This window comes from Solanum verrucosum, unplaced genomic scaffold (genome assembly GCF_900185275.1).
Source record: "Solanum verrucosum unplaced genomic scaffold, falcon-dt-bn FXZP01000072.1, whole genome shotgun sequence".
In the NCBI taxonomy this organism is placed as follows: Eukaryota; Viridiplantae; Streptophyta; class Magnoliopsida; order Solanales; family Solanaceae; genus Solanum; species Solanum verrucosum.
Genome location: NW_026020208.1, coordinates 1,525,924 through 1,598,012, shown reverse-complemented (window position 1 = coordinate 1,598,012; position 72,089 = coordinate 1,525,924). Strand labels below are relative to the sequence as shown.

Sequence of the window (72,089 nt, the reverse complement as noted above, 5' to 3'; positions counted from 1 at the left end):
AAATTAGATAAATAGTAATCTTAGCTTCTAAGAAATGTCACATCATCATTTACATATCCAACTTTATATATATAAAAAGTTAAAAAATAAGTGATTTAAGAAAATATATAAATAACATTAATGATGAGATGAAGATTAAGAAAAAACGTCAAATAAATTAGTAGTATTGATGATGATAAAAGTTAAATAAATCATTTTTTCTATTATTAAAATTTTAACATAAAATTTCCAATCTTTTAAAATTAAAAATAAATGTTAAAAAAATAAAATCGAGGCAATAATTATTTTAAAGAAAAATATAACCAAAATTGTCAGAAAAAATTGATAAAAATAAATAAGTATCTATTACTAAGAATGGTGTCACTACATTTTCTATTTTAACTTTATTGTTACATATGGATAGAAACTTTTAGAAGAAGAAATGATCCAAAAATTTAAAAATAATGATTCCTTAAATGGTGATTCCTTTTCCATTTACAGCTTTTCAATTAATTTTTAATGTATTATATATGGTTATGGATATTGGAACAATAATTTTATCTTTTCTTAATCATAATAAATTATATTTTAACCTTTGTTTTTGTGAAATGATAATTTTCTTTTCATTCGTACAACATATTGATTAATATATTAAATGTAATTATAATAAAACATATTGTATTCAGTATGACAAAAGAATTCAAAATTTTTAAAAATTAAATAAATAGTAATCCTAACTTCTAAGAAATGTCACAAATATATATATATATATATCTAAGAAAATGATATAAATTACATTAATGATGAAATGAAGATTAAGAAAAGAAGTAAAACAAATTAATAATAATATTGATGATGATAGGAGTTAAATAAATCATTTTTTATATTTTGTAATTTTCAATATAAATTTTTCAGTCTTTTAAAATTACAAAATGCTAAAAAAATAAAACTAAAACTAAAAATCGAGGCAACAATTATTTTAAGGAAAAATAACAAAAAATGTCAGAAACATTGATAAGAATAAATAAGTATCTATTGCTAAGAAGGTGTTACCCCCACATTTTCTATTTTAGCTTTATTATTACGTATAGATAGAAACTTTAAGATGAAAAATGATCCAAAAATTTTAAAAATAACAAATCAATTATGTAAAAATACATGTGTAATTCTTATAAAGTTACATTAACTAATTTCTTCAAATAAATAATTAAATGAAAGAAAAAAAAAGTAATTAAGAAAATAATAGAAATAACACTAATTATGAGATTAATAGCATTGATGAGGAAAGGAACTAAATATGATCATCTTTTTAAATTCTTTTTTAAGAAAATATAAATAAACTTTAATTAAAGATAAATAAGAAAAAAAAACTTTAATTAAAGATACAAAAAATCAAGACAAAATAAAAGAAGAAAGTAATTAGAAGAATAATGAGGTTGAAAGAAATAATATCTAATTTTCTCTCTTTTCAAATCACAAAATAAATTTTTGCTTGTTCTCCTCCTAATTTGATACGAATTCCATAAATAGAATTATTTTTTCTCCAAATAATTTTTCTTACCCTTTGAAACACTAATCAGCCTTCTAATAAATTTCTCAACCACAATGAATTTTCTTTCCTTGTAGGAGGAATAAACATTTTTTCAAAAAGTCTTTTATTTTGAAAAGAATTTTTTGTTACATAATCATAATCTCTTTCTTTACATCAATGTCTTCACAAGAATCATGAGATATTCTCTCTTTCTCCTTTGTTAAAAAAGGCATATGACCTAGAAATTTGATGGACATCTTAGCGACAGAAGTTGATACCATATATTGATCATCATCGTCAGAAGAAGAAGAGCCAAGGTGAAGAAATTTGTTCTTATTTGTTACAAATGCTCAACTATATATATTTTTTTTATATAGGCTAAATAATTATAAACAGTTATAAACAATGAATAGTTTTTATCTTTTCATCTTCCATTTTCATTTACTTAAATCTATATTAGTGTAATGGATGTTATAAAGGGCATAATTAATCGGGTATGACATAAATACTTTTTAAAAAAAATACAAATAAAAAATACAAAAGAAAGATAAAATGTCAAAAAAAGGAGAAAAAAGATGAATAGAAATACTGGTCATAGAGAGATACCACATCAAATTGTCTATATTCAGCTTTATATATACATATATAGGTTCATGCCCTTAGATGTTATTTTATTACTTTAGCTGGTATCGACATTTTTGTAAATCTGATATCTACTTTGGAACATTTATAATGTGGCATAGACTGACAATTGAGATCATAAATTTAAAAATAATAAAATTTAATCTATTATAATACTAATATCAATATCATAAAGATATATATATCTCATTTAAAAAATATATAAAAAGTATTATAAATTGTAATAATTAACCGCTTTATTTTTTAAAATCATATAACTAATTTGATTTACACTACAAAATTCATAGGTGTCACATAATTTACACATTAATTCTTCATTACTTAATATATGTAATTATATCAATGACATATAAATTGAAATAAAAAAATTACATATTTTATTTGAAAATCACGTAATAGTACTATAAGGTATAATAATTAACAATTTAACATATTTTAAAATTTTAGTTGACTCTCCAAATTCCATATGTCTCATGTAATTGAGACAGAGAAAAACATATATTGGTTTTAAATTAATAAAAATATTATAAATTATAATAATTAACAACTTAAAATTTATAAAAAAAATTCTTTAAAAAAATTTAGTTGCCTCTCCAAATTCAATCGGTATTACAATAATTAAAACATAAAAATTACATAGATTGAACTCCTGCTGACATTTATGTTTCCGTTTTTAAAAAAAAATTCTTTTATACTTTAATTAATAGCTTAAAATATTTGAAAACATATAAAAAGTTTTTGTTAACTTTCAAAATTTCATCTATAGCGCATAAATTGGGAGAAATATAGATATATAGATATTTTAAGTTGCTAATTATTTTGAGTTATGATACGTTTTATGTAATTTTCATATATATATTACTCGCTCTGTCCTGATTTATGTGATACAAATGAAATTTCAAAAGTCAACGAATTTTTTATAAGTTTTTTTTATATTAACTTGTTAATTATTGTGATTTATAATATATTTACGTAAAACATACTCTAAAAAAAATAATTAGCAACTTAAAATATATAAAAACATACTAAAAAATTGATCAACTTCAAATTTCATATGTACCACATAAATTGAAACAGAAACAGTAACATATATTGGGCCCCGTGCTGGCACGGTGTCCCCTATCTAGTTGACATTATATTCCACACTATTTATAAGGAAATTGTTTCCGACCAAACAAGTGATCAAAAAAGTAGCTAGCTAGTTTCAAACAAATTTGTGTCATTATCACATACAAATACAAAAGGGGAGGCAATTTCCTAACTCATATTTTCAATGTACAAAATTTTGGATTTTTTCGGATGAGGAAATTTTAATTATCCCATCATAATGTATATTGGAAAAGTCTTGAGTCTCAATAAAACTTTTTAGGAGAAAAATAAAAAAAATTCTTAAAAAATACAATAACTTTGTGCGAATTTCATACTCATATCGAGAAATCTAGTGATCAATGTATAAGAACTATGAGTTGAGGACTCATAAACAGTGTATTATTGATCTAGTGATAAAAAAAAACCAAAAAATGTTTTCAATTCTACTCCTATTACAGTGGCATATTCAGAATTTTCATTAATAGAGTTCAAATTTGAAGAAGTAAACATATGAACTAGTCAAAGAGGATTCAATATTTACTATATATACATAAAAAAAAAATCATGTATAATTTATAAATAGTATAATTTTCCACCAAAGAGGATTCATCCAACCCCTTAACCATAAGCTGGCTCCGCCCCTGCCCTCTTGGTTGAGGATTCAAATCCCATAAAATAAATTTATATTATGTATCAAGAAATTACATAATTCAAATGTATTCTTTCCTCGTGTACAATCTAGCTTGGGAAAAACATCATCCAATAGATCTCATTCAACAAAGAGATAAAAAAATCTAACTAATTTATAAGCTATTTTATTCAAACATCTAGAAATATATATAAAATTGACATAATCCCATAATCACCATGCAAGCTTTATTTTACTTTTTTATTCGCCCTTTAAATTCTAAATTCATCACTAAAAACCTTAACCCTTTTGAAATTGATGATCAAGCTAATTAAAGCACTTTTACCATTACCTAATAAGTTAAAGGTTCAAGTCATGTAATTAAAAGTAAGTTAATGCACTGTTTATCCACTCAACTTGCTTAATAAAAATACTAGTGGCAATATGTATTTTAATACATTATTATATTTTTCATACATTATTATTTTATTGAGTTAGTAAGAAGGGAAAAAAATTAGATATTTTTCAATAGTATTATCAATTCCACACATACACTGACCATGAGCCACGTGGCACAAGATACAATGAGCTGTTATCTAGTATATATATTATTACTTTATTACTCTTATTTAGAAATGAGACTTAGAATGACTAACATTGCATTAAATTAGTTGTACAACATTTGTACATTAACTTTTGACTGCATTAAAGTAATTGTACAACGTGCAAAAAGAATTGTACATTAACTTTTATAAATGACAATTACAAGTACTAACATTGCAATTATTATTATTACTCATTACTTACAAGGACTAACATTGCAATTATTATTATTACTCATTACTCCTTATTAGAATTATTATTATTACTCATTTTACTCCTTATTAGAGTTGACACTTTAAAGGACGAACACGGCACTACCAAGTTGTACATAAAACATTTCAAATTGTACTGTAAAATTAATTGTGCCTCATTAATTGTACACGTGTCTTTCTACATATACAACAACCCACATGAAGAATTACTTTTCTGACTTTTTTCCTCAGTTTCTCTCTATATATTTATTTTTTTTCCTTTTTTTCTACTTTCCATTCTCCCCTTTTACTCTCTCTTTAGTTAATCTTTGATATTACATTTTTTATAGATCTTTAAAATATTTTGAATTATTAATTATTGTGACTTATAATACTTTGATATTTACGTACTTTACAAATATATAAATTTCATTTTTAAAAAATTGAAGATACCATGCGCAAATTTTCGGTCAAACTTAAACTATTTGATTCTCGAAAAATTAAAAATGTCACATAAAATGGAACAGACGGATAACTCTCAATTAAATTTATTTCAGTTTTTATTTTCCATTTTTAACATAATTTTTCAAGTTGGATTTCTAGGAATTGTATTGTAGACCCATTTAGATTTTACCCTCTTTTTTTAAATTCAAAACAACCCTAAAAAACAAATGGTACAACAAAATTTCAATAATAAAGAAATTTGAACAATAAATTCTTCACTATCAGATGACAAAATTTGAAAACCATTAAAAAGAAAAAATGTATAACCATACAGAGATTTAAATAAAAATTTAGAAAGCAATGGAAGAAATCAGTGGTAGGCAAATCAAGAAAATAAAATTTGCCTAAATAGTAGACGTGGTTTGATGAGAAAGAACTATAGTATAGGTATTTATACAAAAGTGAAAGATATTGAATAGCCAATCAGATTGGACCAAGTTTATAGACGTGTGGGGACTTAACACAATTTTTTAATTGGTTCATGGTAGCGAAGATCTCTGTTTGTGATAGTGAACAACAACAATAATAAATATATTTACTGTAGTCTTATAAAGTAGAATCTGAAGATGGTAAAGTGCAAAGAGATCTCATCTCTTCTACTTTAGAGATAAAAAAACTATTTTTCATTAACCCTATTTATCGTTACGATAAAACATTAAAAAATACTACTATATTACTCCTTATTAGAAGTGACACTTTAGAGGACGAACACGACACTGCCAAGTTGTACACAAAGCATTTTAAATAAAAATAAGTTTACATATTTAAATGATGAAAAATAATAATCTTAATTAGTTAGTTTCCATATCTTAATATATTATTATATTTAAGTTTAGATATCCAGTTACTTTTTGGGACAACTTATATTGGGAAAACAAAAGAATATAAGAAAATAAATTCAAAAATAAACATAAAACAGAACTAACTACGCAAAAAAGATTCAAAAAAATTACATATACAAATTCCTATTTCTTTTAATTTTGCTTGGCTTAAACACAAAAATATTAAAAAGTATATTTCACGTTTTAAATAAATATTACATTCAGTATAATAAATTCTGTAACATAATAGGAGTTATATTTGTACATTCTTACACTAATAAAGAAATTAATTATAGAAAATGAAGACAATAAAAATAGAGTTATTGAGACAAATATTCTATTATAAGTAAATAGAAAGCAAAGAAACTAACTGTATTTTCAAAATTATAAATTAACGCAATTTTGAAATAACTTGAAAACTCCTGGAAAACAACAAAAATGAAAAATATAAAGACTGCAACTTCACTTATTAATAAACAACTTGAAATCTCCTCAAAAACAACAAAAATGAAAATTTTAAAGACTGCAATTTTACACATTAATAAATAATTTATTTTTAATAAAACCAATTGTATTTTCAAAATTATTAATTAACTTTTCGTTTTCATGTTCTATCATTTTTGTTAGTAAAAATTGCTCCACCAAACTATGAAAGTATATGTACGTATTTCTTTAAGTAGCATATCAATATCCATCAACTCATTTCATGCTTTTATGTTTTAAAATATTATAGCCCACTAACACAATAAACTACTATTATCAACAAAAAAGTGAGATATGAATTTACATTAAGAAATAAATTTTTTGAAGAGTGTTATCAATATAATATAATCAAATTATCTAAGAATTACATAGAGGTCTAAAGAGAATAATTTAAAGGGAAAAGGGCCTGATATACCCCTCAGCTTTATCAATTAGAGCTGATATACCCCTCATTATGGTAAACTTTATTATAGATGTCCCAATTTTTTTTCAATACAAAAACTAAATAACAATATAGTGGAAAAAAATTGTGTTAAATTATAATATAGCCACAAAAAAAATTGGTTTTAAAATTTTCTCTTTACACTAACGAACGAAAGAAAAAATTAAAATAAGAATAAGAAACTCAAAAAATGCTAATCAAAGACTTCAAAAAATAATTTATGTATAAAAAAGATTAAAATATACCTTGAAATTTGCTAGAAGGATCATATATACCCATACATGATTTTTTTCAAATTTAAAAGTCAAAAATATAAATTTGAAACTATTTTTTTCACTTCCGTTAAATTAAGGGTATATGTGAGCTCATTTTGTAACGGTAGGGTATATGTGAGCCGTTTGTATAACGGTAAGGGTATATATGAGCCACTATCATAACGAGGGGCATATCAGCTCCAAATGACAAAGTTGAGGGTTATATCAGACTCTTTTCCCTAAATTAAATAATTTTTTTAAAAAAACTCAAGATTTATATCTTCACGAACACAAACAAATAGTATTAAATGTATGATTTCAACAAAGAAAGAGTTGTAATTATATTAGACATATCAAATTATTTTACCTTGTAAAATCAAATTATGTAAGAATGTCTAACCATTTTCATTATAGATATATCTCCTATAATTTGCAAAATATAATCAAATAAGTAAAAAAATTATCTAGCAAAAGAAGAAAAAGATAAAGAATAAGGAGAAAATTACATTTAATCATAAGTCCTCCTACACATATAATCATTTTTGACAAAACATAAATAATCCAAAAGGAAATAATATAATAGAAACATTACTTCTTAAGCACCTAAAAAAATAAAGAATAATCAATCTATATAGCTAAAAATCCATTAATCTCCATCTTTGGATGATTTCATTTCATCCTATATACAAGAGTCAAGAAAAATAATAACAAATTATTACTCCTAAAATGAATCTCCATTTTTATGGTTATAAAGAGAATCATAAAAATAACAAACCAAAATAATTTATCCAAAAGAAACAAAAATATACTTTGACATATTAGCCTTACTTGCTAATTAAAAGTAATCTATGAAATCATATTTCCAAAAGATAATGCACCTTAAAGCTTAAAAATATTGTAACATGTCTACCACTAATTCTCTAATTGAAGATCACTACAATATAACACACAATTTTAGGGTGATTTTATAGTGTTAATATAACCTTCTACATTAAATAATTAGAGGTTACAAATATGAAAGGCTTGAGAGGTTATGAATATGAAAGGTTTGGGAGTTATGAATATTATTAATTCTAATTTAAGAATAGAATTTATATAATTGAAGAGGTATAAGTTAAGAAGATGATTTTGCAAGAAAAAAAATAATTGAAAGAAAAAAAAAAGGTCAAGAAATAGAGAGGTGCCACATCACCTTCTCTATTGGCTTTTCAATTATAATCTATTCACTCCCACCTCCTCTACACCTCAACCAGTGTGGCCGTCCTTTCACCTTATATGTGAACCAATCATTGTCTGAATCATTTCCTCCTTTTAAGCCTTATTCTGTAGCCTTATTTTGTACATATATAATTATTGTTGAACATAGATATACAAGTTGGAAGATTGGTATTAAAATCATCAAGTTTGAGCTACATGATGAACATTTCAAGACCAAACATAAGGATATAATATACTAATTTTAAATTGGAAAACTAATATTTATGACAGTGCCATGATGTTTTGAATTGGAAACTGAAATTTAGGATAATAATGTTCTAAATTTTGAATTGAAAAATCCAAACTTAGAATAGCAAAATTGACAATGTTAAGTTTTGATTAATATTTAATACTTTATACTTATAAGTTGCATTTAGAAGTTTTGAAGTGAAAATACATAATTTAGGGATACAATTTCTTGAAATTTGAACTGAAAAATTCAACTCATCTGAAATATTAAACTAAGAAAATGAACATGAGGATATAGAATTATGAATTATGAAATTATCTCACAATACCAAAACTGCCCTTATTTGTCTCATCACATTTTCAGCACAAGGTACAATTATTTTAAGCTGTGTTAGTCCTTTAGAAGTGCCACTTCTAAATAAGGGTAGTAATAGTAATAAATATATAATATAGGAGTAAAATAATAAGAGAAAAGAAAATTGATGGGTAAAATGTTCTTTAAAATTTGTATAAAATAGAGAAATCTCATACCGTGCTAATTACATCCTATTCCGAAAGTCTTCTTAATTACAATAATTTTGAAATTTTCATTGCTCTCAGATACATTACTCAATTGTTCGATACATTATAAATGATACATTACTTAAGATTCGGTTGCGTCGGATATATTCCTCTACTGTCGAATACATTGGTCTCTACTCCGTTGTTGTGTCATACATTCCTCTATTGTCGGATACATTGATCTCTACTGATTCTGTTGTGTGAGATACATTCCTCTATTGTTTGATACATTTGTTTCTACTATGTTGTTGTGTTGGATCCATTTCTGTAATGTGGGATACATAACTATATATGAACATGGTTCATAATGGGAGAGATGTATCGAAGAGGAGATTTTTGTAATTTTTATAAATGGTAGGAAATTTTACATACATACTACTTGGCTAGAATATTAAAACTTTTATTCAATGACTAAAATATCCCAGCACATAGTACAATTTTTGTGGCCGTGTTCAGGAGTGCACATGGTTTGCTTACAAACTAAATAACAATACACGTGTCAACAGGGAAAAGATGAAGGCTCATCCCAAACAATTAACTTTGAATCTTCAATTAGAGTCGCTAATGAACTCTGTTTACTAATATTGCAAGTGAAATTCTCATCAATGTCAATAGGAATTTTGAAACGTGAATGAGCTGTTCGTCCTCCTGAAAGTACTATTTGACTCCTCTCTAATTCAAAAACGTTTCATACACTTGCCAATTAGAACTTTTGGATCCTCACTCGCTTAAACAATTGTGTTGCTGAGTGAGGCAAGTGACCGAGAAAAACAGTCAACTTCTAGAAACAGACCTGCTTTGGAAAATGATTGATTTCAGATTCTCTAATTTTCAAGCCTTCAAGTACAATTTCACACCCTTTTCAAGCTTTTAAGATTTGTAGGGAACCATAGTGTTCTATTTTGGATGATGTTGTATTAGTATTTAGTAGTTATTCTTAGATAGAAGTTATGCTTTTAGTATCATCTAAATTTCTTCCGTTATTTTTGTATTGTTTGAATTGCAACTTCTGATTTATTAGCAAACTGGCAAACGATACCAAAACACCATAGTTTATCATATTCATAATTACAATTGTGGAATTGAGAGGATGATCATACAATAGGAGACTAATGATGTTTGGAAATGATTTAGGTAATATTCATTTCGTTAATGAGTTATTATATGTATTTTTGACACACATAATATTTTATGAAGAAGTTTTCACATTTTATGTCATTATGCATGTAGGATAGGTTTTGCTTTAAAAATTTCTTGTTCAACTTTTCCTTTAAATAAGTGAAATTCAAGATATATAGTTTAAGAGGAAATGACAAAAGGGTTGCGGACCGTCTCAACTTCATTTGAAAGTGTCACGCCCCAAAATCTTCAAGCACACAAGAAGAGAGATGATACATGCAAAGAGTGAAGAAGAGAGAGAAGCACCAGAAAAATTTGTGAATACAAAATGGGCCTACCCAAAAGAAGATGAAGAGAAAAAAGGAACTAAAGAGCAAACACGTGTTAAATAGTCACATATGGATCCAAGTATAAACTATAAAGTAGACATTTCTTAGCTTGTTGCACAATTTGTATCCTCTACATATGATAAACAATGACATGCTAATCTTATATATCAAAACTGAAACATCTGCTATATCACTCTTCTAAGTAAGGGTCATTATTTTGGTTGTATTACATTAGTTAGTATTTGCAGATCGTTCAAGTTGGCATCATACTGATGTCTGTTGTACATATTCTAAATATTTCTAATAATATATAATATATGATATTATCCATCTTCTGCAAAAGGTATCACCCTTGATTCATTAGTATTAATATTTTTACAAGCATAATATTTTGACTATTCCTCCCCCATCTAGTATATATATGTATGTATTTTAATTTTGTCAGCTGGAACATTAAAATTAAGAAATGGAGAAAATAAACTATGGCATGTGGGACCCATTTGGTTTATGTGTTGAAACTTGAAACCTTTATTAGGTAAAAAAAAAATATCCATTTTTTGGGATTATGATTGGGTAAATATATCTTTGGGGAGCTTAAGAATATGCTTTTCCCTTATTGTCCATTATGATTTGTAATGGAATATTTTCAGGTGTCCTAATTTTTTGTGATTGAGTTGAATGATTCAATTTATGTAATTTGATTTGATACGAGAAAAAATAATTTTAAATTTATAGTATAAAATAGATAATAAATATTTATGTGGTTATAAATTATTTAATTAAATATAAATAAATATTTTTAAATTAAATTATTATTAAATATAAAATATATCTTTTTTGGACAGACTAAACAGAGAAGTGAATCATAGGAAATAGTTGTAAGTAGTACTAGTTGGGATATGTTTTCTTCCTTTTTATTATTTTGAATATAAGTAATTGTAGGCTGGATTTCATATATAGAAATATATTTATTTATTTATTTGAGAAAATTCATATGAAAAGGTTATTTTAAGGAGCCTGATTGGATTAGCAGATTAAAAGTAGCTAATAATTAGTATATTAACTATCAAAGTGTTTGGATAGAAGTGGTTGAAATTGATAATGAGTAGTTTGTGTGTTTGATAAAATTATGTTATCAAGTTAACTTTTTGTTAAAATGATTGAAATTTCTTAAAATATATAATGTAGAGGCGGACTCTGGATTTAAAGGTGGCGGAGCACTACTATACATGTTTTACATAAATATTTTTTGTTTGTTTTAATCATTCAATATTTAATACTTACAAGTGACCAGCTAATTTAGATTCACACAGTGTAGAGCTAATTAAAAAAAATATTTTGTACTATTATTATTTTTCATTTTCAAAATTTGAACTCAAACATCAAATAAAAGGTTGAAATTTCTCATTCCATCTTATATGTGGAAAATTAGCGAATTTCTGATACACTTAATTAGGAGTCGTTCAATTCACACATTACGTTTTACTAGTATCATAATTTGTATCGTAATGAACCCCTTCAGTGAAAAATAATATTATTGAATTCTCTTGATTCATTTTACAACTTTTTAATAAAAATTATGACTCCAGGTAAAAGAGTTGTAATTAACACTAATGACGTCCAAGTGCTCCATCATTTACTTCAACTTTTCCACTACCAATTAACACACTTTCATCATTAGCATTGCCATTTTCAAAATTAGTACCAAAACTTAAACCAAATGGTCTAGGGAGTGGATAATATGGATAGATTTCATCACTTGATTTTGCCACAAATTTAATGCTTCTAGCATTTGTGGATACAACAACAAGTGTACTAGCAATAAGGAGGAGGAAAATAAACTTTCTTGCCATTTTTTATGAGTTGAATTAAGACAAAAATTAGTGTTTTGTTATTTGTATTTTTGGAGTGTGTGAGAATTTTGTTTGGGATTTGAAATTATATATAGATGTTAAGAATTGTAATTATGTTGAAAGTTAGGAAGATGTTAAGTTCTTGATCATGCATTGCATGTTATCAACTATATAATTCCTACTACAAGTCCTTAATTTCAAAGATTAATCTCAACTTCATGATCAACCTAATTCTATTTTACAAAAATTAATAACTATTTTTATTTGATGTTCAATTCTTCTTCTCCAATTTCCTTTTTTCGGGTCATTAATAAAGATTAAAATAAATAGAGAAAGGTTAAAATATCCTTAAATTATTAGAAACAAGCATATTGTCCTCTGTTATGTATGAAAAGTACCCTTGCCGTCTAAAAATAGGACCACACTTGTCCATCCTCACTAGAAGAATATCAATTGTGTCCGTGCCAGCTTGCGCATGTAATTTTGATATCAAAAGATAACCAAGGATACAAGTGCTCAATTTCCAATAGTTCAACAGTATTTTTGCCCATTTTCAAGGAGGTAATGTCGAAAGGTAGGGCTAGTGACTAGAGTGAAGTCATAACAAGGTAGCCTAGCCAACAAATATCCAGAGAAACAACTCATGGGTTTCATTGATTTGACAATTTGCAGTCAATATTATCCATTTAAGGAAAAGTGAGCACAATACAATGAGCAACCAAAAAATAATCAAGCTCTTTATATTGATTTCAAAAAATTGAATCCCTAGAAATCAAGCTCTCACCAAAGATGGATATATAAAAAGTAAAGTTAAAAAGGAAAAAAAATGGAGAGGACTAAGAGGACAGTATAAGTCCATAGTGTCCAAGCCAACTTGCACGCAACTTTGTATTGCGGAATAGCTTCTCATCAAGATATGTAAACACATTATATGTCTTTCACCTGAGGGCATTCACAAAAGCTAGCAAGGAGTCTACATCCCTCTTCTCCGACGGGTACTTAATGGGCTGTGAAGTATGTCTAGGGAAGAAGAGTATTGTAGGGAAGCTACCAAGTTGCAATTCTTTTTGTGCAAATGCTTTCTGCTCACCATCTCCCCTGAATTTTGCTACTTTCACACCTGAACTCGCCAACTTCTCCGCCAATTCAACGTAGGATCCTTCCATTGCCTGTACAAAATCAGAAAAAAAGATCATTAAGATGATCCCCTAATACCATCCGGCTGGAGAAGTAGAGGCGAATATGCAGCAGCCTATATTCAATGGCTCAACTGAATCCAGTATTTTCGAACCATGGCTCATTAAATTCTAAACAATAATGTCAAAAGTATGTTATGCTCGGTGCTAAGAACCTTAAAGGTTGAACTAGTCACATCCAAATCTTGGATATGCCTCGGTGGAGAAAGAAAAAGTTGTTGATGAGAAGATTAATTACCTGGCAAAACTGGCACCAAGGTGCATAAAGAACAACAATCCAAGGCTCTCTACGATTTTCCAACTTCAATAGGTTCTCGATTCCAGGTCTACTCAAGCTTACAATGTCGTTGGTGTCGAAAATATCAGCAACAGCAGCACTACCATTTGCATGGACAGCGCCATTTCCATTACCGTTCATGCTTTCGTCCTTGATGTTGGCCTTATGTAAGCCACACTCCTTGGCCCTGGAATCCTCCCACCACCACCTTCCTTCTCGCTCATGTTGGCCAGGTAGGACAGCTCGTGTGCAAGGTTCACATCCGATGGAAACATAACCTTGTGAATGCAATGAATTCACTGGAACATTCATGGCTCGCAAGAAATTCCAAATATCATTGCCATCCACATTGGCAACAGGATTCCACTTCACCAAGCTGCCTACTCCACCATCTAAACCCTCGAACGAAGGGTCTACCTGAACAATGGGAATTTCAGATCGAGTACCAGGGGACTGATCTTTACGTTGCCCTGTGATCCAGGCATGTAAACCTTTCAGGGCTCTCCTCAAGGGCCTAACTTTCCTTATGCGGCAGCATTCTTGGTGGCCATCTTCATAGAAAGAGTAGAGGCCCTTGTTCCTCACTAAAGCCTGAACTTCAACAGCATCAGGGAACGTATATTCAATACGAATCCCATAGTGCTTCTCCACTGCATCAAATAATTGGTAGGTTTCCGGATTCAACCTCCCAGTATCAAGGCTGAATACTCTAAATGGACGACCAGTTAAACGAGCATACTCTAACAAAGCAACATCTTCAGCACCACTGCAAAATAAGGATATCATTTAGGAGATGTACCAAAGCGAGATAACCAATCTGGAAATTCATTTGAGAGAGACATCTAAAAGGAAACCAACATTTCTGATAAACAAGTAAAACAGCAGATGTATCAGGATAATACTCAACATGACCAAAACACGAAATAGCATGATGACCCTCTAAAATCCTCATCGCATTTGCATCACACAAAGCATTAACTGATGATTGATTTGGTAAAATTAACAAATTACAATGCAACATAAGTTATCTTCAGTGAGAAACATATTAATGAAACTAGTTGGCAATGTTCATACACATTTAGGAGATAGGATACCCCGCCTTGAGTAGTTCCTATGAAACAGAACATGAACCAGTTTTTATAAACTAAAAAAAACATGATCAAATTTTTTCACGCTACAATGCTTAAATTTCATTCTCTTCAAGCATGCATGCATTACAGTCGGAGATATTCCTGAACCAATGTAATTCATCAATAAAAGAGCCTCGAAACATACAAATTTTATAGCAACTAAGAAATTATTGATTAGCTATTCAGAACCAGACCATTTTTCTTCACCAAAATCTTGAAATTTGGAGTTCCCAAATTGTTATTTTTAGTTTCAATGCTAAACTTCCACTACTCACTCATTCTTCCTTAGGCTTTTCTCATTCCTCATTTCCAATTATAAGTAGCTACTGCTTCTCTTTTACATTAGTTTCCCAAATTAAAGTTGTTTTACATAATTATAGGTATTCTATTTGACAATACTTTGGCCAAAGAACAACAACAGTATAGTCCCACAAGTGGGGTCTAGGGAGGCTCGAGTATACACAAACCTTATCCCTACCATAGAGAGATTGTTTCTGATAGACCATCAGCTCAAGAAAAGCAAAAACACAACATTTATGGAGACATAAGCAATAGTACGAATGAGACATACGAGTATTACTAGCAGGAGAGACAAGACGCAAAACTATTTACTACCAGTAGAGGCAAAATCAATTTGGATACAAAATAGTACAAGCATCTTCAGCATAAGAAAAATCAATAACAATAGGTAATCCGGTGCACAATGCATCCCGCATTAGCAGGGTTCGGGAAAGGGACACACCCCTAATCCAAAAAACAAAGTATACCTGAAAGCAATGGCAATTTCACTTCCAAATTTCTCAAGGGCTTTATCCATAATCTTCAAAGGAGAAGCATTTGTTAGCTCCTTTGCCAATTTCTCATAATCATCTGTCTCTGCTTTCTCTTCCACCTCTAAACCCCAAAAAAATTACAAAAATAAAAAATCATTTCCATTACAAAAATTAGCAGTAAATCACACAAATTACTAAAAATCTAATTAACTCACCAGGAGCAACAATAGTTGCTGCTAATGGAACTAATGGCTTCATAGCCAAACTCCTCTGAGTAAAATTCACTGCTTTCAATGGAATTCGAGACCGATCCATTGGCTGAGTGATACCCATTTGTGAAACTGTAAAAAAAAAACAGCAAATTAGACCAAAAAACGAAACCCAGATGATAAATTCCCTTTTATCTTTATCACATTAACACTTTTAAGTGTAAAAATTGAAACTTTAAGAACTCAAACAAAAAAAAACAAAGAAATAACAAACCCAGATGTTAAAATTCTCTGATCTTCATCACATTAACACTTTTAAGTGTAAAAATTGAAACTTTAAGAACCCAAACAAAAAGAAAACAAAGATATAACAAACCCAGATGTTAAACTTCTCTGATCTTTATTGCATTTACAATTTAAGTGCGAAAATTGAAAGTTTGAGAACCAAAGCAAAAAAAAAACCAGATGAGAAAATTCCCTACCACATTTACAGAATTAAATGCAAAAACTGAAGAATGGAGAGAAAAAGAGCAATGGGTAACCTTTAGGTGGTTGTTGTTCATATGAAGATGAAGAAGAAAGAGAACCATGAATTACACTTGAAGAACTGAAAGCCAAAGCCATTTTCTCAAATCTCAAATCTCAAACAACAAATCTTCAATTGCAAATACTTTTTTCAAACAAAAACAAAGGATTCGCTTTCTGGGTTTTTGTTGAATTTGTAAAATTTTGCTTTTTTTTTTCTTTGATTTATAGGAGAGAAAAATGTCACCTGAAGAAGACGACAATACAGGTTCATTGAACGTGGACGTGTTTTTGGAATTTGATGGGTGTCTGACGTGGCGTAATTTTATTGGACGGTTCTTTGTTAGCGAAACTGAAGGGAACAAGAAGACAAAGAGGTTGTTTGCGTAATAATAGGGGTCATTTACAATTTTGCCCCTATTTTTGTGTTTGTGTTTAAATTAGGGAAAATAGTCAAAAATACCTATTTAGTTTTCATTTATTAGTTGATTTTACCTTTACTGTTAAAATAAAATTGTTTTATTTTAGCCGTTTATAAACTTGTCACCTATACCCCTCAATTGGATGGAAAATCTAAAATCAACAAAAATAACTCGATTTTACTTAAATTACCAATTTTACTTATATATATATATATGTGTGTGTGTGTGTGTGTGTGTGTGTGTGTGTATAGTATCAATTAAGGAAAATTATCAGTCTTAATAATATCAATTCAGTATATGATACTGATTTAGTATCAGTTAATCGAAAATTATCAACCTTAATAAATGGGAGGTATGGGTTGTATTTTTTATTGAGAGAATGAGTATTTCTTGAATTACTTTGGATTGAGGTATGAACATATAATTATTTGGGAAAATTACGCGGTTAAGCAAACTTATACTATTTAATTACTCATCATAGCTATAGTTTGTTATAATTACCACTCGCGACTAACATTAACCATTAATTACGTGGGCTGACTTCGAGTTTGTATAATTAGTCACGTTTGTATATGTATAATTTGCCACATTTGTATAATTCGCAACTAACAATTCTTTGTTTGATTTGTATTTGTATACGATGGTTTGTATTTGTAGATGACGATGATTTTCTTTGATTTTTTAGTTTTGTCATCATATACATTCAATCTTTTTGTGTATAACTTTTTAAAATTTGTATAAACGTGTAGTTTTTGAATTTTGTATAATATAATTTATATAATGTAATTTGTATAATATATTTTGTATAATTGTTTAAAGTTCATATGTTTATGTTTGTATTAATTCGTTATTTCTAGTTTTATTATATTTGTACAATTCGAGACTTTATATTACTCAATTATACAAAAACACGTAAATTATACAAACAAGATGCAAATTATTGTCCTCTCTGGCTTGCCTCTCTCGTCCCTCTCCCAGTTTCGCTCGCCTCTCTATTCCCTCTCCCAATCTCTATCGCCAGAATATACAAATACATATGTATAATATACAATTATCTAACCGATATGCATATACAATTCACCTCTCTCCCACTCTCTGCCCTCTCTCACTCGCCTCTCTCCTCCCTATAACATGTAGCTACAAATCGTAATTAGCAAACTATAGCTATGAAGTATAATTAGGCTATTTTTGAGTGGCTATATGCGAAAGTTCCTCAAATTATTTTGAGTTTTGTGGCCCATTTATGTAGTTTTTCCTATATTTAATGAAAAAAGAGACATAAGTTAATTAAAGCAATGATATGTATTTTCTTGTTGTGATTTTAATTAAAGAAAAAGAATAGATGTAAGTTGGTTCTATAATTTAGTCGATACATCACTCGATAACCGTTCGATAATTGCTAATTTGATATCAAATCAATCGATATCCAATAAGTTGAATGATTAAGTGTAATTATTTGTCTGATATGTCCGATGGACAACTCTGATTCTAAACATCTCTACATTCTTGTGTGGATCCCACACACCTCGAATTCACCTCAATAACAATTATCTAAAACATAAACATAGCACAAATTAAATTCATAAAACTTAAGAAATTTTACATAGGCTTTGTTTTATCACTTCATTATAGTTATATTTAATACGAATAAATTTTCAAATCTGCGTAATCTCATATAATAACATTGCAAAGTCTAAAGACAAAAGTTTTAAAAATTAACATAAAATTATATTTATGAAATAAGTAATTAACAATTCTAAGTCCTAAATCGTAATCCCAAAAGAAGTTCTCTTTCAGATACCAAATTTGTATCAGGACCAATAAATTAATAATAAAAGATATCATACATAATCAAAATTGTAGTGAAATCAACAAGCCAACACGAAAACTCTTTACATAATTAATATTATTAATTATTAAAAATATTGAACAGTTAGATTAAGACAATTTAATTGTGATTTGAAACTTGATTAGCAATACTACATATATTTATCTTGTATCTACTTATACAACTTGGAAAAAAATTTTAAAACGTGAGATCTCGAATTAAAATTTACAAAAATAAAAAATATTAAATAAAATAAACAAGTGAATTTCAAATATTAAATAGTCCACCGGTCTACATGCTTACTAATAATCTGGTGGCTTTGCAATACTAGTGTCTAAAACAACATATAGTGCTTTTGAGTTTTCTTAGTCCCAAAATGACATTTTTTATTTGTTTCGTTTTGACCATTCAATATTTGAAATTCACTAGCTTGTTCTATTTAAAAAAAATTATTTTTTTGAGATCTCACGTTTTCAACAAAATTGGCTCTTTATTGATAAACCCTCCGAAAAATCCGAGAAAATTGAAAAACTTGAAGTTGAAAATCCCGACTATAATATTTTTGGTTTAATTTATAGATTTTAAAATCCAATATAAATAATTTAATTCAATAATTAAAAAATTCAAACCAACTCGATCTATATACACCCGTACGACCAACCAACCGACTATGTCATTAATCTGTGTGCAAAAATTCAAAATACACACTTTTATTAGTCTTGTTGACTCCTACAATAACAAGTACTACTAGACAAAACTACCAACTCAAAATTGGTAGTCTTCCAATAAAAGCATATAGTATAAATAGAATATCAAGCTACAAATTATTCATATTCATTAATTGACTATTGTGTTTCAATAGCTACAAATTAACACCACAAAATGAGTGTAGAGGTTCTTGATGGTGCCACAATCCTTAGCTTCGTGGAAGACGAAGAAGCGTTCAGCGAATTCATCGTTGAGCGCTTCAACAATCTCGATAAAGATCATGATGGCATACTTTCTTATTCAGAAATGTTGAAAGAGTTGCAGGTAAGGGCAGATCGGAGCCATATAGATTAAAGGGTAGTCAGCTAGAATATTTTATTTTTCAAAAAGATTATTTTCTATAAAGTATATTTTTAATTTTTTCTAAGATTATTTTCTATTACCCTTTAAAACATTTTGTATTATAAACGACCTCACCTCACAAAGGTAGGTAGGAATAAGGTCAGGGTACACATCATCTTCTTAAGACCCCACATGTCAAATTACAATATCATCAAATTTTTTATATTCATAATGTCTAACTAAATTTTGAGCAGTATTCTTAACAAAATTTTTGATTTCGCTACTGATTGCAGGGGTTGAGGGTCTTCGATACACATTTTGGTATCGATGTGAAAACCGATCCAAACGAGGTTTCTCGAGTTTATAGTTCAATCTTCGTTCAATTCGATCGCGACTCGAATGGGACGGTGGATTTGGAAGAATTTAAACAAGAGATGAAGGAGATGATGGTGGCTATGGCTAATGGTTTAGGGTTCTTGCCAATTCAAATGGTACTTGAAGAAAATAGTTTCTTGAAGAAAGCTGTTGATAGGGAATTAAAATATTACTCTATTTAATAGTAATGGTTAAATATCTTATATTTTAATGTATCAATTTTCTATGCATGGTTTATGAAATATTATTAAAATTTTGAGTTGTAACGTTTTGAAATAAATTTGATGTATTATGAATTATTATAATTTATAAATATAGATTTTATTTCGTATATTTCTATAGAAGTCTCAAAATAAGAAATTTGATCAGGGAGTTTGTTTTGGTAACACCATTTTATTTTTAGTCCTATTTTTCCTGAACTCAGCTAAAAATAATTGGACTAAAGTTATTTTTGCCGCACTTTGGCTATCGTAATGTTAACTTCAGTCCCACTGACGACATCGTATATCTAAAGTTATCATGAAATAGATACATATAACGTATGATTTTTTTTTTACATAATGGACCCAAACTAAACGACTCCATCAAAACCGAGTGTCAGTGTACTTTGCTCCTTGTGTTTGAATTATTCTAGTTATAACGATTCTCTATAATCTTTCCTCGTTTAAAATTAGTTCAGTTCAAAGCTTAATGGTGTGTTTGGTAGGAAGAAATATTTTTCCTAAAAAATATCATTTTAAAAAAATAAGTGAATTTCATATTTATATTTTGTGTTTCCTACCAATGGAAGATCGGAAAACATTATCCGATCCAAATACACCATGAAAAAGATAAAAAAAAAATCAAAAGTAAGAAACTGCGTCTGCCGGGAGTCGAACCCGGGTCTATTGCTTGGAAGGCAATTATCCAAACCGTTGGACTACAAACGCTTTGTTGACATTCCTTGTTAGGGAAGCTTATTATTAATAAATAAAATGTGAGTCATTGGATTGAAATAAATTGAGCTAATAAATGGACAGAAGGATTATAATTTCATGAGATAAAAGAGATATTGGGATAAGTGTGCAAAGACTTGTCATCTGTACATTTTATGAGCATTTCTTTAACAAAAAACAAGAGTCATCTCACAGTTAAACCATCCATGAACAAATCAAAGTGGTAGCATATTTATTTACAATACAGATTGTTAACTTGAATTATTAATTCCCAAGATCAAGGAAACCAAATGTATTTTCACCACTATATGTCATATAAAGGAATCCGTCTTCATCCTTGTTTTCCTCGTAAATTGCAGACATCAGAGCAGCTGCAACAGGAAGGAAGGAAGATATGTCAAAGACAAATGTCTTGGAAAAGTATGGAGACCTTATGTTATAATCTACTTCACTTACCAGTTGGAGGCAGAATGTTTTTGACAAAGACAAATATGGCCTTTTCAGCACTGAGATTGATCCTCTTTCGGACCACGTAAACAAATTGGCCAACAGTCAAGTCAGCGGGGACGAGGTACCTATGTCACAACGTAAGACAAATAAATAATGGTCCTATCGGATCTACTTATACATAGGAATAAACAATCGACAACAATCAAGTAATATGAGATTAATTCTGTTAACATATTGAAGTTTATTGCGTAACAAGTAGGCATGACACTCGAGCATCAGCCTGTGTTTAACTGCGGAAGGAAGAAACACCTGACGTACCTAGAGCTACTTATTAGTTATTTTAGCACCAACGCCCGATCTCACCCTTACCTTGTAGAGGCGACCATGACAAACCACATTAAAATATCATTACATTATTAAATACTCCGATTTTATAATCACTTCTGGAGACAAATTCTGCCAAACTTTTGTTACTACAACCAGCATTCACAAGATCTATCAATTCCCAACTAACCGTGTTAATATCCACATCCACGGCAAACAACAAAACTCATCAGTCTGCACGGGGAGGGGATACGAAAGAAACTCTCCTAATCTTGAATGAACTATGACAAACATGATGAGCCAGAATTTAGTAATTATTGTTAAGAAAAATAAACCTACATTATGAAAGAATGATACACAAATAGCTATACGCATGTGCCCAAAAGTCAAATATTACCATGAAAGAAAACACAAACTAAACAAGCAAATTGCATGCCAAAACCAATTTACAGTTGGACGTGAACACAAAATTGGTGTTATTAATGTATCAAAACTGAGCACTTGATTCTTAACAACCATCATCATGGAAAGGCATAGAAGCAAAGAAGCAACTTACTTCTTCTTATCAATGTCGGAGATATCACTCTTTTCTGCTCTCTCAACAATCACCTGAATGGGAAACATAGCCATGAGAAATAAGGGTACTGAAGTATCAATGAAGAGTAAGACCTTTTTAACAACAGATATCATACCGGAATTCTGTCAGGATACTTCTCCCTGATGCGAGAAGATTCTGCCTGTCTCCTCTCTATTTAAAAAGGACAAACATTGAAAACATCAGCAAAATTGCATACATCCTTTTTGTCTCATTCCCCGGCTTTTCTTAGGAAGGGAGACACCAGGAAGTTATCAGCTCAAGTAAATAAGGATATGCTCGAAAGAAAAAGAAAAGAACATCATAAGAACAGGTACCACATCTGATATCTAGAAGCTATATGGAAAGAAAAGCATCAAAAACTATCACTTCCTATACTAGTCGGCAATCCCAAATCAGAATATCAAACAATCAACTGCAAAATCAGTTGGGGTCAGCTATTCCACTCAATTCATTCCCATACTAAATATTTCCCTCTAAGGCAAATTAGAAATTTTCTAAATGGCACACTTATCTCAACTAGTTGGTGTTGTCTATATGAATAAGCTCCGTTTTAGCTAAAATCTGCAATTATGCCCTGATACTTTAGTAATGAATTCATGCACCAGGTATATTCCTAGATTCAGGAAGACTAAGAACAGAACATATCTGGTTGTTGCTTTACCAAATATTTAGCTTTAGTCAATTAAATTACCCTCAAAAGGCATCTAGAAATATTCAAATATATACAATGTAACACGGAGGCTACAAAGCATAAACATCACTAAACTACCCACATCCTGGCACCTGCCAACATAAGCTGATGTAGCATTTGGATGGTGGGTATAGCTGCACCAACAGCGTGTGCACGCAAACTAACTGTGACGCCACCTACGGAGGATGGGTCAAGCAGGACTGGCTGAAGATGAGATGCAAATGACACCTTAGGCAAATCCCAATTCAGAATGGGAGAGGAAAGTGAAGAGCTTTATAAAGCATAGCTCAAGTTCACATAGTACATGCATAATTAGGGCCCGATGTGCATAGCCCAAAAGACAAATCCGTTTGGGACTAGGTCCAAAGGGGACAATATGTGCCATGGATTTGAATCGTGAAAAATATGGTATGAGAGGGGAAAACCTCAGCTAGGACTGCTTAGGGCGTTTTTGATGCCCTTGACAGAAGGCAAGCTAATGATAACTCTAAAGATGAGGTGCATATGACATCTTAGACGAATCCCACATCAAAATGTAAGAGGAAAGTGAAGAGATTTATACGACATAGCTCAAGTTCACACGGTAAGTGCTTTTATGGCTCGATATGGCCCTTCTTGAAAGACAAATCCTTGTCAGTCTAGGCCCAAAGCGGACAATACATTCCTTGTACTTAGGTCGTGACAATAACACACACATGTATGTCTACAAATGGCAGACCTACATAGACACTATTGGATGCTATAGCACAACTATTCTTCAACCAAGCACTACAATTTTATATAGGAAACTAGTATTATCATACAAATAAATTGATTGATCAGCACTCAATAATTATCCTCAATATATGTATACACATATAATCCACACACACTAAGTCTGTACACATCTACTCTACAACAACAACAACATACCCGGTGAAATCCCACTAATGGGTCAGCGGGCAGACCTTACCACTACCTCGTGAAGGTAGAGAGGCGATTTCCAAAAGACCCTCTACTTTATCATCTCTGTCTACCAATAATTCAATTTAAGCATAATCAAATCATGTTCAACAAAGAAAAGTTAAAAAAGAACATACCCAAAGGATGTTCAACCTTGAAAGAACTCTTAGCCATTGCAAGACTCAAACTTTTATCTCTTGCTGCAAATTTCAAACATCTAAAGAACATCAGAATCACATAAATATATACTTATAAACGCAATTCAAGCAAAAGGGTATCTCTAAATTTACTCAAAAATGCAAGAAAACAAAAAAAAAATGTGAACTTTAATATATGAACTTTTCTACACATAAAAATCAAGAATCATAATAATTAACAAAAATTTTACCAGAATTCAACAGAGAACAAATTGGGTTTTTTTTTCTGATTTCTGAATCGTACACGAAACTTAATGATTTATGTTTAAATTCACAAGAAAACTCTATGAATTATTGCGAATTATTTATGTAATTATTTATATTTATATGTTTGGATTGGGTAATAAACGACGTCGTGGAATGACTTAAAAGGTGAAACCGACTGCGTTTTTCTTTGCGTGGTTGTGGCGGTTTGCGTATATAATGGGACTTGCCATATTTGATTTAGAATTTCTTCACAAAATATTTAAGGAAAGAATCAATTTTAATCTATTTTAATGAATTCTTTAGTCAATTAAATTACAAAATTTTAAAAGTATTTGCCTTTTTTTTAAAAATAAATCAATATGCCAGAAATTTAACTATTCAGTATTCGAAACTCACTAATAATAATAGAAGGTGATATCTTGCCTTGCTATTAAGAAAATTTGATGCACAAAGTATTATATGTTTATGCAAATTAATAAAAATTTGTACCCAACTAAATGTGATGTAGGCAGCCAACTTTGATATGAGCTCACACAAGTGTGACTGACCTCTTGCCTTGCTAATAAGAAAAATCATAAAAAGATTAGTTTAATGCACAAAGTATTCTGCATTCACGTAGGGTCTAAGAAAGAACTATACCTCCAATAAAAGTGATATAGGTCATCTATACATCTTGATGCAAGTACAAGTTATTGATTCCACGATTCAAACCTATAATATCTATGTTATCACACAAAGATAATTTTATAATTTTACCATTACTCGAAAACTTCTTTAAGCTAATTATAAGGAAGATCATATTGCAACTGAAAAATGGCATTGACACATGATGAAGATGGATTGTCTTATGTTGTTGTTGGTTGGATGCTACTAAAATCATATATTACTAAAAGTGGAAAGCTCTTAACCTCAAAGTTGGATTACCATTTAGCTCTTCTACTTATCCTAACCTCAAAGTTGGATTACCGTTTTGCCCTTCTACTTATCCTAATCTCAAAGTTGGATTACCGTTTTACCCTTCTACTTAATTAAAATGATTAAATGTCCAATTAAATAATAATATTTTAATTACATAATAACATAATTTGAATTCCAAGAGTTGTACTTTAATTCTTTAGTTATGACATTACAAATTTCTTTTGTTTTCTACTTCTTTTTAGCTTCCATATGTTAAAAAACTTTTCATATCCTTTTACATTCTATGAAACCAATAGCTTTAGCCTTTGGTCTATTGTCAATTTATTTTAATGCTTTGTTCTTTAAAATGTTCAAAATTTGGTGTATGCACAACACTCTCTGGATGAAGGTATATTCTTTTTTATATTAGTTTCTTCAATTAACTTTCCTTTAAGTTGTGTAGACCTCAGTTTTGCTTATAATAATTTTTGTCTCTTCTGCTCTTTGTTGTTCATTGCTTGCATCTTCAATCTTCAAATTTTGTTTTATATTAATTACGTGACTTATTTTGCTAGGTCTTCATATGAAATTCTTGCATCTGCTCGATTTTTCCAATTTTCCTTTTTTTTTTCTTTTTTAAGAAATTTATACTAATTAATATAGAATACACGCGCAATACACGTGTTCGAGAATGAGTCTTTAAGTTCTATGTATTGTTGGTGTAAAAATATTTATACAATCAGGCTATGTTGCTCGAATCCTTCAAAAATAATACTTTTTTGGAGAATTCAGCACGATTGTGGCAACAATTTTGAAGAGTTCAAGCAACATAACTTGCTTGTGTGTATATTTTTTACATCGACGATAGTTAGAGCTTAAGAATCATTCAAGAAATCAACATTTTTCACATAGAACTCAAGAATCATTCAAGAAATCAACATTTTTCATACAATGTCATGGTTATGTGTCAAATCCTCCAAAAAATATTTAATTTTTTGAGGATCCAACACGAATATAGCAACAACATAACAATCAAGTCATTAATAAGATAATAGCATTCGAGCCCTGGGTATGGAGAAAATTCTATTGGGAGCGCCACCCCCGAATGGGCCCTGCAGTGCACGATCCGGATTTAGTCGGAGCTCCAATGTGGGCTTCGAACACCGGGTGGAAAACCAAAAAGAAAAGAAAAGATAATAACATATAAATTACAATAACATACATGAATTGAAAACCTTACAAAAAATGTTACTACTAACCTGATAGTATAAAAATTATTTTCACTGACGATATATATAACTATTACTCTTTGAGTACTAAGAACCAACTAGCAAATTCTCTCAAATATTTATTGATCTAGTTGGATTTTCTTGGTAATCATCAAACATATAAACCTTCCTTCACTTTTGGACAAATAACTCTTAAAAAAGGGAAACTTTTTTATCATTTTTTCTAAAAAATGGTACACTGAATTGAATAGCATATTCCACTAAAATCCCAAAAAATATTTTACTGTGGGTTTTACAAAATTTCAAAAAAAATAAGTTCAAATGCTTATATTATAAAGAAAAAAAGGGCAAAAATAGAGATATAATTAATAACAACAATAAACATACTCAATGTAATTTCAGAAGTGAGATCTGAAAATGTAGTGTATATGCATGCAGTCGTAGCTCCTATTTAGTGAAGGTAGAGATGTTGTTTATGATAATCAATGACTTTTTTTTTTTGGTCAGAAAGGAGTTAATATATTAATAATAATTAAGGAGGGCAATGTATAGGTGCATCCACCGCAGCCAACGACTTAAATAATAACAATAAATAATACAATTATTGAAGTGAAGAAAACAATAGTAATATTTAAATTGAAGAATAAAATAATCTCACGAATGAAACGTGGGAAGATAAAGTGTATACATACCTTTTTCGTAGCTTGTGGGGTAGCTCACGAGAAAAAAAAAGTTTTTGAAGCAAAATTGCAAGAAAATACAAAAGCGAAAATAAAAAAGATACAAAATATCATATATTACTAAAAGTGGGAAGCTCCTAACCTCAAAGTTAGATTACCATTTTGCCCTTCCACTTATCCTAACCTCAAAGTTAGATTACCATTTTGCCCTTCCACTTATCCTAACCTCAAAGTTGAATTACCATTTTTCACTTTCACTAAATTAAAATGATTAAATGTCCAATTAAATAATAATATTTTAATTACATAATAACATAATTTGAATTCCAAGAGTTGTACTTTAATTCTTTAGTTATAACATTACAAATTTCTTTCGTTTTCTACTTCTTTTTAGCTTCCATATGTAAAAAAGTTTTTCATATCCTTTTACATTCTATAAAACCAATAGCTTTAGCCTTTGGTCTATTGTCAATTTATTTTAATGCTTTATTCTTTAAAATGCTCAAAATTTGGTGTATATATGCACAACACTCTCTGGATAAAGGTATATTCTTTTTAATATTAGTTTCTTCAATTAACTTTCCTTTAAGTTGCGTAGACCTCTGTTTTGCTTTTAATAATTTTTGTTCTCTTTTGCTCTTTGTTGTTCATTGCTTGCATCTTCAATCTTCAAATTTTGTTTTATATTAATTACATGACTTATTTTGCTAGGTCTTCTTTTGAAATTCTTGCATCTTCTCAATTTTGTCCTTTTTTATTTTTTTATTTTAAGAAATTTATACTAATTAACATAGAATACACGTGCAACACACGTGTTCGAGAATGAGTCTTTAAGTTCTATGTATTGTTGGTGTAAATATATTTATACAATCAGGCTATGTTGCTCGAATTCTTCAAAAATAATCCTTTTTTGGAGAATCCAACACGATTGTGGCAATAATTTTGAAGAGTTCAAGCAACACAACTTGCTTGTGTGTATATTTTTTACATCGACAATAGCTAGCGCTTAAGAATCATTCAAGAAATCAACATTTTTCACATAGCACTCAAGAATCATTCAAGAAATCAACATTTTTCATACAATGTCACGGTTGTGTGTCGAATCCTCCAAAAAATATTTAATTTTTTGAGGATCCAACACGAATGTAGCAACAACATAACAATCAAGTCATTAATAAAATAATAACATATAAATTACTATAACATACATGAATTGAAAACTAACCTTACAAAAAATGTTACTACTAACCTGATAGTATAAAAAATATTCTCATTGACGATATATATAACTATTACTCTTTGAGTACTAAGAACCAACTAGCAAATTCTCCCACATATTTATAGGTCTAATTGGGTTTTCTTGAAAATCATCAAACACAAGAACCTTTCTTCACTTTTGGACAAATAGCTCTTAAAAAAAGGGAAACTTTTTTATCCTTTTTTCTAAAAAATGGTACACTGAATTGAATAGCATATTCCACTAAAATCACAAAAATTATTTTATTGTGGGTTTAATAAAATTCCAAGAAAAATAAAATTCAAATGCTTATATTATAAGGAAAAAAATGACAAAAACAGAGAGATAATTACTAACAACAATTAACATACTCAATGTAATTTCAGAAGTGATGTTTAAAAATGTATTGTCGATGCGTGCAGTCGTAGCTCCTATTTAGTGAAGGTAGAGATGTTGTTTATGATAATCAACGACTTAAATAACAACAATAAATAATACAATTATTGAAGTGAAGAAAACAATAGTAATATTAAAATTGAAGAATAAAATAATCTCACGAATGAAACGTGAGAAGATAAAGTGTATACATACCTTTCTCGTAGCTCACGAGAAAAAAAAAGTTTTCGATGCAGAATTGCAAGAAAAATACAAAAACGAAAATAAGAAAGATACAAAATATCATATATTACTAACACTGGGAACCTCCTAACCTCAAAGTTGGATTACCATTTTGCCTTTCCACTTATCCTAACCTCAAAGTTGAATTACTGTTTTGCCCTTCCACTTAATTAAAATGATTAAATGTCCAATTAAATAATAATATTTTAATTACATAATAACATAATTTGAATTCCAAGAGTTGTACTTTAATTCTTTAGTTATAACATTACAAATTTCTTTTGTTTTTTACTTCTTTTTAGTTTCCATATGTTAAAAAACTTTTCATATCCTTTTGCATTCTATAAAACCAAATAGCTTTAGCCGTTGGTCTATTGTCAATTTATTTTAATGCTTTATTCTTTGAAATGCTCAAAAATTGGTGTATATATGCACAACACTCTCTGGATAAAGGTATATTCCTTTTTATATTAGTTTCTTCAATTAGCTTTCTTTTAAGTTGTGTAGACCTCTGTTTTGCTTTTAATAATTTTTGTTCTCTTTTGCTCTTTGTTGTTCATTGCTTGCATCTTCAATCTTCAAATTTTGTTTTATATTAATTACATGACTTATTTTGCTAGGTCTTGTTTTGAAATTCTTGCATCTGCTTAATTTTTTCCTTTTTTTTAAAAGAAATTTATACTAATTAACATAGAATACACGTGTAACGCACGTGTTTGAGAATGAGTCTGTAACACCCCAGAAATTTTTTGAACTAAGACTCGAACCGTTCTTCGTAGTGAGTGAGATTTTACCAAGGATTTTAAAATTTCTTAAGTGTTAAGGTCACTAGATATAGCACCTTGAGTTTAAAAAAGAATTAAATTGGAAATAGCAAAATCTGAAATTTTGCAAGTTATGCTTAAGTATGAGTTTTGGGTCGACTTCAAACAACCATAACTCCTGGCTCAGGATGAATTAGGTGTGCTACGAGATACCGTAGCGAAGATCTTTGAATTATCTTTCCAACGCCACGGAGTTTGCTATGTTTCGAGGTCGGATGAGTGAGATATGACCTTTTGAAGATAGGCTGTCCAGTTAAGGAAAGTTAGCCGAAAATAAAGAGGGGTATTTTGGTCTTTTCCTTACCCAACCAGATTTAATTCGTTTTTAATAATATTTTAAGGGTCTAATCTGATTAGGTTCAGTTTTATAATCCTATTTTACACCTAGGGTTTTAGTTGAGAGTTCAAGAAGAGAAAAGAAGAAGAGAAAAGAGGAGAAAAGAGAAAGGATCGCAGCGTTCGTCGAGATGCTTGAGAGTTGTTGCGGATTGTCACCATGGGATTAAGCCCTAAGAGGTATGTAAGCTTTCATAGTGTTGGGTTCTTTCACCCACACGCCAATCATGATTTATTCAGCGTAGTTTCGTTTTTGAAATTTAAAGATTAGAGTTCTTGATGAGTTCTTGATAAGTGTTCTTGAAGTTTCATTAAGTTTTGATGTAAGATTCTGCTTGGGTCAACTTTAAACGACCATATCTCTTAGAATATTAAGAGTTACGTGAGCCATAACCTATCCAATTAAAGGTAATTGAATCTACTTTCCAACCCCACCAATTTCGCGTCAATCCAATTTCTGAGTAAAAAGTTATGACTATTTTAGTAACCTATACAGTGCTGTTACGAATTAGCCGACGGGAAAATATTAAAAAGAGTCGTTTTTGCCTTTTACCTCCAAGAAAATCATCAACAAATTTCTTGACAAATAAAAAGCTCAAAACAATCAGATTTTCATCTTCACTCATGAAAATCATATTTTTGGCCATAGAGATTTCAAGAAACTAACTCGAGAATCTCAAGAAAGGTTTTCTTGATTGTTTACCTTCAAGCTAGGGTTTCAAGGATTCTAATCAAGTTCTTCTTCAAGATTCTTCAAGAATCTTGTTCTTCTAGGTATGTAAGGCTATCATAGTGTTGGACTAGTTCGTCCTCACGCCCTACCTCTACTTTCAGATCAGTAAAAGAGTAATCTAAGATACTTTCCCTAGATTTGAGTATTCTTGAGATAAGTTGATTTTGGGTTCTTGAATTCACGTTTCTTTTAAAAGTTATATTCCTAATTATCGAATAGTTATATTGTTATTGAGATCCTTCATATCATGAATCATAACTCTTGAATTCATAATTCAAATTCAAGAGAGAGTTAAGAGTAGAGTTCAAGAAAGCCTTTGAGTTCAATTGTGAATCCTTTGAGATCAACTATCGATTTGAACTAAGTTTTGAGGAAGTAAGTCAGAGAATGAGAAGGGTCACATACATGAGTTTCATAATGTTATGTAGACCTACGAGTCAAGTCGTTCATGCCCATAAATTCCGCATGAACTCCAGAAGTTGAGTATCTTTGAGAGGAGTAGTATCTTCAAGTTCTAAGTCTTGAGTATTGAGTTCCTAAACCCCTTTGAGATTATATTTCTAAGCATGGGACTATTACATGTTACCCATAAAGTCTTTGAGTTGAATTGTTCATGCTCATAATTCGGCATGAATCCTATAAGTCGAGCAGTCTTAAGAAGAGTAGTATCTTTGAGTCCTTGAGTTGAGTCGTTCATGCTCATAATTCCGCACGAACCCTTTGAGTTGAGCATTCTTGAAATTAGTAGTATCATTGAAGTTCTTGAGTTCCAAGTATTTGAGTTCTATCTATGGTTATTGAAAACCTTGCATTGAGTAGTTCATGTACATAATTTGGTATGAACCATATTTTAAGAAGTCTTTTACAAACGTTTTAACTTTGTTTTAAGACTTAAGTTTTGAGTTCAGTAAAGAGTAAAGAGTAAAGTTTGAAGTTCTTTTCTTCAAAAGTATATGAGGACTAAGTATTCTCAAAGAGTTTATAAATGTTTTCACATTTAAATAAGAATGGAAACTGAGATTTCCAAAGGGCCTTCGGGCTAGTTTTCAGAAAAAAGTAATAGCTTTCTAAATAAAGCAAGCAGGGAAACTGAGATTTCCAAGATAGCCTTTGAGCAAAGTTTTTGAGCAATTATCTAAAATCAGCAGAAAGAAGTATGTTTTTAAAACATAAGAGCTAGTATATTTTTGGGAGTAGTATTGAGCACCGATATGGGGGAGAGTTTAGACAACTCACAGCCTCCATAAACCATGTATCCACCATGGGTAGAAAATGGTCATACTTTTTAGATGAACCTTTTTTGAAATAGACTAGTGGATCCATTAGGCAGTTCAGGTCCTATACCTTTGGCCAGGTATAGGATGCGCTGGCAACGTGAGGAAGATCGTTGTATCATCACAATAGCTCTTATGTGATGGTTGTCGGTTAGAAAAACTCCCACAGAAGTTATTGTATTTTTATATACATCAGTTTATTGTATTTTTATATACATTTCAAGAGTTATGTTGTATCCTTGCATACACACAGATTTGACAACATATTTTTAAACAGTTTGTTTCTTTATATTGCACTTGTTTTAAATTGTTTTATATTGAAATGAGTTCAGAGTTGAGTATTCAAAGTTGAGTATCCAGAGTCGAATATCATATCTTTGAATCGAATATCATATCCTTGAGTTGAGTATCTAATCTCGGAGTTGAGTATCTTATCCTTGAGTACTTCTGAGTTGAGTAAGTTTGAGTAGTTTTGAGTACCCTTGAGTATTCCTTGAGTTGAGTAAGTTTGAGAAGAGGTAAGTATGTTTCATTTCTATCAAGTTTCAAGCTTATGTTTATGTTTTAGAATTCCTCTTACATGCTCGTACATTCCATGTACTGAGCCATTTGGCCTGCATCTTCTCATGATGCAGACACAGGTATTCAGGATCATCAACAGGAGCTTCGTTGATACATCAAAGAGTTTAATTTAGCTATGGTGAGCCTCCTTGCTTTCAGAGGACTTCATTTACCTTTCAATTATATCAGTTGTTAGGATGTCGTGGGTCTTGTCCCGACTTCCATCTTTATCAGTTAGAGGCTTCATAGATAGTCAGTATAGTTGAGAAGTATGTATCATTTATTTTATTAAATGTTTTAAAGACTAAAGTTGCCTTTTTATGGCGAGTTGCATATATTTTATTATACAGAGTTTTCTTTGGACTTAAAGTTTATATTTAAGTTTTATGAACTTTTATTTCAGTTTTTAAGCTTTGTATGCTTGAATCAGTTTTCCGCTTGTAGTCAGCCAGGATGAGGGTTCGCTTGGGGACCAGCAATGGTCTTCGAGTGCCGGCCACGTCCAGGGTGTAGGTTCGGGTCGTGACAGAGTCTTTAAGTTCTATGTATTGTTGGTGTAAAAATATTTATACAATCATGCTATGTTGCTCGAATCCTTCAAAAATAGTCCTTTTTTTGGAAAATCCAACCAATTTTGAAGAGCTCAAGCAACACAACTTGCTTGTGTGTATATTTTTTACATCGATGATAGCTAGCGCTTAAGAATCATTCAAGAAATCAACATTTTTCACATAGCACTCAAGAATCATTCAAGAAATCAACATTTTTCATACAATGTCACGGTTGTGTGTCGAATCCTCCAAAAAATATTTAATTTTTTGAGGATCCAACACGAATGTAGCAACAACATAACAATCAAGTCATTAATAAGATAATAACATATTAATTACTATAACATACATGAATTGAAAACTAACCTTACAAGGAAAAAATGATTACAAAGTTGGATTACCATTTTGCCCTTACACTTATCATAACCTCAAAGTTAAATTACCGTTTTGCCCTTCCACTTAATTAAAATGATTAAATGTCCAATTAAATAATAACATTTTAATTACATAATAACATAATTTGAATTCCAAGAGTTGTACTTTAATTCTTTAATTATAACATTACAAATTTCTTTCGTTTTCTACTTCTTTTTAGCTTTCATATGTTAAAAAACTTTTCATATCCTTTTACATTCTATAAAATCAATAGCTTTAGTCTTTGGTCTATTGTCAGTTTATTTTAATGCTTTATTCTTTAAAATGCTCAAAATTTGGTGTATGCACAACTCTGTGGATAAAGGTATATTCTTTTTTATATTAGTTTCTTCAATTAACTTTCCTTTAAGTTGTGCAGACCTTTGTTTTGCTTTTAATAAGTTTTGTTCTCTTTTGCTCTTTGTTGTTCATTGCTTGCATCTTCAATCTTCAAATTTTGGTTTATATTAATTATGTGACTTATTTTGCTAGGTCTTCTTTTCAAATTCTTGCATCTCCTCAATTATTTCCTTTTTTATATTTTTTAATTTAAGAAATTTATACTAATTAACATAGAATACAAGTGCAACGCACGTGTTCGAGAATGAGTCTTTAAGTTCTATGTATTGTTGGTGTAAAAATATTTATACAATCAGGCTATGTTGCTCGAATCCTTCAAAAATAGTCCTTTTTTGGAGAATCCAACACGATTGTGGCAACAATTTTGAAGAGTTCAAGCAACACAACTTGCTTGTGTGTATATTTTTTACATCGAAGATAGCTAGCGCTTAACAAATCATTCAAGAAATCAACATTTTTCATACAATGTTACAGTTGTGTGTCGAATCCTCCAAAAAATATTGAATTTTTTGAGGATCCAACATGAATGTAGCAACAACATAACAATCAAGTCATTAATAAGATAATAACACATAAATTACTATAACATACATGAATTGAAAACCTTACAATAAATGTTACTACTAACCTGATAGTATAAAAATTATTTTAACTGACGATATATATAACTATTACTCTTTGAGTACTAAGAACCAACTAGCAAATTCTCCCAAATATTTATAGGTCTAGTTGGGTTTTCTTGGAAATCATCAAACACAAGAACCTTCCTTCACTTTTGGACAAATAGCTCTTAAAAAAAGGAAGACTTATTTATCCTTTTTTCTAAAAAAAAATGGTACACTGAATTGAATAGCATATTCCTCTAAAATCCTAGAAATTATTTTACTATGGGTTTTACAAAATTCCAAAATAAATAAATTCAAATGCTTATATTATAAGGAAAAAAATGACAACAACAGAGAGATAATTAATAACAACAATAAACATACTCAATGTAATTTCAGAATTGAGGTCTGAAAATGTAGTGTATATGCGTGCAGTCGTATCTCCTGTTTAGTGAAGGTAGAGATGTTGTTTATGATAATCAGCGACTTAAATAACAACAATAAATAATAGAATTATTGAAGTGAAGAAAACAATAGGAATATTAAAATTGAAGAATAAAATAATCACGAATGAAACGTGTGAGATAAAGTGTAAACATACCTTTCTCGTAGCTTGTAGGGTAGCTCACGAGAAAAAAAAAGTTTTCGAAGCAGAATTGCAAGAAAAATACAAAAGCGAAAATAAGAAAGATACAAATATCATATATTATTAAAAGTGGGAAGTTCCTAACCTCAAAGTTGGATTACCATTTTGCCTTTCCACTTATCCTAACCTCAAAGTTGAATTACCGTTTTGTCCTTCCACTTAATTTAAATGATGAAATGTCCAATTACATAATAATATTTTAATTACATAATTACATAAATTGAATTCCAAGAGTTGTACTTTAATTCTTTAGTTATAACATTACAAATTTCTTTTGTTTTCTACTTCTTTTTAAATTCCATATGTTAAAAAACTTTGCATATCCTTGTACATTCTATAAAACCAATAGCTTTAGCCTTTGGTCTATTGTCAATTTATTTTAATGATTTATTCTTTAAAATGCTCAAATTGGTGTATATATGCACAACACTCTCTGGATAAAGGTATATTCTTTTTTATATTAGTTTCTTCAATTAACTTTCTTTTAAGTTGTGTAGACCTCTGTTTTGCTTTTAATAATTTTTGTTCTCTTTTGCTCTTTGTTGTTCATTTCTTACATCTTCAATCTTTCAAATTTTGTTTTATCTTAATTACGTGACTTATTTTGCTAGGTCTTCTTTTGAAATTCTTGCATCTGCTCAAATTTTTCGTTTTTTATTTTTTTTATTTTAAGAAATTTATACTAATTAACATAGAATACACGCGTTCGAGAATGAGTCTTTACGTTCTTTGTATTGTTGGTGTAAAAATATTTATACAATCAAGCTATGTTGCTCGAATCCTTCAAAAAAATAGTCCTTTCAACACGATTGTGGCAACAATTTTGAAGAGTTCAAGCAACATAGCTTGCTTGTGTGTATATACATAAGGTTTATACAGTGGATTAAATGTCTTCAAATTTAGTTTTTGACACACCAAACCGTTCATCAATTCGAGTACTGCACAAATTTAAATATTTAGTTATGCACACTCATAATTAAAAAACATAAATATCAACTGAAATCCATAGTTAAATCACATTATTAAATATCCTAACTAGTAGGCACCTTTATGTCGTACTCAAAAAATGACTAATCAAACCATATTCCAAATTATGTAGAAAATATCATAGAATACTTGGCAGAAGATCCAAGATTTATCAAAAATAGTACTATTTTATTTGACCTTTAAGCAAATAAATCATAATTTATTATTAGGTGGAGTCTCTTGCTCCAGTAATACTTGCTGAGAAGTCCTCCTTCACTTTGTAAACTTCAATTCCAGAACCTAATGTATTTGCTGCTACATCTGAAGCATCAGAAATAGATTCAAGAATTTCTCTGGTAAGTTCAAGAAAGGTATTTTCTTCGTTTTAATTTGTTTATTTTCATTTTAGTCTGTTTTGAAAAGAAGGCTCTATCCCTTTTTAACAACTGTTTCTATTTAATTACGAAAGTACAAAATTAAAGGATAGTTTAATACATTTGACATAGACCACAAGATTTTCTTTACTTTGTTAACTCCGTGTCACATCAAAACATGAGAAACAAATTGAAACGAAAATGTACTTTTTAGAATTCACAAATGTTGAAATTTTAGTTTTTAGTTTATGAAATTTAGGTGAAAAAAAACAAACGAAAATGTACTTTTTAGAATTCACAAATGTTGAAATTTTAGTTTTTAGTTTATGAAATTTAGGTGAAAAAATGTTTTTTTTTACCCTACCAGCAACTCTCTTGTCTTGTCAGGTGATAAAAACAATAGTGAATAATTTTTATGGCCTAATAGATACTTTTCTTTACCTTCACCAATTTTGATTTCTTATTAAAAATTGTGTTAATATCTTAAACTACTCTGTTGTGAGCTCATCAAGTACTGTGCTTGTGAGTTATAGTAGGTTGTGTGGTAGATTAATCGAGGTACATGCAAGTTGCGGTCAAATTTTCTTGTGTTCATATCAAAATTGAACTTGTTTTGTTAGGGAATCAATGGAAGAGGACCAAAATTAGGGTTTGCTCTACAAAAATGTTTTTCATTAAGAAATCATTTGAATTACAGAATATATTTCAGTTAATGATAAAAAAACACATCGAAAGTATCATTTTTTTGCGAGTTTCGCACCTCAACTATTAGTTGTTCCCTTTCCTTGCCTGATAGATGGTTATAGTTCAGACAAGGAAAGGGAACAACTAATAGTTGAGTTGTGAAACTCGCAAAAAAAAAATGATACTTGCGATGTGTTCTATGTATTAAAACACAACTCAAAGTTGGTCAACTATCAATTGTTCTCTTTTTCTTCATGAACTAGCGGCGCCTACTCAACGAACTATGTTTTAATACATAGACGGTAATAGTTCAGATAAGAAAAGGGGTAGATGGTGATAGTTCTGGTTAAAAGAAAGGGAACAACTGATAGCTAGAGTGTGAAACTATCTGTTTAATACTATGTTGCTTGGACTCTTCAAAGCTGTTGTTGCACTCGTGTCGGATCGTCCTAAAATGCACTACTTTGGAGGATCCGACATGCACGTGGAAGTATTTTTGAAAAATTCGAGCAATGTACGTTTAATTGAACAATTCTGAAAGCTCTCCTACTGATATTTGAACTATTCAAAATTTTCCTTGGTTTGATTTGCTAGGCAAAATGGCTGAAGCTTTCGTTGAAGTTTTGTTACAAAACCTTAGCTCTTTTATTCAAAAGGAACTTGGATTGTTTTATGGCGTCAATGAAGAATTAATAAAACTTTCAAGCTTGCTATCGACAATCAAGGCTGTCCTTCAGGATGCAGACCAGGAACAACTGAAAGAAAAGGCAATAAGAAATTGGTTGCAGAAGCTAAATTGTGCTACTTATGAAGTTGATGATGTCTTGGATGAATGTGCAGTGAAAGTGATCAGGTTGCAGGAAAAATCCCGAAGAATTGGATGCATTTCAATGCCATCTGGTTTTACCTTGGAGAATCTTTTGTTTCGTCGACAGATAGGGAAAAAGGTTAAAGATGCCATCAGGAAACTAGATGGAATTGCCGAGGAACGTCTTAAATTTCATTTGTCTGAAGTGACTTCGAAGAAACGATTATCCACGACAGACGAAGTACGTGAAACTGGCTTTGTTTTAACTTCAGCAGAAGTCTACGGAAGGGACAATGACAAAAGGAAGATTGTCAAAATCTTAACGAAGCATGTGGATGATTTTCAAGAGCTTTTGGTTCTCCCTATAGTTGGAATGGGAGGTCTTGGAAAGACTACTCTTGCTCAATTAATTTACAATGATGTGTTGGTACATGAACATTTCGATTTGAAAATTTGGGTTTGTGTGTCACATAATTTTGACGAGAAGAGGTTGATAAGAGCAATCCTAGAAGCCATAGTTGGGAAATATATAAATGCTTCCGAGTTAGCTTCGTTACAAAGTCAGCTCATAAACTTGTTGAGAGGGAAACGATATTTACTCATTTTGGATGATGTTTGGAATGAAGATCAGGAGAAATGGGATAAATTAAAAGCCTTACTAACAATTGGTTCGAGAGGTACTTCAGTTATTACCACTACTCGTCTAGAAAAGGTTGCTTCAATTATGGGAACGGTACAGCCACATCGCTTATCCTGCTTGTCAGAGTATGACTGTTGGTTGTTGTTCAAGCAACGTGCATTTGGTCTCGACAGAAAAGAAAGCTCCAAACTTGTGGATATTGGAAAAGAGATTGTAAGAAGATGTTGTGGGGTTCCTCTGGCTGCTAAAGCTCTAGGAAGTCTTTTGCGCTTTAAGAACGATGAAAAAGAATGGTTGTTTGTCAGAGATAGTGATTTTTGGAATTTGCCACAAGACGAAAGCTCAATCTTGCCTGCTCTAAGGTTGAGCTATTTTCACCTTCCTCAAGATTTGAGACACTGTTTTGCTTATTGCGCGATATTTGAGAAGGGCTCCAAAATTGACAAAGAAGAGCTAATTTATTTCTGGATGGCCAACGGATTTATCTCATCGGAGGGAAACTTGGAACCTGAGGATAAAGGTAATGAAATATGGAGCGAATTATACTGGAGATCTTTGTTCCAAGAAGTGCAACAAACTTCAGATGGGAAGATGTTGTTTAAGATACATGATCTTGTTCATGACCTGGCCCAATCTATAATGGATGATGGAATTCATGCAACAAAACTTGAAGGAGGGAAAAAGATATCGACAAGCAGAATTCGACATGAAACAATACATGCCGAAGATAAGTCATTTCTTGCTTTTCCTAAAAGTACTATACCATACAACCCTTCGACAATCGCAATGTATGGTTCTTTAAGGGTGTTGATTTTTTGCTCTGTTCAGTTAAAGGAATTGCCATCTGCAATCGGAGATCTAATTCATTTAAGGTATTTGGACCTTTTCAGTACATGTATTGAGAGTCTTCCTCAGAGTATATGTTCTCTTCAGAATCTGCAGATGCTAAGTGTAGAAGATTGTTGCTTACTTCGTGTTTTACCGAAACATCTGAATTATCTGAGAAATCTTCGACATCTTCGGCTAAGAGGCTGTCCATTGAGTCACATGCCTCCTAATATAGCACAATTGACACACCTCAAGACTTTAAACAAGTTTGTCGTAGGGAAAAAAAGATGTTCCAAGCTTAGTGAATTGCGAGACTTGAATCTTCAGGGAGAACTAGTTATTGAGCACCTTGAGAGGGTTGAAAATCATATGGGGGTGAAAGAAGCTCTAAATTCAAAGCGAAACCTCCACAGTTTAGCTTTGTACTGGAACCATTCCATTCGGTGTGAGTCATCAAAGGATGTTGATCTGCAGGTTCTCGAAGCACTAGAACCTCATTCCGACCTTAAGCATTTGAAGGTATCTGGTTTCAGAAGTACATGCTTGGCAAGTTGGATGAGGGCTTCAGTTTTGAGAACAATCATTACCCTTTATCTTCATGATTGTAAATACTGCTTGCATCTCTCTCAACTAGCTCAGCTTCCTTGTTTGAAATATCTTTCGCTGAGGGGAATTCATGTAGAGTACATTGACAGTAACGCTGAAAGCGGAGTATCCCAATTAAGAAAGTTCCCGTCCTTGGAATCACTTGAGATGTGCAAGCTCCCAAATTTAAAAGGAGTTTCAATCAAAGAAGGAAAAGAGCAATTTCCGAGTCTTCACGAAATGTGGATTGAAAACTGCCCTTTGCTGACATTTCCACACCTTGTAACACTCAGAAATTTGAGAATTATGAAATGCTCAAACATGACTCTAGCCTCTATCTCTAATCTTTGCAGTCTAACCTGCTTAGAAATTGCTAACAACAAGGAACTAACTTCTTTCCCTGAAGAGGTGCTAACGAACCTCACCGATCTTGAAATATTGACGATTATGGATTTCTCAAAGCTGGAAGTACTACCAAACAGCCTGGCAAGCCTCACAGCATTGAAGTCCCTGGATATTGGTTACTGCCACCAACTAGAGTCTCTACCCGAGCAGGGATTGCAAGGCCTCACCTCTGTCCGTAAATTGTCAGTCAGATGCTCTGATAGATTGAAATTTCTGTCTGAAGGATTTCAGTACCTAGCTTCTCTGGAGGAACTTGAAATTTTTGGGTGTCCAGAGTTGGTTTCTTTTCCACAAGAGATTAAACACCTGAATTCCCTTCACCGCGTTCACCTTGATGGTCTGCCATTGTTCCACTCTAGAGAAGATACTGTTATTCACCCTGAGGAGTTGGGTTTCTGGCAACTGCCTGAGGCTTTACGGCATGTCCACAATCTGCAATCTCTTTCTGTATGTAGATTCTCAAGTTTGACTTTATTGCCTGAGTGGTTAGGCGAACTTACGTTTCTCAAGGAACTGAACATAGTACAGTGTGATAATCTTGCCTCACTGCCAGAGTGTATGGAGAGAATGAACCTCCAGTCCTTGAACATTTTGGGCTGTGCAATATTGGAGAAGCGTTGCAAACCGGGACAAGGAGAAGACTGGTACAAGATTGAGCACATTCCAAAAGTGAAAATCAGTCAAAATTGTGATTTTCTTAGTATCAACTTGTCATCAGAGAGGTTCAGTGGTCTAAGGAGATTTCACTTGTAGAAGGCATCACCACTGAAATAATAACAATATATTTTCAAGTTGATAATGCTACTATTCGTGAAGTGATGGCATAATAGTTATGATTATTACAGGTATGTGTAGTTTTACATCTTTCTATTATAATCACATAAACCTGTGTTTGTGTCAATTCTATATCATATGACTTAAGACTGTTCTGCTCCGTGGTCAAAGGCAAGCATATCCAGAGTTATCAAAGGCGCACTTAAGCCCTAAAGTGAGGCGCAAAACATGTTGAGCACTTCGCCTCTCTTCACATGCACTTCAGTATCATCAAGGCTATAAGACATACTTTTCCTTATCAATTGAAAAGGTGACACTAAACAATTGATATTTCACTTTATCCGTCTCTTTTCCAATTTCTGTCTATATGTTTGTTATTTTTTATTATAATTCTTAGCCTTAGACTATATATACATATTTGTATGTTCTCCATTTGTTCCTTTATTCATTATAGGCTCATGTGTTATTTGTGTTTTGCACTTAAAGCCCCAATGGTTAGAGTTTTTTTGCGCTTTTTGCCTTTGATAGCACTGAGCATATCTACTTGGATATCTTCTGTTGCTGTTATGTTTGAAACTATGTTACTAATTTTCTCTTGTTATGCAAGTACCAACAAGTAGAAAATTTCTGAATTCGTATAATTGTCATCATTCAAGTCAGTAGGCTAATTTTAATGTCCCCAACAATGTTATTTACTTACATCAGGGCTACCAAAACTGTTCTTGCAAGTAACAATGTGCCTAATCTTATTTCTCAATATAGAAGTAGAAAACTAGAAGTCCTGTTTACTTCTCTCTTGAATCTGTACTGCTTGAACTACTGTTTGACTCCCTTTTAGCCTCATCTAATGCTCCATTTTGCTTCTCATCAGTCCCTAAAGTTTGTGGGATCAAAGGATTATAGTAAGAAGAATATGGAGGTAATGTAATGCAGCTTCCAGGTGCAATATATCTATAAGAAGAGGGGTAAGGAAATGGAGCGAACGCATTAGGTTGAGGCCAATATACAAAAGGTGTGACAGAATTTGGTGGATACATTGGGAAAACAGGATATGTACATTGGTTATGGTAGTGAATATTGGGCACGGTATTAGCCATTACAAGTTTTCGCGTATCTGCTGGTGCTTGAGGTGATGGTATTGGTATAGTCATCTGACTTGGAGACGAGGCGTAGCCCATTAGTCCAAATGGTGCTGGAGGTGGGGCAGAACATGAAGGTTCAGAATGTATAGTTGTAGCTTTCTCTGAAGTTTTGCTCTTAGAGATTGCTTCTCTCTTGCTTTTCGATGATTTTGTCAATGCTTTTTTCCCCTGCTGTGAATTGGGACTAGTATTCTGGAACAACGTGAACAATTGCATCAGAAAAGACATAAAAAGGTGTCAATTAGTCTAAGATGTGAAAGTTAAAACTCCAAACTAAAGTCACAAACAATGATTATCTTTCCTAGTAATTACTTATACTCCCTCCGTTCCAATTTAAGTGTCTTTAGTTTGACTAGGCAAGGAGTTTAAGAAAATAAAGCAAGGCTTTTGAATCTTGTGACCTTAAACTAAAAATGTATGTAATGTGCCAAAATGTTCTTTGAATCTTCTGGTCTTAAACATGTCATTTAGAATGTTGGAATGAAAAAGTTACTAAATATAGAAAGAGGCGTTCTTTTTTAAACAGACAAAAAGGAAAAGTAAGACACTTATCTTGAAATGGAAGTAGTATTCTTGAGAACATTTAGGAAGGAATTATTATTCATAAGTTGATGTAACTGGGTTTTACTTTGCAGCAGAGTTGCCACAGATTTCAGAGAAAATGACTGAGTTGCAGATCTTACAATAGCATCAGTCTCAGAATGTGATAGAAATAACTCCTCCCTTTCTGCATCCTCATCTGTCCTGCAAATAAGGAGATGATTTGACAATAAGAATCTTTCGAGCCCAACAAAATAAAAAAAATTCCAGCAGAACGTCTGCGAACAAGGTAAAAGGGATGCCAGGTGCACGAAGCATCCCTCGTTCATGAAGGGTCCAAGGAAGGGTCCAAGGAAGGGCCGTACCCAAGGGGGTGTGATGGTGGCATCTTACATTGAAGCAAGCATCAGTGGCTGATTCTACAGATCGAACATGTGACCTAGAGGTCACATGAAGACAAACTTTACATTGCTCCAAGGCTCGAAAAGGTTTTCTTTTTCTTTTTCTTTTACATTTGCTTCCTTTGATCAATTCGGAGTTGTTTTTGTGATACCAAATCATTTATAGGCATCTGATAGCTTGTAAATATGTACTCCCTCCGTCCCGATTTATGTGTCTTTCTTTCAAAAAGAATGTTTTTATATATTTTGTATGTTTTGAATTCCAACATTACCATTTTACCATAACGACCCTCTCTTAGGAGTGTACATGACATGTTCAAGACTACAAGATACAAAGGGTATTTTTGGTATGTTATTTTAGCTTAACACCGCAAGATTCAAAAAGTCTTTTTTTACATTCTTAAACGTCGTATCAAGTCAAAACTAACATAACTAAATGAAATGGAGGGAGTATATACTCTTTTTCCACGATGCACTATAGGCTACTTGAGACGTACACAAGACAAACATGCTATGCAGAATACCTGTAATACTTCTGTAAGAGGTCCAAGTTCTTATAGTTGGTTTCTCTTTGAACCAGGTCATTAGGAAAGCCAGCCATGAAGAGAAGTGTAATTCCTAAGGCCTTAAAGAAGAAGCTTCCGCTGCGAATATGGATCAGCATTGCCACCCGACATATTACCGGACCAAAAGATTTCAGTTTGTTTCTTCCCATTCTCTGCCGGACATATCTGGTATGACAATGCATCAATTTACAGACTAATAAAATCTCATCTATGAGAAAAAATGCCTAATTAATTTCATGTTTGTGCCTTCAGTCAAGATTTTGATATATATTTAGACAACTAAAAACTCAATTTTGGTGTAATGTTAACTAGATCAGTTCAAGTTATATACATTACAATGTTAAGGATGTTTACACTATCACTGCAATTTTTAGTTTGTCATATCAGATTCGATATGGAGAGTTACCTATAAGTCAACTGAACCCATATTACACAAAAAAAAATCCTTATATGGTCAATACATGAAACATTAAGTCAATATTATTGCAACGAAATGTACGGAAATACTATAGTTATGCAGTCTTACTCATTTTGAGGAAGATTTCTTGTCCTTCCTCCATACTTGATGCATAGGAATAAGCATGACGGGCAGGTGGCATCCGAGGGACGCATGAACTTCTCCTCTTCAAGTATTTTAACAGGACACAAGGTTGGGTTGTGTCTGTTGGGATATAATATCTTCCTCCGAAATCCAGGGTTATCGTATAATACATGCTCCTGGTACAGAACATATCAAGTCAATTGAAATTTGAACCACTTTGTATGTATAAGAAAGTGATACAACAAAAGTTTTAGACATTCATGTTTAGTAGAATAACTTAATTAATAGTTTTCAATGATTTCTAACAGTATATTATATGAGTGAGCATGGCCATCAAGAAAATCGAGCTTTTCTTCTGCTAAATGAATAGTTTTACAATGGGCAGATTTCTGTTCTTACAATAAACAGTTGCTTCATTGAATGATGAATTAAACTAATTTGTATAATGTGTATAACCATGTATAATCCAGTGTATAATCTATGTATACGGTCTAGAATTAGTAAACAGTGAAGCGACATATAATTGAAGTTTAGTAGCATACCCCTGGACTTTTTGAATCTATATATGGTTCTCCCTTGTGTAAAATGCTGAAATGATTGAAGTCTAGTTCATACATGTCTTCACTCCCGTGCCTTATACCAAGAGGTGCGAAAACTAAGATTTTTCTCATAGTATGAGATTGAGCATTTTCCAGTGAAAGTTCTTTTGATCCTAGCATTTTCTTTACTTCCTTGGGACAGAATGCCATCTTTAGGGACTTTTTATGTGACGATGCACTTCCCGGTCTTCTTATTCCATGATCAATAGGACAGGCTTTTGAAAGCTCCTCGTAGGCTTCGAGCATATAGGTTTCTTCATTATTTGTGTTCTTGCAATCGTCCATATCAGTTGGTGAACTTTTTTCTGCTGGATCTGCATGATGATCACTACTTCCCAAGACTGGTGGATCACTTGCTTCACCGATATCTTCTTTCAGTTCAGCGATCTCCTTCTCAATTTGCAAGCTCTTGACATTTCCTCTATCTACAGTGTCAGTATAAGTGCCACTGTCCTCGGATTCTTGGTCATCTTCATCTTCGCTATCATCAGGGTCATTTTCTTCAGCTGAATTACTGTCTTTGGATCTTTCAAAATTCAGAAACTGAGTATCATCCATGCTCATCCAATTCACTAGGCAATGTTCCGTATGAACGTCTTTCGTTAGGAAAATTTCGGTATGATCCTTCACCTCTGAGTCCATTTTTCGTGTTCTGTCCTCATTAGTGTCGATACATTGTGCTACTCTTTGTCTCTTGAGCTTTCTGAAATGTCTTTCGTCTATACTTTGACTACTGGCCTGTGATAAAGATATATATGAAACACGACATATTCAGCTAGTACTCAGCATTAAGCAAGTATATATGAATGTTCATAAATTTACAAAGATTATCACTAATAGAACTGTTATATTATATGCTTAATATCTCTGAAGTTGCATATATACATAGATAAATATAACAGGACAAAATTTTACTTCTCAACATAACATAATTGCAGTAGTGCTGAAACTCTGAAACAGTAGCAAGTGATTAGTTATGTTAACAGATTCTATTCGATTTCAGTTTTTTTTTACTATGCTCCGCCTAATGCTTCTGCAATTTCTTTGACTTTGAAAGTGAATCATGTTGCTGCATACGCTCCGAGGGAAACTCATATGTTATACTTCTATTTACAATAGTAACCTATGTTCCTCAGACTCTCCAAAAATGTTGTCACCTATGTGTTAGATCCTCCAAAATGTGCTACTTTTGGAGGACTAGACACACACCAGTCGGCCTTTTTGAAGAGTTCGAGTAACATAGCTTATAACTTCCAGCAAGCTACTTGATACATTCCTTTCTACAGTTGTTGATAGAGTTTTTGCTCCACCACCCCCACCCCCCAAAAAATATATGATGCCATTACTTCACTGCCTAAGGAGAAACTTGCAGAGGTCTTAGCTATTGAAGTTCAACCAATCATTTCATAGCATCTTTTAAGTAACTGTCCGTTTGAACATTAAGTCTTCAAGAAGAGCAAAGGAACGTCGCGAAAAAAGAAACTTCCTAGATATTTGATAATCACAAGTTAGCTCAATCAGATGAAAATAGACCTCGGGTGCCTAACTCAATCTCTAAAGCTTAGCTCGTGAGATGAGAACTGTCTCTAAGACCATATAAGGAGACAACAACTCATTCCCTCAACCAGTGTGTGGCACACTTACCAATAGTGAAGCTAAAATACCTACATGTATATAAAAAGTTGAGTTGAGAAATTATACATTTCCATTCGAGAAGATGAAATCTTTGTGTTTTTCTTGTATGTGAGATTCAAGAACTGATATTCTCTCCATGAGCTTCGCGTTTTTCTGTTTCTCCCTTTGCAATTCTGCAGAAATCTCAGCAATATTGACATTCAGAGTTTTCTCTTCTTTCAGTTCTTGCTCAACAGTGCAACATGTAGCAGAAGCATTCACCATGCTGTTTTTCAACATTCCTGTTTGTAATATTTCACCACAAATCCACAAGAGAAACTAGTTTTATTGTTTTTATGCTGGCCAGAGGCAGAGTTAAGGGCCGGGGTGTCGTCGAAAAATTATAATGTATATTCAAGATCAAAATTACCTTTTGTGTTTGTATATATACAGCACATGTTGAATCCCTTTGTTGACTTTTTCGTGTATTTACTTCTTTATATTTTGAAGGGCAACAATAGTCTCTCCCTATAAGTGGAATCTGGAGAAGGATCGAAGCACATTGAGTCTATTATAGACAGTCTCCCTATATTTATATAGTAGATATTGTATCTCTCTCTTGACTTTTTCGTGAGTTTACTTCTTTATGTTTTGAAGGTATTCTCTCTGCAATTTTTGCAGGGTTTTTTCAACCTCAAAATTAAAGTGCATTTGGTACATTCTACACATCGTTAGTTTAAGACCACAAGATTTAATTTATTTTAAAAAAAAAATAAAATTGTATTGTCAAAATCAAACAAACAAATTGAGATGGAAGGTGTAATAAAAATAACTTGTGTACAACAAACACTCAATACTTTTACTAAAACAAAATTAAGAACTATATGTCTTCTAGATTTCTTCATAGGTTGAGGAATCTGTTTACTTCTGTCATTCAATTCTTTGGTTGGTTTTTCTTTTTCTTTTTATGGCACAAAAATTAAAATAATACTTAAGATAACAATTTTAAAAAAGGAAAGCTTTGCTGTTAAGTGAGGTTAGTTTCCCAATAATAGAAAACATTAGGAGCATCCTAGGCTATAGTTTGATGTTCCATATTTTTTTCTATTTTCAATTCTCTCGAAAATTCTGACTCTACCACTGAACTGAATCATCAATGTACGAGTTCGGTCAAACTCATTGTTTTAATTCAAATCTTATATTTATATTAATGAGATGATATCATTATCCAGAATTTATAACCTATAAAGTTCAAATTTTCACTCTGCCTGCACTTACTTTTCTTGTCCAGTATTCATATTGAAGTCTGACTAATTCAGATTTGTACTGAAGCTCCTTATCAAAGATTTTTTCATACTCAAAACTTGAACTCGAAACCTCCAATTCAGGAAGAAGCAGTCCTATCCAACTTATTATATCCTTTGATGATGATCATTTTATGTAGTCACTAATTCATCCCTCCACTCCACATAGTAAACTCCAAGAATCAACATTCATTAAAGATCAATTTTTTAATTTTATCTTGGCATATGAGCCCAATGTAGCAATGACAGTCTGTTTTTTTCCAAGACAAAAAAAAGAAGGAGAAAGTGCACACGTGCTCATGAATATAATATGAATATGGAGGTACAACATAAAATATTTATATTAACCTCACGTGCAACTGACAACTCCAAAGGATTTGTCTCCATTGCAATTTATGTCAGCATAGGCTTAAAACGGATAATATCAATTAAGCGTATCTTTGAATTGTATTATCTTAGCAATTGATATCGGAGTTAATGATTATGATAAAGTGATGGCATGAGGTTTAGTTTATTGTGTTTGTTACATGATACAAATTAATATTCTAATATTGACAAAATATTTTAAATTAATTAGTCAAACATAAAATGTTACTCTTGATTTTTACTTTATTTTTGAAAAAAAAAATAAGTTATGGTAAAAGGAAAAAAAATACTTTGTTGGAATATTAATTCAAAGTTGAAGTAGGAATTCTATGTTGTTTAGGATTTGTTATTTTGATATTTATTTAATTAATGTCTAGTTAGAATTTATTTGTCCTAATTCATATAGGATAAATATTTTGTAGTCTTAATTTAATTTGGATGCTTACTATTATAAATAGGATGTTGTTAGCTATTTTTAATATACAGAAAATATATAAACATACAAAAATGTATATAATAGATAGAACTTGAAGTAAAATTCAAGAACCTTTAAGTTTATAAATAAAATATTTTTCTGCGAAGCGCAAATTTGAAAGCCGTCAAAAAGCCTATCTATAAGTAAAAATTATAAGAAAAAAGTGTTAAGATCAAAAAAATAAAATCACCAAAGAAAACAGAAGATAGACAGTACCCTTCCATAAATCTTCTACTTGGAGAAACACTGCATAATCGTCTTTTGTATATGGTGGGTCATGCGCTTGAGAAGAAGATAAATAACAATACCAACATACCCAGTGTAATACAATTGAGGATTGGGGGTACGTAAATCTTATCCTATTTTGTGACGTAGAGAAGTTATTTCTAATAGATCCTCGGCTCAAAAGAAAAATATGCAGCACAAGATTATAAAAGAAAAAAGACAATAAATTAAAATAGCAAGATATATACGAACAAATGAACCAATAAATAGTAATACACAATCAAAAAATACGAAACAATATTCCTTATAATATCTTTGAAAAATATTTTTCATAAGCAAATTGTGTTTAACTGATCTTTTTTAAAAAATGATTTTGAGAGTCAAATTATGAAAAAGGACAACTATTAATGTACTTTAATATTAAGATTTTTTTTTAGAGAGAAACTATTTTAAATATCTATTATAAAAAAGTTAATTAAACTTTTATTTTTATTAAATTAAAATGTACATATTTAAATTTTCAATAAATATTATACCTTTTTTTTAGGGTTGAGATCTTTAATTGTTATTTTTTTTTTCTCTTTATTCTAACCTTACAAAAATATTATTATTATTATCTTTTTTTCTAATTATGTAAAATTATACATAAAATAATTTGGAAAATATAGAATAATTATATATACACGGAAAATAAAATATAAAATTTATTATATAAAAATAAAAAATAAAATTCTTAAATGAAATTTAACCAAACTTATGAGATATGTTAATTAATTAATAAGAGATATATTGGTAAATGTGTATATATGAAAGGCATATTTTGGTCTTGAGAAAAATAATTTTGTGTTTCTGCATCTCCTGCTTTTATTTAGAAGCATTTTTACTGATTTGTCAAACACGTAATTTTTCAATAAAAATATTCTTTTCTCAAAATAAATATTTATGGCCTCCCAACCGCCATGTCAAACACTCTCCGAACGGTGTCAAAGAGTGGAATGTGATTGTAAATCAAAATAATTAATAGCTTAAAATATTTGAAAACATAAAAAAAAAACTTCGTTAACTTTCAAAATTTCATTTATACAACATAAACTGTGGTAAAGGAAGAAATATATATTATGTATAATACATAAAATATATTATAAATCACAATAATTGCATGTTAAATACCAAAAGGAAACTTTATAAGTTGATGTTTTTTTAATATTTTTTTTCCAGATCAAAAAGTGATATTGCTTTGCATGTCATGACTTACCTATTCCACGCATAAGTTTGGCATGAAACCTATATTGGTATACCTACTCCATTCATAAGTTTGGCATGAAATCAATATATATGCCTATATAAGACTATGAGTTCAACAAGTTTTATACCCACCAGCTTTCTCAAAGTTAGATTACATGAGTGTCAAATCAAAGACATAAAAATGAGAACTCGCTATTTGATATTTTTACTAGGTATTAGTATAGTTTATGTGGAGAGTCAATGTGATCACATGTAATATGTAGCAGTGGCCGACTACATTTTATAGAATTGAAATTGTATAAGTCATGTTCCACGACATGCATTTACTATACATGCCCTCTAAGCCCGTATAGCTTTCGCGTGCCAGAGACATGTATTGTAAATTCATGTTGTGGAACACTTATTCAAGTTTCAATTCTGCAAAAAGTAGCCTGCCATTGCAATACATATTGGATGTGATCATATTGGCTATCCACATAAACTATACTAATAACTAGTAATAATATCAAAGAGTGGGTTTTCATTTTTATGTCTTTGATTTGATATAAAAGAATGTAATCTTATATAGGCTTACATAAGGATGTAGCAGGTAGCATCTTCTCTTTGTTTGAATTATGTTTTTCTTTATCCATTCATTATCAGATGTCTTGTTGAAATGAAAGCCCTTCATTTCTTAATGCAAGTATTTTAAACAACATATTCAATGTAAAATTCATAAGCAGGGTCTGAAATAAATGATATGTACGCAATTTTAACTTTATATTATGAAGACATAAAAGTTATTTCCGATGTATTTAATCAATTGGACTATGAAAATTATTCATTTTTGCAAAAAATTTGAAATTTCTAGCACTAGTCAAATCAAGTCTGCCACCAAACTCTTTGGAAGAAAATCCAAAAAATTAACAGTCTTAATTTACTTGATTTTGTCTGGTTAATCAGCTGAGTAATTGTATGATTCTCAATGATTTTTTTCAATTAGTGTCATTGATTTAGTAGATAATAGTTCACATTCAACTACTTAATCTTTTTTAATTTATATGATATTATTAATTTGAACTATACTCATCGAAAGAATTGAATTATTCGATTTTTTCTGTAAAAGATTTCATAAATGGGGCTAACTATTTTTGATAATATACCTCAATTGATTGCCTTTTTCTTTGTTTTTTTTTCGAGTGAAGTGACTCACAGTAGGCCCCTCAGTAGCTAGATTCTATTTTTTTCTTTGTGAATTTCTTGACTTTTCGCCAAGAGTGTTTTTGTTAATATTTAATTATATTCACTAAATCTATTAATTCTTAAATGTTCTTGATGGATGCAGAATTTGGGATCCTCATTATTTGTGTGTAAAATGAGCTTATAGGAGTGTCAATCATCCAACCCACTAGGTTTGAGAGCGTAGAGCTTCGTTCAATTTATAGGTCCTCTAATATATATAAAGCGAGGAGTTGTAACAAACTAGGTAACTAACTAATCGGTGTGATGCATAACAACCAATCAATGTCAAGTTACATCTACACACTTATCTAGTGGTAGTAAGGTATAAAAGTCTTCCTATCAATCTCTGATAGTATGTGAAGGAGATATATTGGCATCAAACTCCAATCCAATTGAAACGCGCAACATAAATGAATGAATCTGAGCATTTACTCCCTCATGAGAGTGAACATGATATATTCAAAATTAAAAATTCCCTAGACACAAATATCAATTTTTCACTATTTAAAAGTCTAACCATTTTATTATTATAAAGAGATTAAAAAAAATTTACAACTCATTTGTAACTTTTTTATATATTTTAGGATTTATATATTTATTCATTTGTAACTTTTTTTAAAAAAAATTACTTGAATTGAATTCAAATTGTATTTATAAAACTTAAATAAAAATATTAAAATTATTGACATTAAGCGGGTAAATTGGGCGGGTAAAGACCCAACCCGTTTTTAAGCCCATTTGGGCGGGTCAAGTTACTTTGTTTTATGGAAAAATTACTTAACTACACACCCTTTATTATCATATTTTCTTATTTTCCCTACTATTTCAAAAAATATCAAAAATCTCCTTTTTGCTCCCATCATCCCCTTTTCTAGATACATTAATTTGATATCTCATACCCCAAATCTCTCTATAATTACATCATTAATCTATTTTTGAATTTCAAATCTTTTCTCTTTCCAATTAATAATTTCAAGTTATTCAAGAGGTAAATTTCTTTTCATCACTTCAGTTTTCAATTTCTTTTTTATTATTATTTTTTTTAGTTTTTCATCTTAAAAAAAAAAATTACCTCCGCCCCCTACCCCCATTGAAATCTTATTGAACCTTTGCAATTTTAGTTAATCATATCGTCGTTAAAAAAATTTCTTGAAAAATATTTATTTTCTTTTAATGTATCTATTGTTGAAAAACGCCCAAAAAAGAAGAAAAAAATTGGATCTACCATTGCACGACCATCATTATCAAAGATACATATTTTTAATATATCTCGTTTATTTTGATTCTTAAATTAGTTTTTGTTAGTGTTATCATTGATATGATATATCACTGCTACAATAGCCTTTGTTTTATGCAATGTATCATGTTCATATTTAAGGTATTTAAACATAACTCTAATGTTGTTGAATCTTCAATTAGTGTTTATCATTTCAATAAGTGTACTTGATACATAAACTTTGTGTTATGTATCACACACACACAAAAAGAAGCTATTTTGGAACAATTACATGTGTAATGTATTTTTAAACTTTTTAAAATATAGTATTCCTCAAACAAAATAAGATACATAAATAATAATGTATCTTGCACTAATTTTTTGAGTATGATACGTAAATTCGAACTTATACTAAATGTATATGATACATAACAATTACCAAACAACAATATATCGATCTCAAATCTAACATGTTATGGCCAACAATTACTTATTTAATGCATCTAGTAGAAATACAACACTAATGAATTTAAACAAGATACATAAATAGTAATGTATTGATAAATCTATCAATCTCGAAAACACAATTCAATAAACAATCACACAACATTATAAAAGGGATAGATGATCCATCAAAGCTATGTATCTCTGCAGCCTTTTTGTCTGTTGTATTAATGCATAGCGGATACATTGAAAATCCTGAATCTTGTTTCTTCACCTCAATAATGTATCAAACCTCCAATGTATCTCGAAATTTTGTCAACGATTTTGATTCAAAAATTGAGAGTTTTTTGGAAGAATGAGAAGAAGAATGTTGTCGATAATTGAAAGTTTTTTTTGTGGAAGAATAGGAAGAAGAATGTTGTATTAATCTGTAATGTACTCAAATTTTTATCAACAATTTTGATTCAAAAATTGAGAGTTTTTAGAAGAATGGGAAGAAAAGTTTTTGAATGTTGAATTGTGCTATCCTGTTACAATTTGTTAGGGATTGAATCCCACTGTCAATAACACTTATCCGTGATTTTCTTCTACTATATATCGAATTTCCAAGTTTTTCTCATCTCATGATCTCTTGCAATACTTGATTTGAGATTCACAAAAGAAATTGTTTGTCCAACAACTATTCATTCTGTATCTTATCAAATTTCCGACAAATTTGAATCTAATTTGAATGGTTCTTCGATGAACATGGAGAAAGATGATTAGGGAGATTAATTTGATTTTTTTTTGAATTGTTGGTTTTGTTAAGATTTGTGTATGACTGATTGACAATAAGAAGAAACATGTAAGCGTAATTTATGGGATTTTAATTGAATTTTCTGATTTTTTTTTCCTTTTTCAGCGTAACAACTTGATGAATAATGTATCAACATCAATGTATCCGGATTGTGAGTTATGTATCCAGATTGTGTAAATAATAAGGGATTATGTAATTAGAAAAAAAAAGAGTAAGGATATAATGTAATTTACTCCTTATACTATGTGATTTATGTAAGTTATACTTTTTTTATTATATATGGCAACCTGACCCTCTCCAATTTTATATAAAAAATTATTTTTTTGAAATTCTTTATTTAATATTTTATTCTAAATAACATAAATTACAAGTAAAATATTATATAATATAACTATTAACGAACAATTCAAATAACTTTTACATGATAAACACATGAAAGTTGAATGACCACCACTAAAATTTGCTCTAGGTAAGTCACACCTTTGAGATATCTGATGGGCAATAAGGTCATGCTTCTCACCAGCCGTCATGCTTCTCACCAGCCAATTGGGTTACTGAAAGTTAAGTACTTTAAAAATATATATTTAGAAGTATTTTTAAAAAGTTTGATAAAACAAACTATAAGACAAAGTTGATAAAATCAATTTTGAAGCGCTTCTATTTATTTTGAGAAAAATGGTATTTTTTAACATCTATTTTTTTCCCTAGTTCAACTTCAAAAAACACGTTTGATCATAAAAATTCGAGATACGGAGAGTATGAATAGCAGTTCTCCAAATTTGGAGAACTATAATTCAACTCTCTATAATTGGAGAGTAGAGGGTGAATTAGAGAGTGATTTTACTCTCCAAATATAAAGAATGGAGAGGAAAATAGAGAGGGGCTAGAGATGGTCCAACTTTTTGATTATTTTAATATTATCTTTATGATTTGTGATTATTTTCTAATGTAATATAACATTTTAAAATATATTATTGACAAGTTAATACCTTCACCCGAATTAATTATTTTTTCTATTTTTTTAAGCACTTTAAATATGTAATTTAAAGTTATTCTAATATTATTTATATTATATAAGACTATTAATTAAGTCTCTAATATTTGTAATTATTTTCTAAATAATATAACATCCAAAAACATATTATTGATAAGTATACTACTTCCATCCCGAATTAACAAATTTTCTAATTTGATTTTTAAAACTTTTTATTACTTTGAATATGTAATTTAAAATTATAATTATAATTATTTTTCACTATGAAAAATGCACAAAAAATTACATGATAATTCAAGCAATCCACTTTTATGTTATAGTGATAAATTATTATTAAACTACACTTTTTAAGGAGCACGAAAATACTTGATGCAATAGTTTAAAATGAAATAGGGGAAGTAAATTAGTGTATGAAATAATTGGATACAAGATGAAATTGTTAATTTAAATATATAGATATACCCTTTAACTTAACCTCATATCACATGTATGCCCTCCAACTTTGGATGTGTACAAGTGGACACTTCAACTTGTATAAAATTGAACAAATAGACACAGATGTCCTACGTGAAATCCTACATGACAATTTATGTTCTACATAGCAATTTGTATCCTACATGATATCCAACATGTATTATGCCACGTACGTTGGACTCATGTATCTATTTGTTTAACTTTATACAAGTTTGAGTGTTTACTTTTGCACATCCAAAATTAAAGGGCATAAATGTATAATGAAAACAAGTTAAAGGGCACATTTATATATTATGCCAATTATTAAACATGAAAAACTTCCAAATGCCTCACATAGACATCAGTCTATTAACATCTTAAGGAATTCAACAGCATTAAGGTCAACAAAAATCCCCTCTTTTTTTCAAGCATAAAGCTATATTCAGATTGTCTTGTTATAATCTCTACGGACGGGGTCAACATCACAACGCGATCCACACAAAATTACGAAGGGGGATCAGATACATTACAAGAAACTTGAACTATACCATTAACTAGCTATACACACATTTTCCGTGCGAATTCAACCTACACGAAAAATGTCTCGTGTACTCCAATGCTTTTTGAAGATAGCTGAAGGATTGAAGAAATATGAAAGTAGGTTCATTTCACTGATCCTCTCGTGATAGACATCTCTCCATCATGCTGGCTGGTGAACATTCTATGCTCGTTGCAAGGGTAGTTTGCTCTCGATGCACTAGAAAAGCTTTTGTTGTGGTTGTGTTGTTCCACTTCTCATCATAGCACAGAACTCCTCGTAATTGATCCTACCGTCCTGTTCAAATGGAAGAGTTGGTATGAAATTATCCACACTTAAGAGTTTCAACGTCAAGCGTTTCATATAACACGACTTACATTGTCAGTGTCCACCTCTGCGATTATCTCCTTGATGGTGGCCTCATCACCCATACCATATTCCTTCATAGCGTTTTCCAATTCATCTCTCGTGATGAATCTGAATAACATAAACAACAATTAAAAGTGAATGCGTTACTTACTTGGAAAAAGGAAAAGAAAAAAGAGGTGACTATGTAAGAATATGTGTGAAATGTTAAAATTTGATACAGGCCACACCCAACTCATATACTACAGCCATCAAAGTACTACAACAACAACATAGCCAACGTAGTTCCACAAAGTGGGTCCGGGGCAGACCTACCCCTACCTCAGAGGTAGAGAGGTTGTCTCCGATAGCCCCTGGGCTCAAGGGAAAAATAGTCCAAAGCAGTCCAGAAAAAAGTAACTGAAGTACAAGAAATAGCAGATCGTAACAAAAACAGCAGATAGTAACAGAACAGTAACTACAACAAAATAATATGATAATCGAAGTATAAGAAACAACAGATAGTAACAGAAATCGAAGGACAAGAAACTACAGGGGCAATACCACAACTACTAGTATGGACAGAAGCCTTGAAAGTACAATGCTTCTAAAAGGTTCAAAAACCATAAAAAGATTCTAAAATAGCCGAGCATAGAAACAAACCATAGAGAGATCATTATGTTACACATACCGTTACAAAGGTTCAATTTTATTTTATTTTTTATGACAAGGAAAACCCGCAGCCGCTACCCTTTGGGTGCGCACAGGGTAAAACCCCCGCTCCTATGCAATAGCTTGCAATACAAAGGTTCAATTTAAATCAGGAGGATGTCTCAAAATCACCTTCAGTTCTTGATTTTATAGACCATAATGTTGATTTAAAATGATCCCCTTTAGTTCTTTATACTCGGGAAGGTTTCATGATGAAACTACCTATGCTAAAAACTATTGAGGGTCTATCTGATATTGGGGTAAGCGTTAAGTATTGTTGTATAAACTCCCAAATTAAAGAAATAGGAAGCTACTGCCCTTCAAGGTTTAAGCTTATGTTTTTTGGACTCTTCTAAATGCTGCCACACCCGTATGGGATCCAACAAAAATGCACTACTTTGGAGAATCTGGCGCGAACCCTCTACAACATTTAACTAAATGAAATATACCCAACCACTTGTGGCCATTACCACGTATAACTTACGTAAATTAAGCAATTAGATGGCTTAGGAGGTTTTCCACACAATATCCCAATGGTCTAGCATCAAAAAGTTATCATTTGCAAAGCATCAGGCCCCCTATCAAGTAATTGATTACCCTATTGATGCCATGAATCCATACAGCAACAAAAAACAACATATCCAATGTAATCCCAAAAGTGGGGTTTGGTCAGGGTAGGATGTACCTTTGTGGTAAGGATACGTCACCTATGTCACTCATAATATAAGATATGAATAGCAGCAATAAGGAAAGTACTATGTTTATCTTTTTGCTTCTGGAAAGAATTATCTTTATTGATCCGCAATGGAATGTGGAATATTTGCTGGACTCACCAAGATTCAGTAGTCAAAATTTCATTTAGAAGGTCAGAAAAATGGAAGCAATGATCATAATTATGGACTTACCCACTATGGTCTTTGTCAAAATGCTGAAAAGCTTTAAAGAGATGCTCATCCCTTTCAAGCCGATGTCTATGCATTGTTGCAGTAATAAACTCAATGTAATCAATTGTTCCATTTCCATCCACATCGGCCTGAAATGTCAAACCATATACAGGTCAGAAACTGAAATAAAGCAAAATCATTTCTAGTCAGAGGCATCATACTTACAGCTTCCATGAGTTGCTTGACTTCAGTCTCCGTTAGCTTTGATCCAAGCCGAGCCAATCCCGACTTCAGTTCTTCATAAGTGATTGTGCCACTATTGTCCGTATCAATGTTGTCAAACATAGCTTTCAGACCCTTGATTTCTTCTTCAGATAAATTCTCCGCAATGACCTAGGGAAATTACAAATGTAATAGAATATCAAGAGCTTACTTCCAACATCAAGTGCCTAATAAATGCTACATCTTCTAGATAATTCAGTATGGGCGGAATCCCACATCATTTTTGCTACTGAAGAACCAGTAATGATAGTCACAGATTCTGAGTAATAGCAGTCTCGAGAAAATACTTAACCACCTGCAGTGCCAGTGCCAAAATAAGAATGCAATATTAGATTCTACCTTCAATGCAAGTTTTTTGAGCTTGTTCATTGCTCTGAACTGCTTCATTCTGGACAGGACTGCGCTGTCTATTGGCTTGTCTGATGCTTCTCCAAGTCGAAGCCATGGATGTTCTGTAGAAACAAGCACGATGAATGCTAAGTATCAAACGAGCAAGCAGAACTTAAACCCAGCAAATAGAGTATTTAAACACAAGCCGCCTCTTGCTTGCAGTCAAAGACCTAAGTAATCTAGGAAGTAAATTGAAAAGAGAGAGGGGGGGTTCCGCACTAAATCCAGAACCCTAGCCACTCCAGATACTGCTCTTTCCCAGATTTACTTTCAACCTGGAGACTGTTTCAACTCAAAAGTCTCGATCAAACCAAAGTTGGGATTGGCTATATGAATCATCTATGACTATTCCACTATATTTGATCTCAGTCCATCCCATTTCTACTTTTCTTAGTAAATAATTTGTTTTTTTAAGGCAAATTAGGAACTCTCTAAAACTAGAGGTTCTCCAAGTCACAATTGATCTCTACATTGGCATACAAATCTCTAACTAGACTAGAAAAGCACCTATAAAACACCATACCTAATGTAAGTGTAACAACTAGTAAATCTTAAGATGCAACCAGGGTTGGATAGGGGCACGAGGATATTTACCTGAGCCCCCTAGGCAAAAATTACAATGTATATATAATAAGGTAATTTATTATTTTTTTATGAATCTATATATATTTTGAGTCCCCTGAACGCAAGAGCAGAGGTTGGCTAAATTGTTTAGGGGGTTCAAAATTCATCTGCAGGTTCCAAGTTCAAATCCCAAGCACTACATATTTATTTTTCGAACCACTTAGTGAAATCCTGGATTCGCCACACGATGCAACAAATAGATAAGCCTAGTCGCCAATATGGATCTTCACTTCTATTTGTGTTCTGTTCTTAGCTAAATCTGAATAGACTCCGAAATATTGTAGATTTTTTAGATAACTTTCCTTCATTTGATTTTAGTCTTACCTCATCCTCTCTAGTGTTTTAAGCATTATACTATCAATCTATAGAACAATGCATGTGGAGATCTATCAATGATATGGCCAGATCATTTCATACGACCTTCACTCATTTTACCCTCTGTATGCTTACTTGCACCCTTAAATAGAATATGATCGTTTCTGATTTTGTACAAAATCGGATGACCGCACATTTATCTTACCATTCATGTTGTGAACATAATACGTCTTAGAGGCCTAACACTCACTCCCACATAAAATTACAAGTTACACCACTGTTGTATAAAACTTGTCTATCACTTTGGTAAGATCTTCAAGCCCATAACTCTCATCCATTTCAGGTATCTTTTTTTATTTGAAACTGGTAACTTTGTGTCTATTGATAGAAAAAGATCAGTACATGGGTTATACTAGGGCCATATTTACAAGTAAATCCAGATCGTATGATCCCATGTCTATAATGAATCTAACACATCAATAATAGATATAGGATCATTAGACCAAATCTAATTACACCAAAAACATAGAATCAAGATACTCATTAACCAGATATTCAGTCATCTTATCAATTCAATGTGTGACATATTCATTAATCAGATCATTTGCATGGACAATTACCATCACTAAAACACAGTGTTAGTGAAGTAAAGATCCACAATCCATCCAAAGCAACACGAAGACACAAGCTATACACTATGGGAAAATGATAATGTATTTGTCTATCCTGTAATCAAGCCAATGATTTCATTAAGGTCTGTTTTAGAAAAAGCCGTGGAAGAGCAATGCAGCTTATACTTGGAAGATATACTAAATGCATACAAAACCTAAACATGTCTACACACCCTATTACATAGAACCAAATAAGTATATGTAGAACCAAATAAAGACATGACACACTGCTGTAACTTTTGATTACACAAAGGGAAAGAGAGAATACCAAGAACTTGCGCTGAAGTAATTCTCTTCTTTGGCTCCTGCGTTAGCATTTTCCGAATTAGGTCCTTGGCACTATTTGATATGGATGGCCATGGATCACTTTGGAAGTCAATTTCTCCTTTTAGTATAGTATTAAATATTCCCTTTTCAGTTTCTGCAAAGGATTCAGGAAGACATGTTAACAGAATACAACGAGTAACACGAAGTAAACCATCTTATTAAACTTTTATCGCCATCCTTACCAGCCCAAAATGGAGGTACACCACTGAGCAGAATATACAAAATAACACCTGCACTCCATACATCTGCTTCCTTCCCATAACTACGCCGCAATACTTCAGGGGCAACATAATATGCACTACCAACTATATCACGGTACACCTTCCCTGACATTTATAAATGAAACATAAGTTCATCTATTCTAGATCCTAAACAGAAGAGTGGAGGAAACAAAAGACAATTGAAGTCAACTATGGAAATGATCCATGCTGGAATACTCAAATAGTGGCAACACAACACATGACATAAAAGCATACAAGATGTGTTATATTGAATGAGATGAAGGTGTAAGTAGTCTGTGAATTCAGCTAAAGTCATAGCACCAAAGAAACTCAGATCATAAGACAAGGGGATGTGCTTATACATATCTCCCAAAAAAGAGTGAAAATAATAATAACAAATAACAAGGCAAAAAAAAAAAGCAAAAATAAACTGAGAAAATGTCCTCAATAGTAAGTTGGGATGGATCCACTAAGGTTTGTTTAACAAATTTAAGTAATATTTTAACTTCAAACTTATGCATCACTTACAATCTTTTGAGATGCCAGTACCACTGATCTAGGATATTCTACAAAGATCCAAGTGGATTTTGTTTGGTTGACAACATGCTATCTTGGACAAAGAATTTATTAAGTCCGCCCAAAAAGTCTTAATCGGTATTTTATTAAATCGGATTAAAAGTTTTATTAGCTCCTTGTAGGAACAAATGAGTAATTAGCTCAAGTATCAGCAGAATTTTTTAAATCCAGTTAATGGGAAAGTAACAAAAAACAAGAGGGACAAGTTTTTTTTATGATGGTGTTGTCCAAGCTGGCTTATGCACACCTTGACTATACAGGCGGGTAACTAATTAATTTTTTTGCCTTCACTGGTATCTAAACCTGAGATCTCATGGTTCTTCTCCCACTTCATTGACCACTAGGCCACACCCTTGGGTAAAACGAGGAGAGGAGAGTTGTAAAAAAATTAAAATCTTATGCAAACTTTTGTAGTTTCTCTGGTGATTTTATGAATCTCTACTTTGGGAGGTTATATCTGGTTTTTCGCTCTAATCAATAAATATATTCCTATACTTCAGATGTTCTAGGATCAACCACGGCCACCTTTTTCTCTTTCATACATACATGGGTCATGACTCGTGCCTGACACAGCCAAGGATATCTTAAGGGATAGAGAACTCAAATACACCCTCTATTTTTTTGGTAAAGTAATAATTCTATTGATTTGGGATAACTCTCTTGTATACAAGCAATATACGAGAAAGGAGAGAACCTACACGAAAATATGGTTCTATAGAAAAGACATGCAATCATCTATACAAATGAGGAACTCGGGGTGCACCAAAATAAACCAAAAAAGGAGGATATTCTCAAATACTGGTCCCTTTTGTCTAGCACAAGGCTTATTTGGAACTCTCCGGGAGTATATATTCAGTCACAATACACGTAATCTGGGACAACTTCTAAAATTAGTCATGGATCATGGACAAATATATTTGCAAAGATGTTTAATGGCACTGATTTCTATAAACTACTTTTCAATTAGCTAGCTTGCAACTTTAACACTTGATCAATGAGTATAATTTTTTTCTGAAACTTGTAGTTTTTCTTGGAGACACTTAAACTCTTCCAAGGTACTCTAGAGTCTACACTGGAAGAAAAGAAAAATCTTCCAAGGTACTCTAGAGTCTACACTGGAAGAAAAGAATTCTTGACATATTCACCGAACAAGTGCTCTATGCTAACACTTCTGGCAATCTTGTAACAGACACATTGCCTTACCAGGAAACGGATAGGTCAGTGATGAGAGATGCTCCTACAGAAACTCACATCTCGGTTAAAGAGTCTTACTCAATCACCTTCACTACCCACAGGCCACAGATGGCAGTGAATAGTAGCAAGGTGAAATTTGGGTTTAGGAAACTAGATTGGATCATGATTATAGCATGAAAAATCCTCTTAGGTTATCAGAACTACGACGGCGAACTGCATTACAGAACATAAAAAATACAGATCTGCAAGATCTTTTGAAGTCTTAGTAGCTGCAAGACCTGTCAAGTTCCCACTTGATCTAGCAAGTCTAAAATCAGTACTGCTTGCTTTCATGGTAATCATTGATTGCTTGCTTGATTGGTAGGATTGAAGCACTTCTTATTCTAGCTAACACAAGAATACAACTTCTACAAAGATTCGTGTATCTTTACATTTTAACCCAATCAAACCTCTTCTTTTTAAAAATTTGTCAATTAGATACTACTAACATGTCTTAGCATTAAAAATGTATTTGTCGTCATGCATTGCCAGACACATCCTAAGTTGCTTGGACTCTTCACTTTCGGGGACGCACCCATTTTCAACACGACATGGGTGTGGAATCCGTACCGGCTATGGTCAATTGATATTGGGTACTTTGACCAAAATTGACAGAGAAATTCAGGACAGATATATTGATTTCTGTAATTATAACAAAAGCTAAGGTGAAATTGAAGATGGAATATACGTTGTCTATAGAAATTTCTATGTCAGTCCTTTTCCTTATACTCATTCTAGGATTCTGCTAATTTAGAGATATAACTCTATTTTTAGATATACAAATTCATTTTTAGCCGAATCCCCGTGCTCATATCCGTATCTGGATCCATACCCCTGTATCTTAAAATTTAAATCATAAAGGATCACCTCTAGATCCACACCCGTATCGGACACCTGAGTCCGAAACTTAGGACACATTCAAGAAAGAAAAGTCATGTAAGTATTTAAAAAGTAACATAATATTGACAACACAACAATTTATTCTTAAAAACTCAGCTGTAATGTTATTAATCTCGAGGGGCGAGAAACTGACCTTCTTCAATGAAGACAGAAAGTCCAAAATCAGTTGCCTTCAACATAGCATTTTCATCCTTACTAGTCAGTAAGAAATTCTCTGGCTTGAGATCCCTATGCATGACACCCATGAAATGGCAAATGTTAACAACATTTACAATCTGTCTAATAATCTCAGCAGCATTCTTCTCTGAGTAATATCCACGGGCGATAATCCTGTCAAACAACTCTCCTCCAGCACAAAGTTCCATCACAAGGTGCACTGACTGCCTATCTTCATAAGCACCCTTGAATTCCACAATGTTTGGTTGCCCACTCAAATGCTGCATAATCTGAATTTCCCTCTTCATATCCTCCCTATCATTCTTACTTACAAGCTTCCTCTTAAGTATAGACTTGCAAGCATAAGGGTTCCCAGTTGAATTTTCGGTACAATAGTAAGTCACTCCAAACTGACCCCTACCCAATTCTTTCCCAAGTGTATAAAGCTTTCGAATATCCTCAAAAGGCTTTCCCAATATGTTATTCAAATGGGGTCCTTGCATTTGGTCTTGGGGCTGTCCAGGCAGCACAGTAACAGGAACAGGGTGGGCCTGCTGCTGGGCTGAGGTTGTGGCCTTGGCGGTGGTGGTGGCTGATATGCTGGCTGTGGCGGTGGCTGATATGGTCTTTCTGGCTGGGGTTGTGGCTGATATGGCCTTTCTGGCTGGGGTTGTGGTGATTTTTGATATGCTTGATTAACAGTTCCTCTTCCTGCCCTATACCCATTAGCATCTTGTTGGGTATACTTCTTGCTAAAACAACCACCCATTTTTACAGTTTATTCAACAAGATTGAACTTTGGGCACTTCAATTCCTCAACAAGTTACAGAAAAACAACAACCTGGGGTTTAACAGAACAAAGATAGCAACTTTTAACAAGATTGAATTTTGGGTATTTCAACTCCTCAACAAGTCACAATAAATCAAGAACTTGAGGTTTAAAGACCAAAAGATTACAACTTTAACAAGATTGAATTTTGGGTTCTTCAATTCCTCAACAAGTAACCAAAAATCAAGAACTTGAGGTTTAAAAGCCAAAAGATTAAACTTTAACAAGATTGAATTTTGGGTTTTTCAATTCCTCAACAAGTTACCATAAATCAACAACTTGGGATTTTTAACAGAGTAAAAAATTGCAACTTTGACAGAGATTTAAAGATTTGAGTGATGAAGTTCAAATTAATACCTAAAAGATATTCCACAGATCAGAGAATGCCAAAGAGTTGAACACTGTCCACTAACTTCATTAAGCTCGTGGGAAAAAACTCCATGAAAATGCTACACACTTTCTTTGCCAGCTTTTCTCTTTTGTCTGCCCTTCTTATTTTTCTTGGCTTTTTCCCCACTAGCAAAAATAAAGCGGTGTTCTTGTGGAAAGTAGGTCATTTAATTGGTAATTTAGGGTCTCTTTTTTTAGTAATTTATTTGTATTCCTTAGCTGTCTGACTAATCAAAACGAGTAAAATTCCGATCGAAAAGTGGAGTTTTTCAATTGAATGAAAACGAGTGAAATAAGTAGAGATGAAACAACACTGTAATACACGATTACAAGAACTTTCTAATTTTATATCATAATGCTCCACTTTTAAATCTTTATATCTAGGATTATGTTATCATATAAGATGAAACAATATTGTAATACACGGTTACAAGAACCTTCTAATTTTCTATCATAATGCTCGACTTTCAAATCTTCATATCTAGGATTAGTTATCATATAATCACCTTTCTTTTCTCTTTTACGTGGCTAATAGTTAATTTCTCAACCACGATCTCTTCTAACTCCACTGCACTCAACCTTTTTATTGGCACATATGTGCAGCTCTTTTTCACGTGTTCGAGCTATTAATTTCATTTTCCTCTTTTTGTATTATGTGGAGATCACTCTCACCTAAATATAATTGCTAGTTTTTTGCTATATATTTGTACCTCTGCAAATGGATAAGATTGTGCAGTTTTAATATCATAAATTACATAGTATCAGAGCAACTTTTTTCTTGTAAGTAAAACTACATTTACTGAGTGACGTCACCTAGTGGTAACAAGAGAAGCCGATAGTTCTATTAATAAAGTTTTGATTTTCGAAATTTGTGGTGTAATTTTTGCAAAAAATACGAGCATACTCGTAAGACTTGCTGGAATATCGTCAAGTTGGAACAAAAAAAATGCATACGCTAAAAATGTGTTTTTGTTAGTTATTCCCCTAATCAAAAGGGATACAAGTGTTATGACCTAAATACTAGGAAGATTATTGTCAGAATGGATGTCACTTTTTTTGGAACTCTTCTTCGGGGAGAGAAACATAGTGAATATTCGATGAATAATAAGAACTCTAGTCACCTCACATGTGAGAAACAAAAGGATTCATGTTTTATGATAGATATGAAAAATAGTATTTTTGGTAATAACACTAATAAGATAAGAGATCTCATCTTAAATAATGAAATCAAGAGAATCGAGAAAATAAAGTCTTTTCATGATATAATAAATGATAAAGACAGGAAACAAACAAAGAAATTACAGATTTACATGAGAAGAAATTGTAATCGAGAAAAAAAAGATTAAGACTCTCAATACAACCAAATGTCTGCTCCGCAAGATCTCACTAATATACAAGGTAATTCTCCGGAATCTAATTCTAATTTACGTCTTGTTACTTTGTCGATCTTTCAATTGTCAAACGTATGGGTAAGAAAAGGCACCAACTATCTCATGTCAAATTTGTGTCATCTAAAATTGTTCCTTTTTTATATAGCTCTTCTTTCTGAATTATCTAAAATGGAGATATCGAGAAACATGCAGGATGCTTTGACATTTTTTGAGTGGAACGAGAGAGTTCTACAAGAAATGAATGTTATTGAGAAAAGTGAAACCAGAAAAATGATGGAACTACTATGTGGAAAGAAAATAGTAGATTGTAGTGGGTATTCATCATCAAATTTAAATCAGATGACTCCTTAAGGGATATAAGACATGTTTGGTAGCAAAAGGGTTCACTCAGACCACCAGCATTGACTATTTTGAAACATTCGCTCCCGTTGTCAAGTTGAATTCAATCAGAAATTTGTTTACCATTATTTTCAACCTTGATTGTCCCCTTCAACAATTAGACATGAGGATTGCATTTAACAAAAAATTTGAAGAAGAAGTGTCATGTTCCGCCACTTCACTGTTTAGATTCGACACCGAAATAGGGGAGAAAAATCTAGAGTTATGGAGAGACTTATGGAAAACTCTAGAACCTCTTAGATATTTCAAGAAGGTTTTGAAATTCCTTATAATATGTAGAGAATTCTACAAAGGGATCAAAGTGTAAATACTTTAGGGACTTGTAAAGTAATTATTATTTACACTTTAGCCCTTAGGTTGTAGTATAAATAGAGGGGGCTTTCATTTGCAAGGCATCACTCAAGTTGTAAGCAATCTTTCAAGCAATACAAAGCTTTCTTCCAAAACTCTCCAAGTCTTTCTTGCATTTTCTTAGCGATCTTAGTTCAAAAGACTTACTTGAGCTTACAAGATCTTGAAAGATTAATGAGTAAGTTGTCAAGTGCCGCACGAAGCTCTAGTGAGACTCTAAATCTATGACAAAAGTCTATTTCTCCTTTGTATTTAGAAGAAGGTATGGAAATAAAGTGTGCAAGCTAAAAGAATCTCTCTATAGGCTCAAACAATTTCCAAAAGTTTGATTTGACAGGTTTACTCATTTTATTAAAAAAATAAAATAATGGTACACTCAAGGCAAGCAGATCATACAATGTTTATTCAATATTTTTTTTAATGGAATATTGACTATCTTGATAGTATATATCGATAATATCATACTTATAGAAAATGACTTGTTCGAAAGGAAGAATTTTAAAAAATAGTTAACTTCAAACTTCAAGATTAAGGGTTTAGTCTTAGCATGGACATAAAAAGATTATTTAAAAAAAAAAAAAAAGACATTATGATATAACAAAGAAAATATGTACCAAATCTTTTAAAATAGGAAGAGATGGCGGTTATCATCCAACCGAAATATATGTTGATCCGAATATAAAATTCAGAAACAAAGAAGAAAACTCAATTGACCAAAGTCAATATCAGAAACTAATTGAGAAGTTGATCTACTTGTTTCACACTTGACATGATATTTTGTTGTAAGCTTAGCAATCCGTTTATGCACTCTCTGAAGGATGAGCACCAACAAACGGTCGACTGAATTCTAAGATATCTAAAAAATTCACTAGAGAAAGAATTGTATATCAGATAGAATCAACATAGGGGCATTAAAAGTTTTATAGATGCATATTGGACAGGTTCTACTACTGATATGAAGTCTACATTTGAATATCGTACATTTGTATATAGAAAAACGTTGTGACTTGAAAAAAACAAAAGCATAAATATTATAGCCTGTAGTAATGATGAAGTTGAATACCGATCTATGATCACTAAAATATGTGAAATGATTTGGTTCAAGAGGATGATGGAAGAACTGAAAAAACCATTTGCTCGATCAGGAAAGTCGTATTATGACAATAAAGTTGTCGTGAGTATTGCTCACAATTCAACTTAACATGATAAACAAAGGATATTGAAATGGATAGACACTTCATAAAAGCGAAGATTGAAGAAGAAAGTGTATGCATCCTTTTCTACCCAACAAATTAGCAAATTGCAGATATTTTCACCAAAGACTTATTCAAACTAAAATTTGAAATTCTTGTAAGTAAGTTAGGCATGACAAACATTTACATGTCCACTAGAGCGGGAGCGTAGATTTGTGAATATCTAACTATGATCAAATTTGATTATGTAGGATCTAAATTGATTTGATAAAAGATCTGATGTGCTATTAAATAGTTTAGAAAATTAGATCAATAAAAGCATCTCTGGATTCGCAATTATCCTAGAACCAAGGAATCTGATTACTAGTTTGTTCGCTTCTATCTACTATATATTTGTTCCTATACAAATGAATAAGATTGTACACTTTTGATATCAAAACTTACAATTAGTCTAATCATTACTTTGTGGAACTTACATTCAAGCCTCCGCGACACATTCTTATCACAAAATACTTAAAAGATGAGACTTTATTTCACCTACACAACTCCAATACAATGAGCGACATCATCATCAATCTCCCCATTTTCTTGAATTATTAACCCAAATACTTGGAACTCACTCTCTTGGGTATGAATTTATGCATCAAATTTCACTTCCACCTCCGTCAGTGGTGGAGCCAGGGCTTTTAATAAGAGGGTTCAAAATCTAAGAAGTAAACACACGAACTAGTGAAAGGGGGTTCGACATCTATTATACATACCTAAAAATAATTTTAACCATGTATAAATAATAATATTTTCCGCCGAGGGGGTTTGGATGAACCCCCTAAGTACATGCTGCCTCCACCCCTGACCTCCGCAATATGTGTTACTCAATAAATTTGTGTTTTCAAGTATTCCATTTTAGTATTGCTTAACTTGAAACCTTTAGATTCTTGGTCTTGTCTCTAAACTTTCAATCTATCATTAACAACATCACACATCTCGTCAGTCAATACTATGTCAAATGCGCATAACATTCATTACGACACCTCTTTTTGAATATGTCATAACAATTCGTCTATGCAAACAGGAACAAACTAAGGACTGACCCTTGGTGCAATCCCTTCATGACTAGGAAGTGTTTTAAGTCACCTCTCACAAACTTTGATCTTGGTTCCATCATACATTTCCCTAATTTCCTTATTGCAGGTCACATGTACACCTTTAGACTCCAAAATACCTCCGTAGAAACTCTATCATAAACCTCTTTTAGGTCAATGAATATCATGTGTAAGTCTTTTCATGTTTCTACATTGCTCCAACAACATCCTCACAAGATGAATGATTTTTGCAATCGATATTGGTTCTTGGAGATAGATACACCTCATCTCGACCACTCTCTCCCAAACTTTCATAAATATGGCTTATTAGTTTGAAACCCCAATAGTTGTTGTCATTCTGAATATTACCATTTTTCTTGTACAACGAGATCATTGTACTCCACTTTCATTCTTTTAGTATTTTAGCAGTCTTAAATATGACATTAAACAACTCAATTAGTTATTCCATATCCGTCTCACCTGCATTCTTCCAAAAATCCATTGAGTATGCAACCACGATACCAAAACTTTTTATGATAATATTTTATGTGACTAACTTTTTGATTGAATATTTAAAAAATACAAAAAATTAAAATTTATAATCTAAAATATTGTCATAGATATTAGTACAGATTAAATCACGTTATCAAAGATAAAACGATTATATAAACATTTAATTTCTTTTTAACATAGAAAATAGTAAAAGAATTAAATAAACAAAAAAAAATAAGTATATCGTTTAAGTTATGCACATTAACTCATTAAGGATGTAAAACTTGACTTTGTCTCTTGACAAAGCTCCAGGGATATAAGTATTTTATTAAGCAAAAAATTATTAAAATGTTTAGTTTGGAATTTATCGATATGGTACAAACCTGATTAGCTAGCTAATCATTTATGGTATCATACTTATCAATATAGTTATACATTATGATGTGACATTAATATGAGGTGCTTTTTGACCATGAAAGAGGAAAAATATATATTCGTGCTCGGTATTATTTATATTAGATTTTTTTTCATATTTAAATTTCAAAGCTGAGACATCTAATTAAAAATAAAAAGGATCCTATTCATTTCAAAACCATTAATGATGGTTATTTCCAATTTCATCTCAATTTTAATATGGTTTTGAATTAATAATTTATGGATATTGACTAAAAAAAATAGAGACAACTCAAAACTCAGTAGAAAAATATTTTCATTTTTTTTTAGCTATAACAGCTAAGCAAGACCAATGAGCTCAACTAGTGATAAGTATGATGGTTTAAATAATTTTATTTAACTTTTGTGCACTGACATTTTACCATTTAATTAATATCCGATATGACTTTTTAATATGTTGAATAATAATAATGAGACATAAATATCTAAAAAAAATTACAAAAAGAAATAAATCTGAACCGATTTTAATTGGAGTGTGGACTATACAAATATCGACCATTTCAAAAGCGTTCAAAATAATAGTCAACTAAATTTATACAACGAATTTGCTAATTTCTTTACAACATCATCAATAGACACACCTAAAATCTAAAAAAAAAGAAAAGAATTATAAACAAAAGAAAACTTAAAAAAAGAAAAGAAAAAAAGACAAGGACAAGGAAGGAACAAAAAGTTCCCTCACCATCAACTCTTTCCTATTCAGAGACGGATCTAAAGCGGGTGAGTAAGATTGGATTCATAGATATATGTACAAAATATATTATGCTAATAAAATATATAATAAATTCATTTTAAATACGCACGTTGATTATAAAAATTTTAACTCTATCTCTAATGTCAATTAACTTCAGGAATACTTTGAAGACGAGGCTTCCATGATTGTTGACGTTGAATATTCTCAAAATCAAAGCTATTATTGCTGGAATTTAAAAATCCAGACAATAGTTGCTCCATTGTAACTTCCTCCATATTGTCAATTTTTCCAGCTAGAATTTGTGCAAGCTCATTCTTCGTAATTCGTATTTTCACCTCTTTGTAATTAACTGTCGAAGAGGAAATAGAAGAAGATGATGATGATAATGATGAAGAAGACGAAAATAACTTTTCTTTCTCTACGATCAATTTTTTTGGTGATACTACACATTCCCACTCATCATCATCATCATCAACATATACCATGTTTGATCCACGTTTACAACAATTCCCCATCTTAGAATAACAGATGTTCTGTTAGATTAGTCGAGATACTGTAAACTGATCTAAACACTACAATTATAATTTAATAACACTTTTGAATATACTAATTTCTCATTAATATGTTTGTGAAATGAAAGAGGTGGAGATTTGGGATTTACATGATACCTCTATATTTATACCCTTGGAAATAATTTGGTGGGGGGGGAGGGGGGGTGAGGAAGGTGGGTGGAAGGACACATAGAATAAGAAATGTTCTTCTTTTTCTATGTGTAGACAATTATTATTATGGGTGGCTGACAAGGAGGATTAGTTCAACAATCTTATTTTTTTCAATTTACTCTATCTATATATTGCTTTGACAAAT

General features: G+C 31.4%; 6 protein-coding genes and 1 non-coding gene across 8 annotated transcripts; 2 read left to right on the top strand and 5 right to left on the bottom strand.

Moving 5' to 3' along the window:
* Positions 1-13,360: 13,360 nt before the first annotated feature.
* LOC125830257 (5'-adenylylsulfate reductase 3, chloroplastic-like) lies at positions 13,361-16,791 on the bottom strand. The gene is made up of 5 exons (XM_049509470.1): positions 16,603-16,791; positions 16,067-16,192; positions 15,846-15,972; positions 13,910-14,714; positions 13,361-13,644 (listed from the first exon to the last, which is right to left on the bottom strand). Exons 1-5 carry the CDS (start codon positions 16,682-16,684, stop codon positions 13,414-13,416), a joined length of 1,371 nt encoding a protein of 456 aa, XP_049365427.1. The 5' UTR covers positions 16,685-16,791; the 3' UTR covers positions 13,361-13,413.
* A 2,926-nt stretch (positions 16,792-19,717) lies between these two features.
* Positions 19,718-20,621, top strand: LOC125830280 (uncharacterized). Its single transcript, XM_049509497.1, has 2 exons — positions 19,718-19,867; positions 20,179-20,621. Exons 1-2 carry the CDS (start codon positions 19,718-19,720, stop codon positions 20,440-20,442), a joined length of 414 nt encoding a protein of 137 aa, XP_049365454.1. The 3' UTR covers positions 20,443-20,621.
* Positions 20,622-21,117: 496 nt separating this feature from the next.
* Positions 21,118-21,189, bottom strand: TRNAG-UCC (transfer RNA glycine (anticodon UCC)). The gene has a single exon. It is a non-coding gene; the product is annotated as a tRNA-Gly (tRNA).
* Positions 21,190-21,435: 246 nt separating this feature from the next.
* Positions 21,436-24,695, bottom strand: LOC125830279 (autophagy-related protein 8C-like). 2 transcript variants are annotated; one of them, XM_049509496.1, is made up of 6 exons: positions 24,589-24,695; positions 24,338-24,400; positions 22,662-22,717; positions 22,526-22,578; positions 21,652-21,770; positions 21,436-21,566 (listed from the first exon to the last, which is right to left on the bottom strand). In XM_049509496.1, exons 2-6 carry the CDS (start codon positions 24,372-24,374, stop codon positions 21,460-21,462), a joined length of 372 nt encoding a protein of 123 aa, XP_049365453.1. In that variant the 5' UTR covers positions 24,375-24,400; positions 24,589-24,695; the 3' UTR covers positions 21,436-21,459. The 2 variants fall into 2 exon arrangements, with proteins under 2 accessions (XP_049365453.1, XP_049365452.1); XM_049509495.1 differs by lacking the exon at positions 24,589-24,695 and having other exon boundaries at positions 24,338-24,443.
* A 13,470-nt stretch (positions 24,696-38,165) lies between these two features.
* Positions 38,166-41,612, top strand: LOC125830178 (putative disease resistance protein RGA3). The gene has a single exon (XM_049509374.1). It carries the CDS (start codon positions 38,193-38,195, stop codon positions 41,610-41,612), a length of 3,420 nt encoding a protein of 1,139 aa, XP_049365331.1. The 5' UTR covers positions 38,166-38,192.
* Positions 41,613-42,384: 772 nt separating this feature from the next.
* Positions 42,385-47,336, bottom strand: LOC125830249 (uncharacterized). Its single transcript, XM_049509463.1, has 6 exons — positions 47,124-47,336; positions 45,366-46,160; positions 44,809-44,999; positions 44,241-44,447; positions 43,459-43,519; positions 42,385-42,967 (listed from the first exon to the last, which is right to left on the bottom strand). Exons 1-6 carry the CDS (start codon positions 47,334-47,336, stop codon positions 42,419-42,421), a joined length of 2,016 nt encoding a protein of 671 aa, XP_049365420.1. The 3' UTR covers positions 42,385-42,418.
* An 8,789-nt stretch (positions 47,337-56,125) lies between these two features.
* On the bottom strand, positions 56,126-65,326 carry LOC125830252 (calcium-dependent protein kinase 21-like). Its single transcript, XM_049509466.1, is given in 10 exon segments — positions 56,126-56,610; positions 56,691-56,790; positions 58,275-58,402; positions 58,479-58,646; positions 58,875-58,987; positions 60,804-60,956; positions 61,045-61,188; positions 63,926-64,507; positions 64,510-64,789; positions 65,135-65,326. Coding segments are annotated over 9 exon segments (1,674 nt in total). The 5' UTR covers positions 64,718-64,789; positions 65,135-65,326; the 3' UTR covers positions 56,126-56,532.
* Positions 65,327-72,089: the final 6,763 nt, after the last annotated feature.

Excerpts from the sequence above, each read along its gene's own strand:
- LOC125830178 (XM_049509374.1), top strand. The coding sequence starts at position 38,193 with ATGGCTGAAGCTTTCGTTGAAGTTTTGTTACAAAACCTTAGCTCTTTT.
- LOC125830280 (XM_049509497.1), top strand. The coding sequence starts at position 19,718 with ATGAGTGTAGAGGTTCTTGATGGTGCCACAATCCTTAGCTTCGTGGAA. Across the intron at positions 19,868-20,178 it reads AAATGTTGAAAGAGTTGCAG|GGGTTGAGGGTCTTCGATAC; the intron begins GTAAGGGCAGAT and ends TACTGATTGCAG.
- LOC125830249 (XM_049509463.1), bottom strand. The coding sequence starts at position 47,336 with ATGTTGAAAAACAGCATGGTGAATGCTTCTGCTACATGTTGCACTGTT. Across the intron at positions 44,448-44,808 it reads AGAAATCTTCCTCAAAATGA|ATATGTCCGGCAGAGAATGG; the intron begins GTAAGACTGCAT and ends TTGTCATACCAG. Across the intron at positions 43,520-44,240 it reads CTCTTACAGAAGTATTACAG|GACAGATGAGGATGCAGAAA; the intron begins GTATTCTGCATA and ends CCTTATTTGCAG.
- LOC125830279 (XM_049509495.1), bottom strand. The coding sequence starts at position 24,428 with ATGTTCTTTAGATGTTTGAAATTTGCAGCAAGAGATAAAAGTTTGAGT. Across the intron at positions 22,579-22,661 it reads AGTATCCTGACAGAATTCCG|GTGATTGTTGAGAGAGCAGA; the intron begins GTATGATATCTG and ends TTTCCCATTCAG. Across the intron at positions 21,567-21,651 it reads AAACATTCTGCCTCCAACTG|CTGCTCTGATGTCTGCAATT; the intron begins GTAAGTGAAGTA and ends TTCCTGTTGCAG.
- LOC125830257 (XM_049509470.1), bottom strand. The coding sequence starts at position 16,684 with ATGGCTTTGGCTTTCAGTTCTTCAAGTGTAATTCATGGTTCTCTTTCT. Across the intron at positions 16,193-16,602 it reads TGAACAACAACCACCTAAAG|TTTCACAAATGGGTATCACT; the intron begins GTTACCCATTGC and ends TTTTTTTTACAG. Across the intron at positions 14,715-15,845 it reads GAAATTGCCATTGCTTTCAG|TGGTGCTGAAGATGTTGCTT; the intron begins GTATACTTTGTT and ends CTTATTTTGCAG.